Here is a 60948-nt window from a genome sequence, read left to right on the forward strand (position 1 = left end):
ATGGAGATCAGTTCCCATAGGGTATAATGGAGAATCAATTCATGGATATCTGGGGCTCAGGGGAAGGTGCTATTTCTTTGAGGCAGAGGCACCATATTTTCAGCATAGCATCCAGTGCCTCTCCTCAAATTCACCTCCTCCCACAAGTTTCAAAAAGTTTGGATGAGGGGGTCCAATTTTATGAGCCCCCAAAGAAGATGTCCCTATCCATTATTTCCAACAGAAAGAAGGAATTTAAAAGGAGTGTGGTCCCTTTAAATGTGACAGTGAGAACTCTCTTTGGAATCATGCTTGTCACAACCTTACTCCTGGCTCCACCCCCAAAGTCCCCAGGCATTTCTTGAGTTGGACCTGGCAGCCCTATCTATGTGAACTGGTGTGTCTGAAAGGGACTTTTTGGATTCTGCCTTTCCTTTAAAAAAAAAGTCTAAGGTGACAGACATGGCTCTAGGATTGCCAGTCCCCAGGTCCGAGCAGGGAATCCCCCAGTTTTGCAGGCTACTCCCCGCTCCCAGCCAGTTAGCAGGTGGGGGAAAGCCCCGCCCCAACAGGCAAGATGTGCCTTTAGATCTCAAGCAGGTTCAGAAGCTTGCAACTGCTTCTGTTTTGAAAGGGGTGTGTGTGCCTTTAAATCTCTGTGAGACTGAAGCTATGGGAGGAGGGAGGAGCAGGAAGAGCCACATGTGTGAGAGAAAGGAAGCCAGAGAGTCCAATCCCTCTGTTTGTTTTGCATTCCTTTCAAAAGCTGTTTGCATAGTAAAAGGGATAATAAACACTTAACTAGTACCTGAGTATGGGATAGAGGAAAACTTCACCCCCTATACCTCTCTCTCCATATCTTGGTTGAAATACAGCAAATCGTTAAAGTTCAGTAACTCCAGTGAGTAAAGCTGTCTATACCATCGCTCCAGGGAGATCACAAAAGTGTGGGCATGCAAGCTTTTTATTTTAGCTACTTTGTGTTTATGTGTGTGTGTTCACTTTCATTTTAGAGGAAGTGCAGCTGCTGTGGAACCATTTAAATGCAAAAAACAGGAGGAGGAAATAAAGACTGTATTCAGGGAAACTGCACTGCTGTATTTTTATTTATCTATTTTTAGGGAATGAGAACATCTCCCGGCTCCACCCTCCAAATCCCAAGATATTTCCTGAGTTGGCCCTGGCAACCCCACATGGCTGTCTTTCTTTCTGCTCACAACATCCTGAATGACAGCTTACACTGTGTATCCATGGGTCATGTGCTCAAGGACATTGAGTGACTTTAATTGCTGAGTTGTCCTCGTCTAATGCTAAACATCTCTTGCTTTATTTTCTTTTGCTATAACATCATGTCACCCTTTACTGGAGCTCTTTCCCACTTGTTGTGGCAGCTCTATGACTTGCTGGAGGAACCCTGTGAGTTCCCACCTGCACTTGGGTCAGGCTTAACATCCACCTGATTCTTTTCCCCAAAGCCGACTTCAGCTCCACCAGTGACCGCAAGGTTTAAACCAGTGCAGAAAGTAGCATCTGCGGCAAGGAACAGGGCAGCCAATGCCACTTCTTCCGAGGTCCCAAAGCGTCCCATAAGCTGTAAATTTGGAAAACAAGAGAGATAAATGTAGAATTCTATACTTATCACATGAGAGGTAAGTTCTAGAGGACTCCGAAGCTGAATCTAAGTGGGGCAGGATTTACAAGTAGTAGTAATTCAGATTGCCTAGGTGCAGAATCCTGACTTACAATTTGTGTATACACAGCTCTTCTACCTGTTACCATGGTAGAAGTGGAAGAAGTCGGGCTGCCAATTCCAACTTGGGAGACACAGAAGCAGTGTATGGGGGGAGAGGGCACAGTTGGGGGGAGAGATGGATCCCAGCAGAGATGCTTCTTCCCATACAGGAGAAGCTGAAGCCTATGAGCATGCACCCTCTGCAGCCATTCTAGGACTTCTGTGTCACCTACCTACCAGGGCTGTTGCTTTCACCTGGGCAATATCACCTGAAGAATATGCATTTGTTTAAAACATTTATTAGTCATGTTTCTTCCTTATGGTGTTCAATGGCTTATAAATAAGATACATAATATAGAATACATTTAAAGAAAAAACAAAGCTGAAAATCACAATTTAGGACTGCAAGTAATGTAATCAAATGCAATCCCAAATAAAACTATCATTAACTCCTAAAGATGGAAATGAGGGGGCCTTGCACATTTCCCCAAGGAGGAGGTTGTTCTATAATTCTGGGGCTGCCATTGGAAAGGCCCTCTCTTGTGTACCCATCAAAGGAGCCTCTTTGATTGATGGGACAGGAAGGAGAGTCTCTCCCTGTGATCTTAATTACCAGGCAGGAACAGATGGAAGGAGATTTTCCAGTCCTAAACCAGGAAGGCTTTAAACAATACTTTGAATTGGGTTTAGGAATGGATTGGTAGTCAGTGTAAGTGCTGTAGTATTGGGGTGACATGCTCTGGATAATTAGTCCTGACTAGCAGTCTAGTTGCTTTGTTCTATACTAGCTGCAGCTTCTAATCCCTCTTCAAGGGTAGCCCCAAGCAAAGCACAATGCAGCAGTCCAGTCTACATGTAACTAAAGCATGTGTCACTGTGGCTAAGATCTGATTGAACCAAAAACAGATGCAGCGAATGTACCAGCTGAAACTGTGAAAATCTCTCTGAACCACAGCACCCACTTCGTTTTTGAAAGTGACTGCTGTGTCGAGGAGCATTCCCAAACTGTGAACCTGGCTTTACAAAGGGAGGATAATCCCCTCTGTGACAGGAGGAATCCGAAGGACATTTATTGGAAATGCTGAAGAAGAATCCCCAGAGAAGCACCACTCTTCCCCCCACTTTAGCCCACCTTAATGTCTGCCTCCTTGTGGAGATTGCAGACTTAATCCTTTCTATTAACCCTGAGAACCTCTGTCTGGTTAAGGTTAAGTTTCAGCTTGCTCACGCTCATCCAGGCCATTACAGATTCCTTGCCCAAGCATGGAAGCTTGGAGACTGGCTGGAAGTTCTCCAAGATAGTAAAAGGAAGAGTTGTCCTTCTGGGAGAACTTCAGGCCCCACCCCAAGGATGGCAACATCCAGGAGAACCAGCCATTTGCAGCAGCAGCACCATTCCTGTTGCCCCACAAGACACTTGCCTGATAATCCTTGTATTTCTGCACTGTCGCCTCTGGATTTGGTGACTGATACAGATTTCTTTTTGTCAAAGGAGTCCAGATACCACTTGGCGAAATACTAAAATTCAAAATGTTTGGAAATGAAAAAGGGCAGGGGTACCATGATGCATGAACAAATATGTCACCTAGTGAGTGGGTTTTGAGAAGTATCTTCCTTATTGTTGCTAGAAAGAGATCAACTTCCAGTTCCATGACCATTTTAAGAGTTTAACGCACTAAATAAACTGATTCACTCCACAATCCTCAGCATGGTTATTTATTTATATATCCCAGGAAAATACAGCATGAAATGCAGCCTCAGAGATTTCAAGGAACTGAATAGTTTGTTCAGGGCATCCGCGTTTAAAATCCCCTTTCTAAAGGAGGATTAGTTGCACAAGCTGACTGACGGCCTGCAAAGAATCACTGGTGTATTTGTGTATACGACTTGAAATTACTACCTCTATCATCAAATCTTTTCCAGGATTCAGTAAGCTCTTACGGGGAGGACTTAGGCTGCGATCGCACACAGTAAATAATGCACTTTCAATTCACTTCCAACTGGATTTTACTGTGTAAACCGGCAAAATCCAGCTGGAAAGTGCACTAAAAGGGGATTGAAAGTAGGGTTGCCAAGTCCCCTCAGCCCTGGGGGACTTTCGCGCGTGCACTTTGCTTGCATGCGACACAGTGACGTCACCCAAAAGTGACATCATTGCACTAATGATGCTGCGCTCGGCCGCTCTAGGCATTTCTGAGAAAACGCTATGGTTTTCCTGCATGCTCTAGCCATTCGGGAGGGGGAAACTCTATGGTAATTCTGGGTGACATCATTGCACTGCCGACATAGGGGGAGGTTCCCCCCGCTGGCTCAATGTGACTGACAGGTTGGGAACCTCCCGGGCGGGAGAACCCTTCCCGGACCAGGGGCTTGGCAGCCCTAATTGAAAGTGTATTATTTAGTGTATGATCACAGCCTTAAGCAGGTTTAGATCTCCTCCCTATCCCCTCCCTACCCCCTTTAACTCACTCTAAGCTGCTCTTTACATTCTGAGCTTTCTAGAACAGATAAGGTTCTCTTTAAGCTGGCTTTTCTCCTCAGTCTCTTATTTTTCTTCTAAAGCTGTACTTTCCTGCGCACCTGCTAAAGTCCCACTAGTCAGAAGACATCCCTCACCTTCTCTAGCTGCAGGCGCACTAGTTTTGGTGGTTCGGTAGTATCTAAGGTGGTCAGCATCAAAGGTGGCCCTTGGCGGTCTCCCACTGTTACAATTCACCTCCAGATGATCAAGATCAGTTCCCCCTGGAGAAAATGGTGCCTTAGAGGGTGGGCCCTACTGAGGTCCCTCCTTTTCTCAGGCTCCACTCCCAAAATCTCCAGGCATTTCACAAAGCAGAGCTGCCCACCCTAATGGTATCACATAGGCTAATGCACACTATGATATTTAAACATAATTCCTATGCAAAGCCTCAAGGAAAACGAGATTATTCAAGGACATTTGAATATAATGAGATTCATTTCCTAAGTTTTAATTCTAGAAGATATCCTATTTTGGGCCAAGTCTATTTTTGTGTTTCTGGGCTCGTAAGGAACAACATTGGAAAAGAAAAAAGTTTTCTTATAAGAAAGAAATTTGTATGACTTACACCTTCTCAAAAAAAGTAACCCAGCTCAATTGTCTGGATATTAGATTCTTTCAATACCAGTTAGTTGTTGTTAAGAACATAAGAACATAAGAGAAGCCATGTTAGATCAGGCCAATGGCCCATCCAGTTAAACACTCTGTGTCACACAGTGGCCAAAAAAAATTATATATATATATATACACACACACACACACACACACACACATATACACACTGTGGCTAATAGCCACTGATGGACCTCTGCTCCATATTTTTATCTAACCCCCTCTTGAAGGTGGCTATGCTTGTGGCCACCACCACCTCCTGTGGCAGTGAATTCCACATGTTAATCACCCTTTGGGTGAAGAAGTACTTCCTTTTATGCATTTCAACCTGTCTGCTCAGCAATTTCATCGAATGCCCATGAGTTCTTGTATTGTGAGAAAGGGAGAAAAGTACTTCTTTCTCTACTTTCTCCATCCCATGCATTATCTTGTAAACCTCTATCATGTCACCCCGCAGTCGACGTTTCTCCAAGCTAAAGAGCCCCAAGTGTTTCAACCTTTCTTCATAGGGAATGTGTTCCAGCCCTTTAATCATTCTAGTTGCCCTTTTCTGGACTTTCTCCAATGCTATAATATCCTTTCTGAGTTGCGGCGACCAGAACTGCACACAGTACTCCAAATGAGACCGCACCATCGATTTATACAGGGGCATTATGATACTGGCTGATTTGTTTTCAATTCCCTTCCTAATAATTCCCAGCATGGCGTTGGCCTTTTTTATTGCAAACGCACACTGTCTTGACATTTTCAGTGAGTTATCTACCACGACCCCAAGATCTCTCTCTTGGTCAGTCTCTGCCAGTTCACACCCCATCAACTTGTATTTGTAGCTGGGATTCTTGGCCCCAATGTGCATTACTTTGCACTTGGCCACATTGAACCGCATCTGCCACGTTGACGCCTACTCACCCAGCCTCAACAGATCCCTTTGGACTGCCTCACAATCCTCTCTGGTTCTCACCACCCTGAACAATTTAGTGTCATCCGCAAACTTGGCCACTTCACTGCTCACTCCCAACTCTAAATCATTTATGAACAAGTTAAAGAGGATGGGACCCAGCACCGAGCCCTGCGGCACCCCACTGCTTACCGTCCTCCACTGCGAAGACTGCCCGTTTATACTCACTCTCTGCTTCCTATTACTCAGCCAGTTTTTGATCCACAAGAGGACCTGTCCTTTTACTCCATGACTCTCAAGCTTTCTAAGGAGCCTTTGATGAGGAACTTTATCAAAAGCTTTCTGGAAGTCAAGGTACACAACATCTATCGGGTCTCCTTTGTCCACATGTTTGTTCACCCCCTCAAAGAAATGTAACAGGTTAGTGAGGCAAGATCTTCCCTTACAGAACCCATGCTGAGTCTTCCTCAATAACCCGTGTTCATCAATGTGCTTACTCATCCTGTCCTTGATAATGGTTTCTACCAACTTACCAGGTATTGTAGTCAGACTGACTGGCCTGTAATTTCCCGGATCTCCTCTGGAATCCTTTTTAAAGATGGGGGTGACATTTGCTACCTTCCAGTCCTCAGGAATGGAGGCAGATTTCAATGAAAGATTACAGATTTTTGTTAGAAAATCCACAAGTTCAACTTTCGGATGTATGCCATCCGGAACCGGTGACTTATTTTTTTAATTTTTTTAATTCGTCTATCAGTTGTAGGACCTCCTCTTTTGTCACCTCAATCTGACTCAGGTCTTTGAACACCCCTTCCAAAATTAGTGGTTCTGGGGGCGGGCAAAAAGTTCTCATCTTCCACAGTGAAGGAGGCAAAAAATGCATTCAGCTTCTCAGCCTTCAGTAAACCTTTTACCCCATGGTCATCCAAGGGCCCCACTGCCTCCCTGGCTAGTTTCCTACTTCTAATATATTTGAAGAAATTTTTATTGTTGGTCTTTATGTTTTTTGCAATATGCTCCTCATAGTCCCTTTTTGCTTGCCTAATCACAGTCTTGCATTTGATTTGCCACAGCCTTTGTTCCCTTTTATTAATCTCACTTGGACTGGTTTTCCACCACTTAAAGGAGTCCTTCTTACCTTTTACAGCTTCCATTACTTTGTTTGTTAACCATGCAGGCCTTTTCTTATGCCTGCTTGTGCCTTTTTTAACTTGTGGTATGTATTTTATCTGAGCTTCTAGGATTATAGTTTTAAATAGTATCCAAGCTTCCCCAAGGGTTTTGACCGTATTTACCTTTCCTTTCAGTTTCCCCCTCACATGCCTCGTCATCTCAGAGAATTTACCCCTTTTAAAGTTAAACGTGGTTGTGGCGGTCTTTTTGTGCAACTCCCTATTTATACAAATGGTGAAATCAATAACATTATGGTCACTGCTCCCAAGCGGCGCAATCACTTTTACATCTCTCACCAAGTCTTGGGCATTACTTAGGACCAAATCCAGGATCGCCCCACCCCTGGTAGGTTCTGAGACCATCTGCTCCATAGCACAGTCATTGAGAGCATCAAGAGCATCAAGAAACTCAATCTCTTTCTCTCGACCAGAACACATATTGACCCAATCAATCTGCGGGTAGTTAAAATCACCTATTATGACACAGTTTTTATGTTTAGCCGCTATCTTTAAGCCTTCCATCTTATTATAATCGTCCTCTCTCTTTTGATTTGGTGGGCGATAACAAACTCCCATAGTTAAATTTCTTTTTGGGCCCTCTATTTCAACCCAAAGCATTTCTAAAAGGGAATCTAATTCTCTGACCTCAGTCTTACTGGACCGTATATCCTCTCTGACATACAGAGCCACCCCACCTCCAACCCTTCCCTCCCTATCCTTTCAATATAACTTATATCCAGGAATTACCGTGTCCCACTGATTCTCCTCATTCCACCAAGTTTCTGAAATTCCCACAATGTCTGTGTTTTCTCCCAACACTAAACATTCCAATTCACCAATTTTACTTCGAACACTTCTAGCATTTGCATACAAACATCTATAATTTCCCAGGCAAGCTAGGCCCGCCACCTTCTTCCTGCTGCCTCAAGACTCTGGCAGACAGTCCATAGTGTTTGTCACCATCTCAGTGGACAACTCTGATCCGTTACCCGGTAGAAAAATAGCAGCCAACCCTTCATCTCTTTGAGATGAGTCCTCCTGAACCAGAGACATTTCATCTCCTGTCGGCTTTCCCCCAAGATTTAGTTTAAAAACTGCTCTGCCACCTTTTTGATTTTAAGCGCCAGCAGCCTGGTTCCATCCGGGGACAAGTGGAGACCATCTCTTTTGTACAACTCCCACTTGCTTCAGAAAGCATCCCAGTGCCTAACAAACTTAAACCCTTCCTCCTTACACCATCGTCTCATCCACACATTGAGACTTCTAATTTGTGCCTGTCTCTCCTGCCCTACACGTGGAACAGGTAGCACTTCTGAGAAGGCTACCTTGGAGGTCCTGGCCTTAAGTCTCATGCCTAGCAGCCTAAATTTTTCCTCCAGGACCTCACGACTGCCTTTCCCCACATCCTTGGTGCCAACATGCACCACAACCACAGGCTCCTCCCCAGCACTGTCTATCAGCCTATCTACTACACGCATAATGTCCAGTACCTTCGCACCAGGCAGGCAAGTCACCATATGGTCAGTACGCGGTTTCGCCACTCAGCTGTCTACTTGCCTAAGGATTGAATCACCAACTACCAACCCCCCCCTCTCCCCCTGCCCAGGGATGGTTCCTTGGCACGAAAGGATTCCCGCTCACCAACCAAAGAAGAGGTCCCTTCTGAGGGCACATTCCCCTTATCCTCAGCAAGGTGCCCTGTTCCCTCTCGACCCTCACGCTCTCTGGCAGCAACGGGGCTGCTACGTTCAGAGCGGGGCTCATCTAATATGCCCCTGAGAGTCTTCCCCAAGTGCCTAACTGACCGTCTCTGCTTCTCTAGGGTAGTCACCTCGGCCTCAAGGGTACGAACTCGTTCCCTGAGGACCAGGAGCTCCTTGCATCGACCATATATATATACAGTCCTCTTTAAATGCTGTTTGTTTAAGTGGCTCCCCTTCTGGAGGGTCAACTTACCTTATTGGGAGAACAAGGAAATTAGGGATCTGGGTTCCTGGTCCTTAGAGAGCCCCTAGGCCAAGAGCCCTTTAGCTCTCGCCCTTCAGCTTGCGCCAAAGGCTCGCGCCTTTGGCAAGGCGTAGCTTAGAATGCAAAGAGGATGGAGCAGAGGCACTCCTAAGCAATCAGCAGCAATCACTCTCAATCACTTTCACCTTTAGCCCACTCAAACAAACAAACAGCAGTTCCCCAGCTATCACAACTCAGAATTTTAGGCAGTCCCACAAATCTCAAATGAAGTCTTTCAAAACTCAGAAATTCTCAGCAACTTCTCCAGCTGTCTCAGCTATCAGAGCTGCTCTGCTATGTTCTGCTCTCTCTCAGACCTCTGTGAGATGTGTTATTACTGTGCTCTCTCTCTAGGGTTGCCAGCCAGCAGGTGAGACCTGGAAAACTGCTATTGCAACTGATCTTCAGCTGGCAGAGATGAGCTCCCCTGGAGGACATGGCTGCTCTGAAGGGTGGATTCTGTGGCATCGTACCATGCTGAGGCTCCTCCCCTCCCCAAATCCAGCCTTATCCCAGATACACCCCCAAAGTCCCCAGGTATTTTCCAACACAAACATGGCAACCCTGTTTCCTTCCATTATATTTTCATGTTTTAGCTCCTGTCCTTGGACTATGGAGGACTTGTTTTTCTTTCCTGGAAGTATTTTGAAAAGAACACTGTTAATTGAGGGTTCTGTATGGATCATGATCACTTCTACCTGTTGACTCGTACTCCATATTTGCTCTCATCAATGGCCAAGGCTTTGGTCATGGAAATCAAAGCGCCCTGCAAGAGAAATGCACAAGCAGGGTTGTCAACTGACCAGAAATGTCTTTGCATCCTTCTCTTACAGTCTGATGTGCATTACAAGAAGAATTTTTTAAAACTAGGGACACAAATAATGCTTACAACCCATATTGCTACTAAGCAGGACTGGATCTACATATTTTTTGAGGGGGGGGCAAATTAAAAAATGACGCCCCCTTTTGAGCCATTCTATCTTTTGGCACCATAGTACACAATGGACTTCATACCCAATTTGGTGCCCCCCTTCATCAGCGCCCGGGGCATGCACCCCCCTCTGCCCCTCCCCCAGATCCGGCCCTGCTACTCAGCTTCTACTAAAGAAGAAGAAGATATTGGACTTATACTCTACCCTTCACCCTGAACCTTAGCGTCCCAGAGCAGTCTAAAATCTCCTTTACCTTCCTCCCCCACAACAAACACCCTGTGAGGTAGGTGGGGCTGAGAGAGCTCTCACAGAAGCTGCCCTTTCAAGGACAACTCCTACAAGAGCTATGGCTGACCCAAGGCCATTCCAGCAGCTGCAAGTGGAGAAGTGGGGAATCAAACCCGGTTCTCCCAGATAAGAGTCCATCCACTTAACCAGTACACCAAACTGACTCTCACACCAAAATGGATAGGCCATTTTTCTCAAGGCCTGTTGGCAACTCTCATTGAAGACACAGTACAGGGGAGACCAATGTACAGTGTCTTACAATAGTCTGAATTTGATCTTGGCAGCCCTAGTGAAGACAGGACAGGGAGTGGTGGGCCAGACCTTCTCATCTCTGAATGCTGACTTTCAGCACCTGAGTTGTCACCATCCACCAGAAAGATCTTTTCCCTCTGGACAAGAGAAACAGGGCAAGGGGCTGACATTCCTCAGGAGGGCCAGTTTGGCCCTAGATAAACTAGTCTGATCCCTTGCCCAGGAGAATGGAGCAGGGGGCCTTGTAAGTAATATTCAAGGGAGAGGACATTTCATTTTCTCTAGGAGACTGACAGCCCTACTTGGGGTTCTCAGGGAAGGGTGAAAGACTCAGAATGTTTTTGCCTTTTCAGTCTGATAATGAGAAGAAAGCAAATGGAGGTTCCATAAAACCTTTACTGGTTACAGGCAATTGACAAGTTACTTGAAAAAATACCAACCAGGCCTCCTCCTGTGCCTTTAGGAGCAACTTGATCGACAAGACCTCACAGGGGGAGTTTTTCCATGCTATTACTGGCCATAGCCATTCGATGCAAACCTTCATCTGCTATTAAAAGCTCAAGAGCAAAAGTATTTGGGGAAAAAAATGGATTCTGTCCTTTGGTCAGAATTACCTTGCTTGAGACATATGACAAATAACTCTTCTCCCCAGTGACACCAACAATACTGGCCATGTTGATGATGTTTCCTTTCGTAACCCGTAAGTAGGGCAGTGCATACTGTACACAAAAGAGAAACAGAAACAGTGTGCTGGATCTCAAATCAGAAACTTATGAAGCTGCCACAGCTTAGTGTCAGACGATGGAACTTCAAATTAAGTAGACTTCCATTTGTTACAATGTTAAGACTTTATTTGATAGTCCAAGGTTTCTGAGCATAGATACATTGGAACTGATACTCTCTCCTAGAACATAGATGTTTTAACTGGAAGCACATCAAAGGTTTTCTAAACAAATCTACATTCCCACACTACAGTGATACATTTCACACATCTGCTTTCCGTTATCTCATTGTGGTTCCCATTCTCACAGGAACAGCTCTGCTAGCTGGCCTGAGGCATTTTATCTTCAAAGGGTTGTTGCCTTTGTTAGTACCAAGGACAGGAATTCACAGTAAGGTTAGTAACAGCTTTACTTCTACTTTGATATGCAAGGCTTCTACTGGGGCAGGTAGCAAATGTTAGAAAATGGAGTCAGTTAAGCCAAGCAGTACATTGCGGGTTGAACACAGCATCATATCATAACATGAAAGCTTTCCAGTGTCTGACACTTAGAATTGTCCATTGCCAGAGGCCCTCCCCAGCGCAGCTAGCAGAAACCCTTGCAACTGGAGATATAACAGATGAACCCTTTGGGTGCAAACCTGGTCCTCAGCTGGGGAGTCCTGGCCCGTCCCTGTTCTGATTTGGGCAGGAGAGAACTGATGGACACAGGTATAGCACTACACTTCTGAGTACCAATTCAGTTTCTTCCACTTTCAATTCTGGATGAAGCCAACTGCCCTCAGGGAAGAGAGAAACTCCTTAGAAGTTAGAAAGGCTCACCTTGGATGCTAAAAAACAGCCCACAGTGTTGACTTCCATGAGGTCTCGGAAGTCTTGGGCACTCATTTGATCTATTGTTGCTGGATCACCTGTTTGTAAGAGGATTTGAAATGGAAGTGGGTTTCACAGATGCAAGACATACAACCAGCAAGACAGCCCCAGCCCTGCAACAGGCTGATGGATCTCACACTTGTTTTACTGTTAAAGTAATACTGCTTAGAGTACAACCCCAAGTCACACATAATCCTCAGATCATCTGGACTTAAGAGTAGCCCTACTGGATCCACTTAATAGTTCCGGAGACTCCTTAATACAAAGGCAAACCATATGATCCAGAAGGCCCCAAGTCTCTCCTTGCTGCTGTTGCTGTGGTTACCAGCCACCAAGTGGGTTCCAAAGATCTCCCAGGCTACAAAGATCAGTTTCTCTGGAGAAATGCTTGCTTTGGAAGTTGGGGTCTGTGGCATTATACCCCACTGAGGTCTCTCCTCCCAAGATGCTGCTCTCCCCAGGCCCCACCACTGAATCTTCATGAATTTCCCAGCCTAGAGATGGCAACCTTATACGGTCCCCCTACCACTGGTCCTCAGAGGGTTCTGGGCCCTGAATATGGACATTTCCTTTCACCATCCTGGCCACTTGGCATCGATGGACCTGTTCCCTGTGATTCCATCTAAACCTGCAATTAAACCAGACGCCATCCTGGAACATTAGGTCCATCAGTTAATTACTCTTTAGATGAAGAAGCACTTCCTTTAGAATGGGTTAGTGGGGAAGATGGAGAGCCTCAGGTAGCAAGAGGATTTGGGGGGGGGGTATTCCAGAATATCCCCCACTCAGTGATGTCACCTGGATGTAATGTCATCGCATTGGCAACATCACATGGCACTTCTCTGTTTTGAGGGCAAAATTCTATGGTTTGAGGGAAAATTTACTATAGAGTTTTGCCCTCAAAGTGGCCCCGTGGCACAGAGTGGTAAAGCAGCAGTACTGCAGTACTGTGGTCTGAACTCTCTGCTCATGACCTGAGTTCGATTCCGGCAGAAGCTGGATTCAGGTAGCCGGCCCAAGGTTGACTCAGCCTTCCATCCTTCTGAGGTCGGTAAAATGAGCAGCCAGCTTGCTGGGGGGGAAGTGTAAAAGACTGGGGAAGGCAATGGCAAACCACCCTGTAAAAAGTCTGCCGTGAAAACATTGTGAAAGCAACATCACCCCAGAGTTGGAAACGACTGGTGCTTGCACAGGGGACCTTTCCTTTCCTTTGCCAACCAGACCATAGTAGCACAATGTCCACAACATGATGATATCATGTCTGGGTGACATCATCACATTGGGGATGTTGCTCTTTAGGGTGGGATTTTCCCTGCCAGGCACCTGGCCAGTGGTGAGCAGAAGCCCTGAAAACAAGGGGTTGCCCCACTAGGACTCGGGGACTAGCCTCAGGGTAGGGAGTTCCAAAAACCTTCATATAAATACATATTTAAAGAATTCATTTGGTTAGGAAAACATCCGGGGGTGGGGGCAGCAGCTATGAAAACTCTAATTAAATCAGGAGTTAAAACAGGACTGGGGGTAATTCATATTGCTACATACTAGAAGGTGATTGGGCTAATTGAAATGATAGAATGGTATGGATAGTATGGATATGATAAAGAAAATGAACTGGGGAATGACTGGGGAATTTGTTTCGTGTGTACTGAGGGTGTGTTTGTATTCAAATAATAATTATTTGGGGGAAAACTTTTATTATAAACCTACTATAAGTTATTTAGCTTCTTTGTACACAGTCGCCTGTAAAGTTATACTTTCTTGAACTAGGGTTGCAAAGTCCAACCCCAGAAATATCTGGGGACTTTGGGGGTGGAGTCAGGAGACTTTGGGGGTGGAGCCAGGAGGCACTGGGGTGGAGCTAGGGGGAGGGGGGAAATGGCGCCGGGGAGCGTGGCGAGCCGCCCTGTCTCGGAGCTGGCGACGCCGCTGCACCGCTGCCGCCTCTTCTCGCAGCCTCCATGTATAATTCGTTCGCGGTCAGAGGAACAGGGTGGGGGATGCACTCCAATTTCATCTCAGGTACTCACATGGCAGCCATGGCGAGCGGAGAAGAGGCGGCAGCGGCGCGGTGGCCTCGCCCACTCCGCCTCTGGGGTGGAATCGGAGGGGGGGTGGAGGCGGGCTGGGGGCGTGGCGAGCCGCGACTCCGGGTCCTAGAAGGGCCCAGATTTGCGGCTTGCCATGCTCCTGGCCTGCCTCACCCTCCCCTGCACTGCTGCCGCCTCTTGGCTGCTCCTCTGAGATGGGCTCAGCCTGGGAGGCTGAGGAGGAGGAGCAGCTGCGGTGGGCGGGGAGGGGGCGGCGCGGCGGCCTTGCCCAATCCGGGATGGGGCGGCTCGCCATGCTCCCCGGTGCCATTTCCCCCCCTCCCTTTGCTTCCATTTTTTGGGGGAGCGGGGGAAGAGGGTGGAAATCCTGGGGTCCCCTGCCAGGGCGGGAGGGTTGGGAAGCCTATCTTGAACCCTTTACTGAACAAGTCCATTCTGGCTTTTGAATAAACAGGAAGCACCCTCATATCCAGACTCAGACATCCCAGTGATTCTTCCCAGGCCCCCTAAAATCTGAATGTCACTCACCAGTTCCAGCATTGTTCACCAGGCAGTCCAGGCACCCATAATGTTCTACAGTTTCCAAAATCAACCTCTGTGGGAACAAAGATGAAGAGACATCTAAGACAGGGCAAGGACAGCAACAGAGCTGAGAATGCTGAGATTCCAGAGTCCCAGGCAACCATTATGTTCTCAGAGCTGCACCTGTTCCAGGTGTTGATGGAAGTTCTGCACCGGGGTAGAAGTTGATGCTCCAAAACAGTGTGCTCACACACTAGCAGAGATTGGTGCTATATTCAAGTTTATTTACAGGATATATACACAGTCCATATAGTCAGTTACAACTCTCACTGACAAACTGTTTCGCCAGACACCTGATACCACAAAGGCACACACTGGCAAGTATAACACAGGCTTATATACAAAGTTTACCCAATCAGCACAAATATGCTGAGTCACTGAGACACCACCTGCAGGTTGATGCAATATGTCCAGTCATGTGATCTGTAGCTGTCAGATAGATCACCATGCTCTGTCTCCAAGTTGCTATCTTGTTAAGGCAGTACTCCTTCTTATGCCGACAGGTGTTGGGAGCAAGACAGAGAAGGATGAGTAGCAAAGGAGCCTGGGGGAAGAGAGGAGAGGAGCAACCAAAGAAGAGGGCTCCTATGTGGGTTGGGGGACAAGGCCTGATCCAGCCTGCAGAGAAGGTTGCTCACACATCCTCTGCCTCTCACCTAGCAAGGCATATTCTATTTCCTGTCCACTATTAATTCCACAAATAAAACTTTTCCCCCTCTTAATCAGTTCTGTGTCCTTTGCCATAACACCTCCCAGCCTGGCTAAGCCTAGAGTCAGGGAGGCAATGTTTGAGCTCAGCTTCTGAGCCTTGCCCATTTTCAGACTCCAGGGCATGCTGTGACTATGAGGAGGGCTAGAATATTAACGTTGATGGAGAAATTCAGTGGAACCCCAGGGCAAGAACTTCAGCAGAGGAGAGACACCTGACACCATTGGTGATAAACATATTCTGAATGTATAAAAGAGGAGCATAAATAAAAGAGAAAGGCCTAGCAGAAGAGTGTTATGGTCATTTAGACAACTGAGAATTAGAATATAGATAATGGTAATTGGTTCAGAAATGAAAGGACATTTCTTAGAAATGCTGAAAAAGAACCCCCAAAGAAGCATCACTCTTCCCCCAGTTTTAGCCCACCTTAATGTCTGCCTCATTGCGGACATCGCAGACTTGGTAGAAAGTGTCCCCTGGGCACCCAGAAGCCTGCAGCTCCTTCTGAATGGCTTGTCCCTTTTCCACTGCAAAGGGGTAGAACAGAACACTCATATGCATTGCAAACCTTCTAATCCTGTCTTTTTTGTGCAGCCTTTGCTTTATCCCTCCACTTTCCTTTCCAGCAGTGCACAGGTTCTAAGGAAACACAAGCACGTTCGTTAAATGCACTGAAGACTATTCCTCTTGGTTGTCTTCTCCTATTGGAGAAAGACAGCCTAAAAGGTCTGGAAAGTAAACAAATACATTCTGTCTTAAATGGAGGAAACCACCTCCTTGAGCAGGCATGTCCCATCCAGTGTTGCCTACAGGAACAGCGGAAGACAAAGGACTTGATGACTGAGTAGTAATACAGATCATACGCTTCCAAAAGAAGCTGTGATGTGGTCCTACTTTCCATCATGTGCACATTTCTCTCATTGTATTCACAAAATTCTACTCAAGGGCAAATATAACAAATTTCTTACTTCTGTTCTCTCTTGCAGGACCCGAGGCAGCTCTGGCCACAATCCTATCATTCCAGCTTACTTTATCTTCTGACTCTACTATCCTAAACCTTATCTTTTCTTCATATTTGGTAACCTGGGATACTCAGCTGTTGATAAAGACAGCCTAACATCCAATTCATCCAGGATGAGACATCAATAGAACCTTTCAACTCATAATTCATGCTTGATCCTTTATCAGTATTCTAGAAACCATCCAATGATTTGGAATGTCAGGTATTTCCCTACTGTATGCAAAGATAAAAGAACACTTGTTTGTCCTTCTGGAGACACCTTTAAGAGTTCATTCCGCCTCTCTGGGTCCAGTTCAGATAACAAAAGGGGGTTTTGCAGGGATGGTTCCTGGCTTCATTGGGAGGAAAGGTGGCCTGGTAGAGCCTAGTCTCATCAGAGCTTGGAAGCTAAGAGCAGGGTTGGCATTTGAATAGGAAACTACGAAGAAAGGGAATGGTAAACCACCTCTGCTTTTTGTTTGCCAAAAATGTCCCTTGCTGGGGGCTTGACGGCACTGAAAGTTGGGCCTTGATGGCACTGAAAGATGTACCTGACCTCTTTAGTATCATTCCGCTTGAGCCTCGCCTGGCTGAAACAGTTCTTTCTACCCAGACTTCTAATGAAGGAATTCTTTTTTTAAAAAAGTTCTAACATTCTAGGGTAAGATCTGTGGTATGAAAATCATTTAGTGCTTACTAATATTTTATGTTACACTGTTTTTTTTTCAATTAACAATTTATGCTGCTTTGTGATTGTATTTTGTAGCTGCCATAAGAAGGATGACTGTTGGTGGGGGGGGAGCAAATACATTTTTAAAAACAAGCAAGGGGACCCTGTCATGGGGGAGGGGGAGAAAAGGTGCTCTAGACTCACCTTCGCATGCTTCTGAACAGAAGGTCACATTGGCTCCCTGGCACACTGGAGGGCAGAGAGAGAAAGGAACACAAGACTAAACTCAGAGGCTTGGCTCTCTCACAGATGCACAGCAGTAGATTTGTTTGTTTAAAAAAACTCAAGATTCCTGCCTTCCCCATCCCCCATTTAGGTCCTCAAACAACCTCAGAACACTTCAAGGGGGGGGGAGTTGTTTTCTGTCTGAGGGGCAGCCTTCTGCAGACAGATATTCCTGTCCAGAAAAAAATTCTCTCTCCGAAAACCCCAAAACATAAAAAAAAACCCTCCACCTCTCTCCAATTATGGGAGCAGAAGCCCACCCCCAGCTCTCCTTAAACCCCCTTTCAGGTGGGTAACTATGGTGATCTACAGTAAAACAGTCAGATATGAGTTCAGGAGCACCTTATTTATTTATTTGTTTATGGAATTTATATCCCACCCTTCCCTGATGGTCTCAGGGTGGCTAACAACAGTTTAAAAACATTGATTAACAAACATAGAATATTAAAAATAAAATATATAATAAAACATTTCAGTACATCAGCAATCATTAATCCATTCATTAAAAGTCCAAGATGGCATATTTCTGAATTCCATTATATTAATTTAGTGAGATTGTTGGTGCTGTAAGGTAAAGGCCAGCAAGAACTCCAGGGTAAAAGCTTTTGAAAGTCAAAACTTCCTGAATCATCAGATATCTGAGTTTGTAAAGTCAGATAAACCCTGGAAATCTTGTTACTCTCTTAGGTGCTATAGGGCTCAAACGTTGCCCCACTAGAACTCCAAGATCCAGTCTTACTCTGGAAATGTGGGACACCCAGTGCCTCCCGCCAGAGGCTTAAGATCTTAGGATCAGTCCAATGGATTGGCCACCTTGTATTCTGGCAGCCTGCTTCAAGAGCTTTACAACAGGTTGAAATTCAGCAGATGCAGCTTCACGTGCTATGAAAATAGGAGCTATCCACCCCTCCCCAGAATCTGAACCACAGCTAACAGGGGTAGGTCTTGTAACCTGTTTTCCATGCAAGGAATCAGTTCTGGAACACACACACACACATTACTTTTGATAACATAAGAAAGAGTCATGGGATGTCAAAAGCAAATGAAAAGTCTCTAGTCCACAAGATCTTATGCCAGAAGGTACTACTACTATATGAGTCCATTTTCTGTTTGCAGGACAGACAAAAATATCTCTGAGGACATAAAGAGGCCATCTGAATCCCTCCCAAATTCTCTCCATTACAGATTACAGATGCAGGGAGCATGACTTCCAGAGTCTTTCCTGAAGGCTCAATCCCAGCCCCTGTGGATAGAAAATGTCCCCTCCTCCATTCACACTTCTTTTCACTCTTACCAAATTCTTTCACAATGGCCAGACCAATGCCTGAGGTGCCACCAGTCACAATCACCACCTTGCCCAGGTAACGCAGACAAGTTGCCATGCCAGCTGTTTGCCTCCGTTTCTCTTAATGACTAAAATCCACATAGAGCTTTGGTTATATATAGGCTCTTGGATGGAGCCGTGCAATTGCTTAATTTGTTGGGAGGAGTGTCCATGGCTAGTTTGCTCATGGTAGGTTGTGGAGCATGAGGGCTGGTCCTTTCTGAACTGGGAGAAGAATAATGGGGGGAAGGGAGGCTTTTCTGAAGCTCCTGTGTTTGCTCCAATACATTACAGAGGGGCCTAAACTGAAGAAGCAGTAGACAGGAGCTATGAAGGAAGCAAATCTCATTGGATTCCCATTCATGACCTTGCTGCTGAGGATATGTTCTGTAATATGGGAGGGATGGGTTCCTTCTCACCCCCTCCCACGCATTCCCTCTTCACTAAAACCACTTCCTTTAGAAAATGTGTGCCCCCATACCCCATCTCTTTAAATTCAGCCTCATTTCATCTCACATGGGCTCTTCATCCTAGGGTTGTCAGGTGCCAGCTAGCAACCAGTGGGGAATGGGGGTGGGGGGGCTTATCAAGAGAGGGAAAGAGGTCCAGGCTATGTTGTCAATGACATGGCAATGGTGACATTCTGGAATTTGGACAAAAACTCTATGGTAAAATGGCTTTTACCACCGATCAGCCATTTTTCTATATATTTCCCCCCTAATTCTTTTATTTGTATGTTTTGAATTGATATTTTTTAAAATCATTCTGTCTTAGATATTTGGATCATGAACAACAACCATCTAAAATTATTTTTGATGGTGATAATTTATTCCAAGAATGAAGTGAGACTTACCACATGAATGAACTGGTCCTACTATCTGTGTGAGTAATACAGATTAATAATTTTTTGGGGAAAAACATTTTTAAATTTTTTTATAAATGACTCACAAAAATAATATAAATGATCCTTTTATTTGTCCCCCTGATTTCTTATCCCCCCACGCAGGTTTTAAAGCTTTCAAAATAAATATTTTGTATTTTGAATTATTAAAAAATGATTTGTACCACTGAGGAAGGCCTTATGGCCAAAATACATTTGGTTTTAATGAAATTTTAAAACTATTCATAACACATTAACGCTCTGTTAATTTAACATATGGAACCCATTAGAATTAATTCTGTGAAGAGATTTTTTGTCAGCCTTCTTGGTTACCTGTTTTTTTCTGGGCTGAAGTTTCTTCCCCTTTCTGTTGTGGCCTCTCAGGTACTCCTGGACTTGAATCTACCTGTTCTTCTGCAGACTGTCATGGCTTCCCTCAGAAACTACCCACAAATGCTTTCAGGACATCGGCCAGAGGACCACAAGAGCTCCCTTCTGCCAAACAAGGTTTTGCCCAAGGACAGGACTTTCAGAACCTAGGACATCAACAGTCAAAGCTCAAGTCTCTCTCTCGGCTTGGCTTCGCGAACGAAGATTTAAGAAGGGTGCAATAGTCCACGTTTGCTGCAGGCTCGCTGGTGGCTGACAAGACCAATGTGGGACAGGCAGGTCCAGCCACAGCAGCTGCAGGGAAAAGTCTGATTTAGGGTTGGTCCTGTAGCAGTGCGATTCTTCTCCGGGTTAGCATCAGGCGACCAATACCCTGAACCGCCTACATGCAGGATCGGGACTGCGGCTTCCAGTGGCACCTTCCACCTGCCGTTTCGCCCCTTGCCCATCGCTGCAGGACTTGATGCGTTGTGGGTTGTGTATGTGGATATGCCCTTCAGGCCTGCGCAGAGGAATTTTTTAGGTGAAGCGCAGTGTGCGCGGTACTGGCTCCACCCTTTCACCTGGGGGTCATCTGCCATGGCCCAGTAAGCCGGGACGCCGGCAGCGAGTCCTCCAGGTGGTAGGTGTTACATTAACGAGCTCTATCTGCCCGGGTTTGATGTTAGAGTTTTCCTTCTCTTAGGCTGGCGAGGTTGGTGGGCCCAGCCTGCCCATCCGGTTATACCGCCGGACATTCGGTCGCACCATGACATAGCAAACTCTGTGAAAACGGGGGGGACCAGCGAGAAGGTGTTGCTACGGATGCAGTAATGCAGGAGAGGCCATTGCAGTGACCATCTGCCAGGCATAGCTAGACAGTGACCATGCGGCGTTCACTACACCGGGAGAGGAGAGGCTATGTATTGCGCATGCACTTTCCCTGGGGGGGGGTAGGATTCCCAGAGGGAGCCCACCCCCCACCCACCCCACCCCAAAGCTCAAGTAGAGAGGCCATTACTCATCTTCAGACTGTCATGGAGTTGCCAGGTATCTGGGATTGACGTGGACAGTCCAGTATGTTCACTGATTGTCCAGGGATGGGGATGTATAAAATACCAGATATTTAAATGTCTGGTGTTTTTTCAATGGTTTTTCAGTCAGTGAAAATACTTGACTATCCAGGTGAACTGACAATCCAAGCCCAAAGAGTGTGAAGCATGTTGTTTGCACTTAGAGGGGGCAGTGCTGAGTCAGGCCAAGCATGAAGCTGCAGCCACCACCGCTGCTTTTTATTGGGGCTGGATGTTCCTCTGCAGGTGAACAGCAGGCTTTGCACAGTTTGCCCTGGAAGGAGGAGAGGCCAAGCCAAGTGCAAAACAGCAGCTGCTGCAGCTTCTCCACACTGTGTCTGGGCACTCCTCTCAAAACAGACACCATGCTTCATTGATTCAAAATTGCCGTTCCAAGAAAAACAGCTCTAGAAAGGTGTTCTATGATTTCATAGCAAAAAGGTGTTGCTCTATGATTTTATAGCAAAAGGCAACAAATGAAGAGACAGTTAGTGTTAGACTAGGACAACTCAGCATTGACAATCACTAGAGGCCTTTAGGTCAGTCACAGATACACAGCCTAAGCTGTTGTGAGCAGAAGGAGAAGAGTCACATGTGTCATCTTAGGCTTCCTCTTTTTCTTTTTTTGAGGAAAGGCAGAATCCAAAAAGTCCCTTTAAGGCACACCAGTTCTGTTAGGCCACACTGATCAAGAAGACTCATGTTCTTTATTACTGCCGGTACCATTGCTACTTTTCAAATGAGTCTCGCTGGTTTCTTTAGTATCAGTTTGATCCATGTAATGTACTGAGAACTGAGACGGTTTGAAAGCAACATAGTTTATTCAGTAGCACATTACAAGAGAGAGAACATGCAGGCCGGGCCCCACTTATATACATTACCCGGAACAGCCCCCTCATCCGACCAGGCCAAACCTGGTCGGTCAAACTTTCTGCCACAGATCTTGGTGGGCGGGGCATCTGGCGAGCTTCATCCGGGGACCCAGAGGTTGCCTTCAGTAGCGGTCACCATGCGGCCTGACCACTTATGTTCAATACATAACACTCCTCCCCCCTAGCTCAGGACACATAGTCCCACAAGTAAGCGGGGGCCATGCGCTCTTGGGTAGATCTCCTTGGGATGGCTGGTGGGGTTGGAGCGGTTGTCGGTGCCGCTCCGGCCTCCGTTGCGGATGGGGCTATGGTCTCCCCACGTGGGGGAACTGCAGGCCTGGGGTTGTCTGCGCCTTGCAGCTCGTCTGGTGTCCCTGCTCCCTGTGAGTCGCCCTCGCTGCGGTTGGGCTCTACCTCCCGATCGGCTGGGGCGGTTGGCTGTGTTGGGGTAGATCTCTGTGGGGGTGCGGCTGTGAGCTCCTCCTTGCTCCATATTGCGGCCGGTTCTTCCGGCAAGGTGTGGCGACGTATTTGGTCTATATGCCTCCGCAATATCCTGCCTCCCTCCGTGGATACATCGTAGTGGCGGGACCCTATTACTCGAAGCACCTCGCCCTCTACCCACTCGGGGCTGCTAGCATAGTTCCTCGCGTACACCGGATCCCTTGGGAAGAATCCCCTGGCTGCTTCTCTGATCTCAGGGGAGCTACGGATGTTGGTGGCCCGGTCAGGGTGCAGCCGATCTAATCTTGTGATTAGCTTTCGTCCCATTAATAGCTCGGCTAAGCTGACCCCCGTGACTGGGTTGGGAGTTATCCTATTGTTGAATAGGAAGGCGGCTAGGCGGTGGTCCCAGTCCCCCTGCACGATGCAGCCCAGTGCTTCTTTCGTGGTGCACACCATCTGCTCAGCTTGGCCATTGGTGGCCAGATGATATTTGGTGCTGGAAGGGCCCTGTGAAGTCTATGTGTAGTCTAGACCACGGCTTCCTGTGTGCTTCCCAGCGTTGAGCGGGGGCGCTGGGCGGTTCGGGTCGGGACTCCTGGCATACTTTGCACCTTCGGACCCACCCCTCTATTTCTTCATCCATCCCCGGCCACCATACATAGCTGCGTGCTAAGGCCTTCATCCGTACAATCCCTGGGTGTGTTTCATGAAGGGCCCCCAGCACTTGTTTCCGCAGCGGGGGAAGGACCACCACCCAGCTCCCCCATAAAAGGCATCCCTTGTGGGCAGATAGTTCTTCCTTGCGTGTTGTGTATGCCCTGAACTCTTTGCCCTGTTTTCCCTCTGGCCAGCCCCTTACCACCCAGTCGAGAACCCGCTCGAGTATTTTGTCTCACCCCGTTGCTTTCGCTACCTCAGCTGCGTGTAGGGGTCTCTCCGGTAGCGTTTCGATGAGCATCACATGGTGGGCTGGGGCTGGGGTCTATGGAGGGCAGCGGTAGGCAACTGAGAGCGTCTGCGTGTCCCATTGCCTTGCCCGGCCGGTGGACCAGGGTGTATGTGTAGGAATTAAGGAACTGATTCCACCGCAAAACACGCCGCGATAGAATCTGTGACGTTTGGTGGTCAGGAGCTAAGAGGCCCAGAAGCGGCTATGTGGTCTGTTTGTGGTGAAACGCCTCCCGTGCAGGTAGTCGTTAAACTTATGTACCCCTGCCACTATCGCTAAGGCCTCTTTATCTATCTGGGCATAGTTTCGCTCCGCTGGGGTCAAGGTCCTCGAGTAGTAGGCTACCAGAACCTCCCTCCCGTCCGGTAGTTGGTGACCCAAGACGGTGCCCACCCTGTACGGTGATGCATCGCAAGCTAAGATCACCGGTAGGCTCTCATCAAAATGGTGGAGCACATTGTTAGATACGAGCAGCCCTTTGACTGCTTGGAACGCTACGTCCTGCTTCTTCCCCCAGACCCACGGGGCATTTTTGTCTAGGAGTCTGTGGAGGGGTTCTGCAATGGTGGCTTTGTGGGGCAAGAATGAATGGTAGAAATTTAATAACCCCAAGAAACTTTGTAGCTTCGCCTTGCTCGTGGGGGTGGGGCCTTCTCATATGGCCTTAGTTTTGTCCGGTGTCGGGTGGATCCCCGCCATGTCTACCGCAAACCCCAAGAACTTTACCCTCGGTACCCCGAGGGAACACTTTTCTCGCTTGACTTTCAGACCAGCCTCTTGGAAACGGCGGAGGACTTCTCGCAGCCGGTTGCTAAATTCCTCCGCTTCCGGTGCGGCAATCAAAATGTCGTCAAAAAACAGTTGCACCCCTGGGATCCCTTTGAGGAGAGAATCCATCAGGCTCTGAAACACCCCCGGGGCCACGCTCACCCCAAACTGCAACCGCCGCACCTTAAACACCCCCCTGTGGGTTACTATGGTCTGTGCTTCTGCTGTCATGGCGTCCACGGGCAGCTGCTGGTACGCCTGGGCCAAGTCTAGTTTCCCAAAGATTTTGGACCCCGCTAATGCTGCCAGAACGTGGCTGATTACTGGAACGGGGTAGGGGTTATCCTGTAGTGCCTTGTTAATGGTGCACTTATAATCGGCGCATATGCGCACCTCCCCGTTCGGCATCACCGGAGTAACTATTGGGGTTTCCCATGAGGCATAGGCCACGGGTTCCAGCATTCCCTGGGCTGTGAGGCAGTCTAGCTCTGCTTCAGTTTTAGGCTTCAGAGCGAATGGGACCTGCCTGGCCTTCAGCCTTATGAGTCGCACGTGGGGATCAAGGGGTAAGGATATGGGAGGCCCCCTGTAGCACCCCAAGGCCCCATCAAGCATCTCCAGGAACTCCCGACACACGTTTTTGAATCCCTGCGTCCCCAGCTGTTGCACCCCCACAATCTTTATTCCCAGTGGCCGAAACCAAGCCAGGCCCAACAAGGTGGTGAGTTGTCGTTTAACCACTAGTATATTGAGTTTATCCCTAAACCCGTTGTACTCCACCCCACCGTTGCCCAACCCAGGATTTCAACGGGGTTCTTTTGAAAGTCCCGTAGCACGAAGCATGCCGGTCGCAGTCTGGGCAGGCCATGTGGGAACAGCTTTCTCAAAGATTCCTCCGAGATTATGGATATGGAGGAACCTGAGTCCAGTTCCATCAGGCAAGGTTTGCCCTCGATCCTGACCGAAACCTTGACCTTTTGGGGGGTATCGTCGGGCAAGTTCATTACCTGCACGCTGGTTGAGGCGGTCGAGTAGTCCCCGGTCGATTCCTGGTTGGTAGACTGGCGGTGGTGGGTGGCCTTGGCCCGGCAGGCCCTCGCAACGTGGCCCATCCTGCTGCAGCTCCTGCAGACCACATTGCAGTAGGGGCAGTCCTTGTTGGTTAAGGAATCTATCTTAACCCAGCTTTGACAGCTCTGTAATGACAGCTGGTGATCTAGCCGGCATGCTAGGTCACAGTGACCTTATCAACAGGCTGGTTTGAGCCGGCTGAAGACAAGTGAAGGAACCTGCTGAGTTAGCATGACAATGCACTGCCAGGATTGGCTGACTGGACTATAAATGAACTGTGTTTGTAATGCACAGGTCTCTTTTTGAGAGTTGACTTGCTGGCGAAGCATTTTGTTCCTGTGATCAATATATTGGACTGCACTAGTGAGCACGTATTGTATATACTGTAAATACACTACTTTGGCACTAGCTGCAGGTGTCTGGCTGATTTCTTTCCTGGAGCTCAGGGTCGGGCACATCACAAAGCTCTCTCTGCTAGCTACCGCACCGACAGTCCTGTCGCTCATGTTGGTCACCGCAGCTGGCACACTTGGTGGCGGCAGGTCTCTCGGTCGCTCAGGGTCGCTCGTGGGCCCATCCCTGTTTGGCGGCGTAGCTGGAGTGCCTCTTCTTCATCTGGTTGGCTGGGGCCCATCTCTTCCTGATGGATGGCTTTGGCCCTCGTCTTGGGGAAGGTCTTCGTGATCCGCTCGAACGAAACGGCCTCATTGAAGGTGCTCTGGAGGGTGAGCTCTTCCCTCGCGAAGAGCTTTTGTTGCAGTCTTTTGTCCCTCAGGCCCCAAGCAAAACGGTCCCTCAGGGTCTCCTGTAGCTTATCGAAGCTACAGTTGCCCGCGATTTGGCGGAGAGCAGCCAGGTAGTCCGCTGCCGCCTCCCCCGCCTCCTGGTCTCTCTTGTGAAAGAGGAACCGGCGGGCGATCAGCGAGGGTTGGGGCAAGAAGTGCCCGGTGAGGAGTCTGGTTATCTCCTCGTATGTTTTCTCCGTGATCCTCGCGGGGGCCAAGAGACCCTTGGCGATCTCGAATGTGGCCTCTCCGCAGATGCTCAGGAGGACGTCTCTCTTTAGGCTGTCCTCTGTGATCCTGTTCGCTCGAAGGTAGCACACGACCCGCTCCGTGTAGGTCTCCCACCTCTTCGGGGTAGTGGGGTTGAACTCTTTGAGGCGGCCCGTGGTTCCGCTCTGGTTAGCCATGGTGGCTGCTGCAGCGGGTGAGTTGGTCTACAGCCAAGTTGCCTTCGTCGTCTCTGACCGGATCCGTGCAGCCTCTCCGGGGCTGGCTAGTATCCCATCCTCGTCACCACTGTAATGTACTGAGAACCGAGACAGTTTGAAGGCAACATAGTTTATTTAGTAGCACATTACAAGAGAGAGAACATGCAGGCCAGGCCCCGCTTATATACATTACCCGGAACAGCCCCCTCATCCGATCAGGCCAATCCTGGTCGGTCAAACTTCCCGCCACAGATCTTGGTGGGTGGGGCGTCTGGCGAGCTTCATCCGGGGACCCAAGGGTCGCCTTCAGTAGTGGTCGCCATGCGGCCTGACCATTTATGTTCAATACATAACAATCCACATCAAATATAAGGGAGTATCATTCATGACTATGCCATGGAAGGCTTCAGCTGCCCATTTCCAGACACGAAGCCTTTATTAAAGAAACAGGATATTCTTCCCCAGGCCTGATGGCTACCCGACTTCCCAGGTTTCCGATCCTGAAAAGTCTGAGGGGCATGTAGAAATTCAACATGAATGGAAGATCCAGCCATGACTCTGATATTATGAGAGCTAAGCCCTGGAATGGCTCTTCTGAATTTAAGCTTTAGTTGGTCATATGAATGTACCCCAGGACGGCCAGACCATGAAATGATGGGGCTTCATTAAGTATTTCCTGTTGATAGTTTGTGTTTACTTCCTCTAGAGTAACAACTGCGTCTTTTCTTCTCCCAAGTCTCATAATCCAGTAAAGACACATTTTTTAAAAAAGAGATGTCATAATTGCGCTGTTGCTGTTTGGCTTTAATACAAGAACATAAGTCTGTATTAGGACCCATGCTTCCTAGTTATGCTGGGGTGTCTGCCCTCACCCAGGTCTTACAGCTTCCTATCCCTGGGCCTCCAAGCTCTCTGTTTGGATTTGTTTCTCCCCTTCAAGTCCCTTGTCATTTGTTTATGGGCAATCTGTACTTGCTTCCTGCTGGAAAAGCAAAAGCAGGGCTTCTGATCAGAGTGGTGGTGGTGGAGTAGGGAAAGCAACTGCTCACTAAGTAGGACGATGTATGGAAAGTCCATTCAGTCAACAGAATTACATAAAAGAAACACCTAAACAAAGAGGCAAGCAGAGCCAGCCCTGCCACTGGGCAAACTAGGCAATTGCCTAGGGTGCCAGCCTTCTGGGGGCACCAAATTGGGCACCCCCATTTGACTCAGTGATGTTATCAGTGCCGGGGGGGGGGCGCCAGACGTTAGCCTTGCCTAGGGTCCCAGACAGTCTAGGGCCAGCCTGGATGCAAGAAAATCCGATGACTACTTGCAAGAAAATATGAATGAGAAAAATCACAAAGGAGGAGAATGACAATTGGGCTGGCATCAGCATACCCTTGGGCGGGGCAGCTTTCAGGGCCCATGGTTTCTGGCAGGGCCCACTGCTATCAGATGACACCTCCAGCACTAGGGATGCCATGTCCAATTAAAGAAATATCTGGGGTCTTTGAGGGTGGATCCAGGAGACTTTGAGGGTGGAGCCAGGAGCAAGGTTGTGACAAGCCTAATTGAACTCCAAAGGGTGGTCTGGCCATCACATATAAAGGGACTGCACGCCTTTTCAATGCCTTCCCTCCATTGGAAATAATGAGGGATATGGGCACCTTCTTTGGGGGCTCACAGAATTGAACCTCATGGCCCAGTCTTTTTGAAACTTGGTGGGTATTTTTAAGAGAGTCACCAGATGCTGTGCTGAAATTATGGTGCATCTAAGTAAAAGACCAATCCCCCCAGAGCCCCAGATACCTGCAGATCAATTCTCCATTATACCCTGTGGAAATCATAGGGAATAATGGAATGTCCAGTAGACATTTCCCTCCCCCCACCCCACACACTTTCTGATGACCCTGAAGCGAGCGGAGGGCTTTCAAACTGGGGGATCCCCTGCCCCCAGGTGGGGATTGGCAACCCTACCCAGCACAGTCCCTGCCTAGTGCTGCAGGATCCACTGTAGCTGCTGCCTGCCCTGCCAAGTGACGCAGGGGGAATGGCCTAAAAGCAGCTCAGCTGTGAACAAGGATGGTGGGATGGCTTGTGAGCAGAAAGGGCAAGGAGACCAATAGGTGGGAGATGTTCACATGCGTGTTGGCACATGAGTGCTTGGTAATGGTCAGAAGGGAAAAGGACCCTGGGAACTGTCTTCACAGGACCCGTCAAGAACCTGGAGGCAGCCCTGAATAATATCAGTGAAACCTGACAGGGCCAGGGAAATGGAAATTTAGGAGGGGAAAGAACAGGAACTCACTCCATGCATGAAAAATGTGCAAAGTGAGCAAAAGTAAGGAAAGGTGGGACTGCGTATTCCAGAGGCCGTTCCAGACCTGGAGTGCTGCCTTCCTTTATGTAATTTATTCCAGTTTGTTGCATAATTAAAATGTAACACTTCCCAGCACCGAGGCTTGGCCTTCCTTTGAGAATCCTGACCCCTCTGCAGTGCCAGATTAAACCCTATGGAGGTTCCTAAGCAGTGGAAATCTTGGGGGACCCCTGAGTCTGAGTGCCCACCCCACTACCCACGGCCCCCACTTCAATCTGCAGGCACCTTCTTAAAAGCTCCTTTACCAAGCTGCAGGGGAGAGGCAGAGAGAGGCAAACTTGGCGACAACACCAGCAGCAGCCACAGCAGGCAAGTCTGGCAAAGAGCAGTTCAGTTGCTAGCTGTGCCTGCAGACTGGGAGAGCTGCAAGCAGGGGGGAAATCTGGGGGGGGAGCCGTCCCAGGGCCCCTAAAGGCCAGTGCCTACTTGACCTATTTGTTCATCCAGCTCTGACCCTCTGCCTGATTCTAACCATAGTGAAGTTGACTTTGTGATCCAACCACTATCCTGCACTGAAGTAAATGGACACCTCATCATCTAATTTAAAAAGCAGGAGAAATTAAATGAAAAAAAATAATTGCCTGCATATTAACATATTATCCTTAAGAAAGCCACAGATGGAGGTGGAGCAGGTAAGGAGACAACCTTTGTTTTAAATTCAGCTCTCCAAGACTGCAGGGGCTACCATTTGCTGAACCAGATTTTGCCAAAGGACTATCAAAACACAAGATTTCAGCATAGAGCGGCACTCTTAAGCAACAGTGAGTAAGATCATGGCTTGATAGGCCAACATTCATCTTCGGACTTTGGGTCGGAAAAGGAATAGAGTGTTGGGAATGGGAAGTTCCCTCTGTTGCAATAAATCCAGTGGTTTTTCTTTTACCAAGATGAAAAGAAGGGGCAGGGGCTTTAAGAAAAGAGTCCCAGGTTTTTGAACCCCTCCTTAGTTCCAACACCCAGGTTACATCCATCTGATCTTTGGATTAAATAATGGCAATAGCTGAACATGTGCTTCCCCCAGTGAGCACACCATGGGAGATACTGGGAAATATACACCTTCAAGGCACCTTTTTTGGGATATTTTGGAAATCTCTTTTTTTTTTACTCCATTATACCTTATGGGGACCATTATAGTCAATGGTCCCCCTGAAATGTAATGAGGAATCAATCCAGGAGTCTCTGGGGGTCTAGGGGTTCTTGTCAAGTCTGTCTGTAAACTCTGGCTCAGTCAGAGAGCATTCTGGGTAGAACTAAAGTGTAACCAAATGCTGCTAGCTCAAACCTTTCCCATCCCCTCCTTCCTGTAGTGGATAGTTTTGCTTTGAAATGGAAAGATGTGAAAGCCTTATCTGTGCCTTCTCAGGCTTGGCTCTCAGGAGGGAGTCGAAAGCTCGGGACGATCAAGGCCATCAGCCTGGGAACGAATTGGTAACATCAATGTGTGAATGTGCCCTGCATAATCCCCCCCTTAGGAATTTCTCAGAAGTACCCCCTTAAATGCAATGTATCAAGGTATATTCTTTAGTCTATCAATGCTGGCTTTGCCTCAAGTAACTGTAGCAATAAACTAGCTCTTTGTATCAACAAACGACTGGTTATTGACTCTGGTGACTTGACAGTTCTGTTTTCTGAGGTAGAGGCACCAAATTTTCAGCATAGCTGCTGGTGCCTCTCCTCAAAATACCCAAGCCACATGATCACCTAGAAAGTGTTTAAATGGACTGCAATCCCTTTAAACCAGGGGTGGCCAATGGTAGCTCTCCAGATGTTTTTTGCCTACAACTCCCATCAGCCCCAGCCAGCATGGCCAAAGAAAAGACATTAAATCAAGTGCAGAAGCAGTGAAGACAGAAATTAAAAAAGAAATTGAGGATCTCCGAAAAGACTCACAAGCAACATTAAATAAACTGCATGTAGTTGAAAGTAAAGATCAAGATTCCATGATTACTAAGTTGCAGGAGAAAGTAGTTCTACAAGACTGTAAGATAATGAAGAACCAGGTACGTCTGAGAGGAGTTCCTGAAAATGAAGAATTTGAGTTGAAGACATATATAATAGGAATAATTGCTGAATTTTTGGAGATGGACCCTGATCAATCTAGCTATTCCTTTGACTATATATATATATGGTCAATTCAATGTATGCCAAAAAAAATAAGCTACCGGGAGATGTGGTAGTAAGATTTGTATCAAGAGACATGGTCAGAAAACTTTTAAGTAAACAATTTGAAAAAACAATGGAGGTAGAAGGGAGCAGAGTAAGAATTATGAAAGAGTTGCCTAAAAAGGTCATAAATGATAGAAGATTGTACAAGAAATTAACTGATAAACTACGTGACAAATGTTTGAGATACAGATGGATATTACCAGAAGGTCTAAGCTTTGATTTGGAAGGAAAGAGGATTACAATTAACAATGTCCAAGACCAGAGGAGATTTTTTGAGGAACATAGGGATTTTGGGGATACAGAATAAGTGAAGAATCATTATGGATTACAAATTATTACCTTGGAATGTAAATGGACTAAATTTACCACAAAGAAAGGCTACATTCACTTTGGCCAGCTGGATGATACCTCTTTTGGAGCTTTAGCCCCTTTAAATCTGTGTCCATCTGCAACACAGGACGTGGATCCCCGGAGCTCCTTTACGGAGTCTAAGGTCAGCATGGGCCATGAAAGGAACGTGCAACAATTAATTCTACAGCCCAATAAGGTATGCATCACAGTTTGTCCTTACGGCAGAAAGACCCCATACTGGAGAAGTAAACTTTTAGTTAAATCTCATCTCTGTGAACTTCTTCATCTGAACTATCACAAAATTGACTTGATTACCATCGAATCTCTTAATGATCAGTCTCAAATGCAGAGGATTCTGCTTACCTTTCAATCCCCCAACATTCCTTCACTAATTTTGAGGCAAAGAATTACTTATGGTCGAAGGGGTTTTTTCCTGTGCGATCCTTTATTAACTCTCAAACTAATGCTCTGCTGCCTAACCTGTCCCCAAGGGACAGTACGCGAAGTAATCCTCATCTTTTGAAGAAGGCATCATCTTCAGCGGCAAAATATAAGGCTTCGATGTGTTTTAAGGTATCCAGATCTGGTCAGTCTCAATCAAACCCCAAGCTGGATAATGAGTCATCAGTGCAGCCCTCTATGGATGTGATGCATAGTCCCTTTAATGTTTCAATAGAAGATGACCTTCTGCAGTCATCTGGGAGTCTTCCAGCAAAAGATCAACAGGCGATCCTCATAAGACTTGAATGTACTAAGCGGCAGCTGCAAAGGTCTTTAGAGCCGGGGAAATCAGTTCCTTCAATCAACCTGGATCCTGCAGGCAACCCTCTGTCCCCTTGTCCCCCATCGGCTGACTTAATTGATCTGACTACGGAACCCTCTCTAAATGGCTCAAGGGCACCCCAACATAATGGCTGTATTTTCACTGATGATGCCAGGATGCTAGAAAGGATATCCATTATTGATTGACTACCAGCTAGGGAAGCCACAAGGAATATCCACATTGTCTCCTGGAACATAGCTGGATGGAAGAGTATAGTGAATGACGCAGATTTTTTGGACTTTTTGAAATCCTTTGATTGTGTCTTCCTTCAGGAAACATGGGCGGAAGACAGCTTTAGACTGACAGATTTTAAAGTTTTTAATCTCTCTGCTTATAGAAATTCTAAAGGTCGCAGTAAAGCAGGCCTGGCTGCTTTGGTGAAATCCAACTTACCATTTAAGGTGATCTTCTTGGATCCTTGCCTGCCATTTCCCAGGCTTTATTGCTGTCCTCTCCAGCACTGACTCTAATCATGATTAATGTTTATTTAGCCCCTTCTAATGGAGAATTGGAGTTTGATGCTGTCTGGGAGAAATTTTCCTATTATGGAATGTCTTTGTCTAGGACATTCCATACTGCTCAGCTCATGATTTTTGGTGATTTTAATGCTCGGATAGGCAGTAATAACCAGAAATGGATCTCTCATTTTGGCTTTGAAGCGGCTGAATCCCTTCCACTACAATTATGTTTGCCCCGCTGTTCTAAAGATACTTTATCCAATAAGGCGGGTCTTAGATCAATTGAATTCTGCATAGCACACAATGCTATAACATTAATGGTCCCTCCAAATTTCCACACGGGGCTGCAGTGTGATAGACTTTTGTTTGGGTTCACCCAGCCTTCTGTCATCTATTGATAACTTTTACATTGATTCGCGCACGGGAAGTGACCACTTGCCCCTAATTCCATCTTTAAGATTGGATCTGGAGGTTAATATGGTATCATCTTCCCAATCTGTGAAGGCCTCTGAGAATGTTCTAAAAAAAATCAAGTGGTCCCGGCCGTAGAAAGGGAGTTTTCTTCCCTCTTTGGCTCTCAAGCACTGTGCAGATTAAGGGATTGAATCATAAATTCCAATTCAGATGATACAATCCTTTCAGGATTCTCATTATTAATTCATTACTGTAGTGCTAAAGCTAAACCTGTGATCTTGTCTAGGTCTAGTTTCTCTAGCTGGTTTGATACAGATTGTTTAGCTTGGAAACAAGAACTGAGAGCACAATTTAAAGAGGCCTTTCACTCCAAAGACCCAACAAAAATTAAAGCCTACATTGCTTGTAAGACAGCGTATCTGGAGCTTATTACATCCAAAAAGAAAGTTTTCTTTCAGAATAAATGGGACCAACTTTACCACTCGATAAAATCTAATGATAATAAGGCTTTCTGGAGAATCATTTTGAGTAATCTAACAATCAGTTCTGTTACTGAACCAAATATTTCTGCGCAAACATGGGTTAATTACTTCTCTAACATTTTTGCTGCTCCGTGTGTATCCCCTCCTATCTTAGCAAACCCCACAGTTACTGATATGCCGGTCTGGCATCCAGTAACTCTAGAGGAAATCAGTGATTTATTGAAGGATTTAAAAGCGGTTAAAGCACCAGGCCCTGATGGCCTTCCCGCTGAGGTATTCACAAAGCTTGCCGATTGGTGGCTCTTGCCCCTTGCAAAATTGTTCTCTTTCATTGATCTGCATGGCTCCATTCCAGACTCTTGGCTTGATTCTATAATTATCCCAATATACAAAAAGGGGGATGGGGGTGGAGTTACCATAAAATTTCTGCCCCATTAGTTTATTATCTATAGTGGGCAAATTGTATGCCAAACATTTAGAACTCTGATTAACTGACTGGATGCGCCTAGGCAACATCATAGGTCCTGAACAGATTGGCTTCTCCAAAGGCAAATCTGATATGGACCATTGCTGCACTCTGGCCTTCCTTGCTGAAAAATATATGCATACCGGGACAAAAAAATTATATGCTGCCTTCTTTCAAATAAACGAAAAAGAGGACATACAATTTCAAACGGTGTGGGATGCATATAAAGCTGTAATAAGAGGCATTTTAATTACATTGGATAATAAAGACAAAAGAGCAAAAGAGAAACAAATGTTGGATATCCAAAAAGAGATTGCTAACAAGGAAAAGGAACTTAGAAAGCAACCGGAGGGAAAAGAAAACTATAAGGGAGATTGCAATATTACAGAACCAGCTAAGACATCTGCTAAATAAAGAAGTAGAATGGAATCTTAAAAGATTGCAACAGAAATTTTTTGAAGGAGCAAATAAACCTGAAAAATACCTGGCTTGGCAAATGAACAAAAAAAGAGAGAGTAAATTTATTAACAAAATTGTATCAGATGGCCAAGCAGGAATTAAAGGGGAATTTTATAAATATTATGCTAAGTCGTTGCAATGTCAAAAGGTGGAACAGAGTAAAATAAATGTTTATTTACAGAAAATGCAAGTAAATCCCTTAACAGAAAACATGCAAAAGGTCTTAAATGAACCAGTTGGAAAAACAGAAGTTGAAGCAGCAATAAACTCAATGAAATTGGGAAATACACTGGGTCCCGATGGCTTTACAGCAAAATATTACAAAGACATTAGTACCAAAACTGCAAAAATTGATGAATATAATAAGAACTGACAGGAAAGTGCCAAATACATGGAAGGAAGCAGTAATTTCATTGATACCAAAAGAAGATAGAGACACCACAAGTGTAAAAAATTATAGTCCAATTTCATTACTCAATAACAATTATAAAATATATGCTAGGATACTAGCAGAAAGACTCAAACAGCATTTGAATAATTTCATTAAAGATGAGCAAGCAGGATTTCTTCCCAGGAGACAAATTAGAGGCAATATTAGAACGGTTATAGATGTTGTTGAATATTATGAGAAGCACCCTGAAAAAGAAGTGGCATTATTCTTTGCTGATGCAGAGAAGGCTTTTGATAATGTGAATTGGGACTTTATGTTTGCAGGATGGGAAATTGGGACTAGGGGAAAATTTTATAAGAATGGTCAAGGCGATATATACTGAAAGACAAGCAAGACTTTGTATAAATGCAGACTTGGTGGAAAAAATGATAATCAGCAAAGAGTACGAGACAAGGTTGCCCTCTATCTCCATTGATATTTATAATGACTTTAGAGATTTTGCTTATGCAAATAAGAGAAGATAAAGAGATAGAGGGATTGAAATTGAAAGGTTTTTCTTATAAATACATAGCATTTGCTGATGATGTAATGTTTATCAATGAAAATCCTATTTGTGTAATACCATTGCTGCTTCATAAGATACAAGAATATGGAGAGCTGGCAGGTTTTTATATAAACAAAGAAAAATCGAAAATTTTATGTAAAATTATGACAAAGAATCAACAAGAAGAATTACAACGTGTAGCTGAGTGTGAAGTTGTTCCAAAAGTAAAGTATCTGGGTGTGGAAATTACTGTGAAAAAATATAGATTTGTATAAAAACAACTATGAGAAGCTTTAGTGCAAGACTGATGGAGATTTGTTAAAATGGAACAAATTGAACTTGTCTTAACTGGGCAGAATTTCTGCAATCATTATGAATGTTCTACCAAGAATTTTTTTTTTATTTCAGACAATCCCAGTTGTGAAGGATTACAAACAATTTAGTAAATGGAAAAGGAAGATCTCAGAATTTGTGTGGGCTGGAAACAAACCAAGAATTAAAATGAAAATTTTGACTGATGCAAAAGAAAGGGGAGGTTTCCAATTGCCTGATTTAAAGCTATAGGTGTGGATTAAAGAATGGATGACATTATTTAATAGAAAACTACTGACACTAGAAGGTCATGGAAATATTTTTGGTTGGCATGCTTTGACCAGAGTAATTTTACAAGGTTAGAAACACCCAACGCCCTCCTCCGCTATGTCAAGGCTGCATTCTGGAGCCACGTACTGATATCATTTAGCTCTCTTTCCTCAAGATGGTGATGAAGAAGGAGCTCAGGTGCCAGAGCTCCTGAAAACCGGGGTTTTTACCTGTTACTAGCCACTTCTACGACCGGCATAAAATCTGGACAGGCTGGCTCTCTGTCCTGGAGAAGGAGGCGAGGCGTTGGAGGAACCTGTGGGGTACTGGAGCGTGGACGGAGCACGGACGGCGCTGGCCTCATCACCAAGTCGCGAGTGGGACCTACGGCAGATGTGGAGGTGGCTGAGGCAGCGGTGTGAGGTGCGAGGCGGCCGAGGCAGCGGTGCGGCCCGCGGGGCGGCTGGTGTTGGTGTGGCCTGCGAGGCGGCGGCCGCGAAGACGAACAGCCCGTGGGGTGGCCGCAAGGATGAACGGAGCCGTGAGGACAAACGGAGCCGACGCCCCTGCCTAGGTGGAGATTGGAGACGCCTGTGCACCGGACGTGGCAGGTGGAGCGAGAGGAGCTCTGAGCCGCTGACAGGGCCGGGAACTAGGAGGGGTGCACCGCCGGGAGTGAGCTTGGTGGCGACGGCAGATAATGTTGGGGTGCCGGTGCTGAAGAGGGGAGCTGGTGCAGACAATCTTGGAAGGACTGGGTGTATGGGCGAAGCAGGGGCCCTGAATGAACCAGTTGCCTCAACAAACAGAATGGTGGAGCTCTGCTGTGTGGCGGGAGAGCACAAGGGGGGGTTTCTGCCCTCCACGGGCTCACCAGGCCCCGCGGGAAACATCGAACAGGACCCTTAGCTGTTGGACCCTGCACCTGGGGATTATTGCTGTCAGCATTACATCCGGCACAGCACTCCTTCAACACCGGCGTCTGACTTTGCACTTCGCACTTTGCTATCTTTAACACCCTACCTCGCAATACACCATCCCCGGTGCCCTACTTTGTACTCGTCTTAATCCAGAGAAGCCATATTGCACTTAACTTTAATAACTTCCTACCCCCACCTACTCTTGAACTATTAGTTTAAAGGTTTTACCAATTAACTAATTTGTTTAGCTTATTGTATATATATTGGATCCAAATTGTATAACTCTTTAGCTAATTAATTTGAGAAATAGGGCGGGATTTACAATTAATTGTTGCTATTTGATAAAAAAAAAATTACCAATAAATATACAAGGGAATCTGAGGGTTGGGGTCCATTGGGTTAATTTGAATATTGGGATCTGGTAGGGCGGAGTGGACTGGGGAGTATTGGTGACAGTAGTGCATTGGTGGTGGCTAAGATCGCGGTTGCCACCAGCAGGGAATGGCTGGTCTAGGGATTCCAGTGCTCCTGGGGAGGGGGAGGTATGGCGGTGGGAACAGACGACATAAGGGAAGAGGACTGAGACAAGATAGTGCTCGGTCTTCCTCCAATCTGTGTCCCATCCCAAGGGTGACAGGTAGTAGGGTCAGGCTGAATAACTCGCCTCCGTCATTGGTGTTATGCAATGCCAGGTCCATTAATAATAAGACCTCTGTCCTTCGAGAGCTATTACTCGAACAGGACATGGACCTGGCTTGCATGACTGAAACCTGGGTGCGAGAGGGAGATACAGTAGCCCTCTCGCAAATAGCTCCCCCGGGCTATTCAGTCTTCCACCAATCGCAGACTAGTGGGCGGGGGGGGGAGGAGTGGCATTATTTATACGAGAGGCTTACTCCTTCAGGGCACTCCCGGCCCCAAATATCGAGGGTATTGAATGTGCCGGTCTGGCGTGGGAGGTTGAAGAGGGGTTGGCGATCTGGCTGGCGTACCGTATGCCAAACACACCAGCAGGCACCTTACCATCCCTGCTCGAGGCGGCGACAGGCTGGACATTGGAACATCCAAGGTTGGTGATCCTGGGTGATTTCAACGTCCATGCTGATGACCCGACCTCCAGCCAGGTGATGGACCTAGTGTCTTCCATGGCGACGCTAGGACTCTCTCAATTGGTTACCACCCCCACTCACCAGGCCGGGCACATGTTAGACCTGATCTTTGCGGCCGGGGTTACGGTGGACGATATAACCACTGAAGCGGTGCCATGGTCGGACCACCTCGCCCTCAGGGCTCGTGTAGATATGCCACCCAAAACCTGTTTAGGTGACGAGCTCATTATGGCTCGCCCACGGAGCCAGATGGACCCGGAACGGTTCCAAATGGCTCTGCAGGATCCCTGGTTCTCTGGCGATTCTCTCAATGGCCTGGTGGAGACCTGGAATAGCCAGCTCTCTAGGGCCATTGATGAGATCGCAACTCGACGCCCTCTACGACCTCGGACTAGGCTGGTGCCGTGGTATACTCCGGAGCTACGCCAGCTGAAACAAGGCCTTAGACAGCTAGAGAGGCAATGGCGGCGTACCCGTGACGAAGCAACTAGAACATCTTATAGGAAGTTTATGAGGTCCTATGAGATGGCAGTCAAGGTCGCAAAGAAAACATACTTTGCGGCTAAGATTGCGCCTGCAAACTCGCGCCCGGCACAATTGTTTAGGATAATTCGGAATTTTACTACATTGCCACAAGGCAATCCAAACATTAAGGAATTGGAGATTGGCTGTGAGGCCTTTGCGAAATTTTTTGCATTCAAGATCCAGTCGCTCCGCCACGACTGCCCTGCCAACTTGGATGCAGTAAGCGAACTCGAGGCCCAATGCGTGTCTTCTGGTTTGATCTTGGATTGCTTTGACCCAATCAGCTTGGAGGAAGTCGACAGAGTCCTTGTCTCCGCACGCCCAACAACTTGTGATCTGGACCCATGCCCCTCCTGGCTAATTAAGGCTTGCTGGGAGGAGCTAAGATGTCCTATACGGGACATCATAAATAGATCTCTTTCAGAGGGCTTTTTTCCAACACCCCTGAAGGAGGCAGGGTCCGCCCTCTCCTGAAAAAGGCTACATCAGATCCGGCCGAATTGGCTCACTATCGGCCGGTCTCAAATTTGCCCTTTTTGGGCAAAATTATAGAGAGGGCTGTGGCGTTGCAGTTACAGGCTTTTCTGGATGACGCTTCCACCTTAGATCCGTGCCAGTCCAGCTTCCGCCCGGGCCATGGGATGGAGACGGTTTTGGTCGCCCTCATGGATGACCTCCGGCGACATCTGGACCGAGGCGGCTCGGCAGTATTGCTGCTGTTAGACCTATTGGCTGCGTTCAATATGGTCGACCATCGGCTGCTGACCCGCCACCTTGCCGACGGAGGAATTCAGGGGCTAGCCTTACAGTGGCTCTCCTCCTTCCTTGAAGGTTGGGGACAAAGGGTGGCAATTGGAGGAGAGCTGTCCCAGAGACACCTACTTAACTGTGGGGTGCCTCAGGGGGCAGTTCTCTCCCCAATGTTGTTTATCATCTACATGCGCCCCCTTGCCCAGATTGCCTGGAGGAATGGGCTGGGTTGCCACCAGTATGCTGATGACACCCAGCTCTATCTATTGATGGACGGCCGGACTGACGATGTCCCTATAAACTTGGACCAAGTGTTGCAAGTCGTGGCGGGTTGGCTCAGGCTGAGTGGGCTAAAGCTGAATCCAGCGAAGGCAGAAGTCCTTTGTGTGGGTCGCGGCAGGCCAGGAGAGGAGGTCTCCCTACCGACTTTTGACGGTGCGTCACTGATACCAGTGCGCAGAGTCAGGAACTTGGGAGTGCTACTGGAGCCTTCCTCGACAATGGAGGCCCAGATAGCTGCCACTGCCAAATCCGCCTTCTTCCATCTTAGGAGGGTGAGGCAGTTGGCCCCCTTTCTGGAATGTGGCAACCTGGCAACTGTGATCCACGCAACGGTCACCTCGAGGCTGGGCTACTGTAATGCCCTCTACATGGGGCTGCCCTTGTACCGAACGCGGAAATTGCAGCTAGTGCAGAATGCAGCGTCCAGGCTGTTAGTGGGACTACCACGGTGGGAACATATACAGCCTAGGCTGCGGGAGCTGCACTGGCTGCCAATTGTGTACCGAGTTCATTACAAGGTGCTGGTCATTACCTTTAAAGCCCTATATGGCCAAGGACCTGCCTACCTTAGTGACCGCCTCTCTCCATATGTTCCCCAGAGAGCACTGTGATCCAGTTCCCAAAACCTACTACGAATCCCTGAACCAAAGGAGGCCAGACTGAAAATAACAAGGGAGCAGGCCTTCTCCACAATGGCTCCCCAATAGTGGAATCAACTACCAGAGGAGGTGCGAGCCCTGCGAGACCTAAATCAGTTTCGCAGGGCTTGCAAAACTACCCTCTATCAACTCGCTTTTAAGATGGAACCTGAAAATGACACCTAGCCATCTTATACATATATTGAACTGTGGCACTTTATTTTGTAGCTGTTAATAATCTTAATTGTTTATTTAATTGAATTGAATGTATTTAACTATTTTAATTTTCTTTTATTGTAATGGCTGGATTTTAGTGTAATCATGGTGTAAACCATGTCATGTGAGCCGCCCTGAGCCTGCTTTGGTGGGGGAGGGCGGGATATAAGAATAAAATTATTATTATTATTATTATTATTATTATTATTATTATTATTATTATTATTATTATTATTATTATTATTATTATTAGGAAAATAAGATGGATGGGTTTTTCACATCACTATATAAGAAGAAACTTGCTGAATACATGGTTAAAATACAAAAGATATGGGGATTACAAATAGAATTGGATTACAAATATAATTGGCTTCAAATGCAACAAATTAAGAGCTTGGTGGAACAGGACATTAAAAATGAAGGCATAAGACAAGAACAAACAGAATTTGAAAGAATGCTGTTTGGCGATGATGACAAATTGATATCAAGAACTTATAAATTGTTATTGAAATGGTCTACGGAAGATGAAGTAGTTAAATCTCAAATGATCAAATGAGCGATTAATATAAACAAAGAAATACAAATGGAGTCATGGGAACACTTGTGGAAGAACTCTATGAAGATATCTACATGTTATAACATTAAAGAGAACTGCTTTAAAATGCTATATAGATGGTATATGACACCTAAGAAATTGGCAAAAATGAGTAATCAGATGTCAGGCAGTTGTTGGAAATGTAAAAAGCATGAAGGTTCTTTTTACCACATGTGGACGACATGTGAAAAGGCAAGACAATATTGGCAAATGATTCAGAAAGAAATATCAAAGATTTTAGGTTATGATGTTAAGAGATCTCCAGACGTATTTTTGTTGGGATTACAAATGGAAAGTTTTCCAAAATAAGCTATAACTATTCTGTGGTGTCTACTTTCAGCTGCAAGTATTATATGTGCAGCTATGGAAGCAAGATAAAATACCAGAAAAAATGGGACTGGATTTTAAAAGTTATGTCTTGGAGTGAAAAGGACAAACTTACAAGAATCTTAAAGGACTATGGTTTGGAGAAGTTTAAGATGGATTGGGAGAAATTTCAAATATATGTTGGAAAACATTGGAAAGTAAAAGGACATTTAGTGATGTTTGAAGACAGTTGAATGGTTATAAAGAAAAGAAGAAATGGTTTTTCTTTTGGTTTTGTTTTTTTTACTGGATTAGTAGTATCTTTTTCTTTTAAGAGATTAGAGTATAAGGTTTTTTAAGAGTTATTACCTTGTATTTTTAGCAATTTAAGTAAACACCAGCGGGAGTCAGAAAAAGGAGGATGGAAGGGGTGAAAAGTAATGTATTGGTATTATTCTTGCATTAGTGCTTTCTTTGATGGTTTTTTTTATATATAAATATTATTACAATACATTGCAATAATAAAAGTGATTTTGATGGGGGGGGGGGGGAGAACAGACCAACTAGCCTGCCAGGGAAGGGGAAAAATCCAAGGAAATGTTTCTACTTTTAAAGGCTTGGAAGCGAATTGAGAAGAGGTGGGGGAAATACTCCTCTGAAAAACCACTCTTGGAAACTACAGAAATACAGCAGAGTGACATCAGAATGCTGGGGAAACGATGTGGAAGGAATTGAAAAACCTGAAGGAAGAGTGAATTCAGTGTGCAAGTGAATGTGGAAGCAGGATTTTGAAGTGACGGAGGTGGGAGGTGAGAGCCATAGTAAACACAAAAACAGAAAGGGCCAGTGTAAATGTTGTAGTATTGGGGCAACATGCTCTGGATAGCTAATCCCAACTAGCTGCTTTGTTCTACACTAGCTCCAGCTTCCAGACACTCTTAAAGGGTAACCCCAAGCAGAGTACAATGCAGTAGTTTAGTTTACATGTAACGAAGGCATGAATCACTCTGGCTATGATCTGACTGAACCAGGAATAGATTCAGTGAATGCACCAGCCAAAGCTGGGGAAAAGCACTCAGAACCACTACAGCCACCTAGTTTTTGAAGATGACTGCTGTGTTAAGTCATACTCTCAAGCTGTGAACCTGGTTTTTCAAGGTGAGTATAACCCTCTTCAAGACAGCAGAGATACAAATGCCTTTCAATTAACCCAGAGAACCCCTTGTCTTCTCAGGATTAAGTTTCAGCTTGTCCACCATCATCCAGCCCATTACGGATTCCAAGCACCAGTTCAGAACATTTTTAGAATTAGTTGGGAAAGAAAGTTAGAGCTGGGTCCACATATTGGTGGCACCACAGCACAAATGTCCGGATTATCTCTCCCTGCATTTCCACATAGATATAGATAAAAGCCTGTGGAACTTCACTGGCCAGCAGCCACCCAACAGAGTAATAATCCTGAGCACTAACTTCTGATGCAGACCACACCAGAAACAGGTCTAGAACTTCCATAAAACAAGTTCCTGTTTTTTTAGTGCTGACAGACGGCTCAGTAGGGTTGATAATATCATAGGCTGGTGAATGGTCCAGCAGGATTAGCAAAGTCACATTTCACCTGTCTGTTTCTCTTACAATGTCATCAACCAAGGAAACCAAAGTAGCCTCTGTTCCAACTCCTGGCCTAAGTCCAGTTTGAAATGGGTCCATGAAAATCAGCCTCTTCCATGAGCCCCTGGAGCTGAGAAGCAATAACCTGCCAAAGCACTTTGCCCAGCATGGAAGATAGGAGACTATCTGGAAGTTCTCTAACACAGTAAAAGGAAAAGTTGTCCTTCTGGGAGAATTTCAGGCCCCACATCAAAGATGCCAACCTTCAGGAGAACCAGTCATCTGCAGCAGCAGCAGCACTCCTGCCCCCCCCCCCCCCGCCACCACACACACACTCACTTGCCTGACTGTCCTTGATTTCCTTGATTGCTGCCTCTGAATTCGGTGTCTGATTTACCAATTTTTTCACCAATGGAGTCCAGATATAACCTGGTGAAATGCTCGGATTCAAAATATTTGGGAATTTTAAAATAGCAAGGGTACCACAAAGCATCAAGGAAGATGGCCCCTAGTGAATGAATTTGGAAGAAGTGTCATTCTAATTGCTAGAAAGATATCAACTTCGATGAAAACCCTGGAGTTTAACAATGTATAGAAACTGATTCACCACACAGTTCTTGGCATGACTATTCATTCATACATCCCAGGAAAATACAGAATTAAATACAGCCTCTGAGATTTCAGTCCATAGGGAATTGAATTGTACATTTATGGCACAAGAAAAAGCATTTTTTTAAAAAATAAATCCATATTTAAGGGTTAGTTGCACAACCTGAGGGACTGCAAGGAATTACGGGTGGGGGGGAGGGCACCGTACAATTTGAAAGTGTTAGCTCCTGCACGAAATATCCTCCATAAATTATGTAAGTTCCTAGGGGGAGGACTTAAGCAGGTTGGTTTCTCTTTCCTCCACCCCACTTTTCCCCTTTAACTGACCCTCAATTGCTTTTTATATTTTAGGCTGCCTGGAGAATATTCGGTTCTCTTTGAAGCTGGCTTTTCCCCCACTGTCTCTTTTTTTCCTTCAAGATAATTGACAAAGCTGTACTTTCCTGCAAACTTGGGGGATACCTGCTAGTATGGAAACATTTTGGTTATTTCATGATAGCTAGGATAGCAAATATCCAAGTAGTATCTGGAGATCTCCCAGTCTTACTTTTAGCATCCAGACAACCAGGATCAGTCTCCCTGCAAAAAATGGCTGTTTTGGAGGGTGGACCCTATTGAGGTCCCCCCAGCTCCACCCCCAACATCTCCAGGAATATCGCAGCCCTGGACTGGCCACTCTGGGCTCACGTTTGGTATCACGTTTGCTAATGTATACTAATATATTTAAAGATACTTCCTATGCATGGCCTTAAGGAAAACCAGATTATTCCAAGAGATTTGAAAATAATGGGATTCATTTCAAGTTTTATTTCATGAAGATATCATATTTTGTGCCTAGTGCTCATTAAATAACAACATTGTTCATTAAGTAACAACATTGGAAAGGGAAAAAAAATACGGTAACTTTGTACCACTTACACCTTCTCCAAAAGATTAACCCAGCCCAGTTGTCTGGATAGTAAACTCTTACAATGTCAGTTGCCTATTATTATTATGTTCTCCCTCTATTATTTCTATATTTTTTAGCAAAAAAAGCTATGCTTGTAAGCTCCTGGCATTGGGCTATGGATGACCTGTCTTTCTTTCCTGAGAGTATGCACAATGTATGGATTATTATTATCTGTATGGATAATAATCATTTTTACCTGTTGACTCATACTCCGTATTTGCTCTCATCAATGGCCAGGGCTTTGGTTATTGCAATCACAGCCCCCTGCAAGATAAATGCACAACAAAAAGAGTTGCCAACTAACCAGAAATGGCTTAGCTTCCTCCTTTTATGCCTTTGACTACACTTAGATATGAATAAAGAGAATAATTTTTTATGACATGGATTTAAATGATGCCTACAATACAAGTGGCTACTAATCTTCTATTAAGGGACAAGCCATTTTTCTCAAGGCCTGTTGGCAGCCCTCAGCGAAGACACTGAAGAGACAAAGGCTGTCTCTACAGTACTCTACTCCACAGTACTCTAGTCTCGATTTTGGTAGCCCTAGTGAAGACAAGACTGGTGGTGGGCCAGACCTTCTCATCTCAGAAAGTTGATTTTCAGTACCTGAGTTGTCACCACCAAAACAATCTTTTCCCTCTAGACAAGAGAAACAGGGGAAGGGGGGCTGACATTACTCTGTGGGTAGGCCAGTTTGGCGCTAGATATCCTAGTCCAATCCCTTGACCAGGAAACTGGACATAGGGGACCTGGGGAAGAGATGGCTCTTGTCTATAGGCTTGCAATTCCCAGGTCCCAGTGGGGGATCCCCTGTTTTTACAGGCTTCTCCCCGCCCCCAGCCAGCTGGCTGGTGGGGGAAGCCCTGCCCCCCACAATCATCATGTATGAATGAAAGTTTAATACGGTCAAAGACCAATCAATTACATACAAATAACTTAATAAGATACAGTCAGGCAATACTATAATGGGAATAAAACAGACATAGCTCGTGAAGCAAATTTTGCCACACATAAAGTGGTTCCTTTGTTCCTATCAGCCAATAATTTATCTAGCTGAAATCTAATATTTCTTCCAGGGACACTGGCACAGATCGGGAGTATATAATCGGCCCTAATACGCTGATATAATTTACATTGGAATAATACATGCTCCCTATCTTCCGGTTTATTGTCCCCACAAATACACAGTCTCTCCTCGTATAATTGTCCTGTATCTGCCTTCAATAATAGCTGATGGTAACATATCAAATCTGAGAAGAGTAAATGCTCTTCTATACTCTGCTTTGTCAAGATTTTGCAAGTATGGCATCAGTGTTATTATATGTAACTCCTCTATTCCTGGTAAATAACCTTTAAGCTGATTCAGGTCATGCTGTCTTTCAACATCCAAGATCCTCTGTTTAAGAAAGGGTTTAACCAGATTATGCTCCATATTGAGCAAAAATTGTTTAGATAGTCCATAATAGCCCAACTTGAACTCCGTTTCTCTGATCCACAGAGGAACAAACGAATCTCTTACTATCAGCCCCGCCAAACTGGTGGGCTGAATCATTAGTTTGTACCAGTAGAGAATAGCAGCAATCCACAATCTGGCTTTCACTGTAACCATACCCGTTTCTACTCTGATAAGTGAGTTGGGAGCACATGGAGGGACTTGTAATATATGCCTAAGGAATTTAGATTGCACTTTCTCCACTAACTGCCAGAGATGCTGATATGGTGTTATACTCAAAGGTGCCCCATATAACATTTGGGCGAGGGCCAATCATCATGTAGTTTTAGAGCTCCTGCAGATCCATTTTTAAAATATGTGCCTTTAAGGCTGAGCAGGAAGCAGGAAGGGCTTTGGAGAACAGCCCCTCCCTTTGTTTTGCTTTCGTTTTCAGATCAAGTAAAGTTCTGCAGGGACAAGACCCAGTAAGTATTTGTGTGTGTGAGAGAGGGAGGGGGCAGGGGATTCCCTGGTTTGGAGGCCCTTCCCCCTCTTTAGAAAGCGTGGGAAGGAGGGAAATGTCTACTGGGCACTCTATTATTCCCTATGGAGAACAATTCCCATAGGGAATAATGGGGAATTGATCCTCGGGTATTGGGGGCTCTGGGGGTGCTATGTTTTGAGGTAGAGGCACCAAATTTTTAATATAGCATCTAGTTCTTCTCCCCAAAATACCCCCCAAGTTTCAAAACGATTGGACCAGGGGGTCCAATTCTATGAGCCCCAAAAGATGGTGCCCCTATCCTTCATTATTTCCTATGGAAGAAAGGCATTTTAAAAGGTGTGCTGTCCCTTTAAATGCGATGGCCAGAACTCCCTTGGAGTTCAATTATGCTTGTCACATCCTTGTTCCTGGCTCCGCTCCCAATATCTCCTGGCTCCACCCCCAAAGTCCCCAGATATTTCTTGAATTGGACTTGGCAACCCTATTTGTCTAGTAGATAGAAAGGTCTAGAAATAGAAAGCAGAGGAGTAGAAATCTGTTCTCCAGAAGCTAAGGTTGCCAACCAGCTTTCCATGGCATGGAAGATATTGACATTACCTTCTAAATAACATTCCCATGAAGCCTCTATTCAAGGGACAGGCTTTTCATTTTCTCTAGGCAACTGGCAACCCTACTTGAGGTTTTCGGGGAAGGATAAAACATGCAGGATGTTTTTGCCTTTGAGGCTTAAATGACCTTGCTCGAGGCATATGACATAATATGTTCCCTCGCAACGACACCAGCCATACTCCCCATGTTGATGATGGGGATCAGGGGGAGTTCTTCAAAGCACAGAGAGTGGAAACACTATCACTGTCCATCTCCATGCTGTGCAAACCTTCACCTGCCATCAAGCTACTATTAAAGGTTCAAGAGTACCATCAAGGGGGGAAAGGGATTCTGTCCTTGGATCAGGATTACCTTGCTCAAGGCATAAGACATATGTTCCCTCGCAACGACACCAGCCATACTCCCCATGTTGATGATGTTTCCTTTCGTTTCCCGTAAGTAGGGCAGCGCATACTGTACACACAAGAGAAACAGAAACAGGGCAACCTCTGCCAGAGCTATAGCTGACCCAAGGCTATTCCAGCAGGTGCAAGTGGAGGAGTGGGGAATCAAACCCGGTTCTCCCAAATAAGAGTCCGCACACTTAACCACTACACCAAACTGGCTCTCTTGAGAGTTCTTAAAGGAAAAATCTCCATAAGCACAGGTGGAGAATCCCAGTAACTCACTCTTGCTCTTGTCTCTTTTAAGCTAATTCTCCCAACTAATTAGGAGTCTGTCTTTTTGGGTATCAGTGGAGCCCTGGCCCATCCCAGTTGTTCTGATTTGGACAGCAAAGAACTGACAGGCACAAAGATTCAACTATACCTCTCTGAGTACCAATCCAGGCTTTTTCCATAGGCCTTTCAACTCCAGATGAAGGCAGCTCCCTCAGAAAAGAAAACTCCTTAGAAGTTAGAAACACACACCTTAGATACTAACAAACAGCTGACAACATTGAGTTCCATCAGGTTGCTGAAGTCTTGGGCACGCACATCTTCTGTCATTTCCATATGAGCTGTTTGCAAGAAGATTTTAAATGGAAGTGGGTTTCACAGAGGCAAGACACACAATCAACAAGGGAGCTCCACCCCTGGAACATGCTGATGGATTTCACACTTGTTTTAAAGTTAAATAATATTCTTTGGAGTGAAACCAAAACTCAAAAATAATCATCAGATCATCTAGATGTAAAAAGTAGCCCTACTGGGTCTGACCAGTGTTATTGGAGACCCTTAAACACAGAGGCAAACCATACACTCCAGAAGGTCCCAGGTCTCTCCTTGTTACTGCCCTGGGGTTGCCAGCCTCCAAGTGGGTGCAGCAATAAACAACCCAAATAGGCTATAGTGACCAGAAATTACTGAAGTGTAATGTACAACAATTCACAACATTTACAGGCAAAACATAGTTGATAAATACACATATACAAGGAACAATCTCAATATGAGAAAGTCCCACAAGGGAGTTTCCAATGTTGCATAGAGTTCGATTGCACAGGAGGTTGACTTGATTTCCTGCTTCGAGGTTTCTTCCAGAAAATGTATACTCTACAATCTTTTCTTCAATGTAGGAGCCGTAGGAGCAATATTAGTGCAAAAGGATGAGGGGGGCCAGCTAAGACCTTGTGCCTACATCTCCCGTGAATTCTCGAACGAGCAAAGGAATTGGTCTGTGTGGGACAAGGAAGCCTATGCAGTGACGTTCGCCCTGAAGACGTGGCAGTCGTGGCTAGAGGGAGCCCGGGTCCTGTTCGAAATTTGGACTGATCACAAAAACCTGGAAGCCCTTATGGGGCGCCAAAAGCTGACCGGGAAGCAAATTTGGTGGGCGGGATTTTTCGCCAAATTCGACTTCACCCTACGCCACATCCCGGGTTCGAAAAACTTTTTAGCTGACGCCCTCTCAAGGCTGCCCCATCACGAGAGTGAGCGGGAGGAGGTTATAGACTCTCTGATACCACCCGAGGCGGTGGCCGGAGCAGTGCAGACCAGATCCAAGACGGCCGCCCAAAAGAAAGACCCTTGGGAAGGGAACAAGCTGATAATCGAGGACGAAGCCAAGGGAAAAGACCGGCCGGACGGATTAATAAAGGGGGAAGGAGGGTTCTGGTACCACGAGGGGAAACTGTATGTCCCAAAGTCCTTAAGGGTGGAAGTGCTACAACATTGCCACACCAACAAACTGGCCGGGCACTTTGGATACGTAAAAACCCTCCACCTAGTGCATCGGCAGTTCTGGTGGCCGCAAATGAAAAAAGACATTTCAGAATTCATACAAACGTGCCCCACTTGCCTCATGGCAAAAAGGAGGGGGGGAGGTACCAGGCCTCTTACAGCCCCTCCCCACCGCGGAGCGGCCCTGGTCGGTAGTGTCAATGGACTTTATTGTGGAACTGCCTCCCTCTAGGGGCCGGACTGTGATACTAGTAGTGGTGGACACTTTCTCGAAGCAAGCCCATTTCATCCCTTGCCGAAAGCTCCCCACCGCAAAGGAATTGGCTTATCTTTTCTTTCTACACGTGGTCCGGGTTCACTCATTCCCCGATAAGGTCATTAGCGACCGCGGGCCGCAGTTCATTGCCAACTTCTGGCGGGAGTTTTGCAAACTCACTGGGATGGAACAGGGACTAAGCTCCGCCTACCACCCACAGATGGATGGTCAAAGTGAGCGAGTGAATGGGATTTTAGAGCAATACTTGCGATGCTACATAAACTTTCAGCAATCCAACTGGGTGGAGCTGCTACCCTTTGCCGAATACGGATATAATAACAGCCTCCATAGCTCCACCAAGGTGTCCCCCTTCCAAGCTGTGCAGGCCTACGAAGGAAAGCCCTTCCCCTCTCTACCCGGGGGCGGGGACCAACCTCTTTCCAAGGACTGCCAACAATGGTGGGGAAAGTTAGAAAAATCCTGGAAAATTATCCAAGAGAACTTAGGGGAAGCAAAAAAGGACTACAAAGCCCAATTTGACAAAAAGCACAGCCTGGGGTGGGACTTCAAGGAGGGAGAGACTGTATTCCTATTCACTAAAACCCTCCCGTTGCCCCAGACCTCCAGAAAGCTGGCTTACCGCTTCCTGGGCCCCTTCAAGATAAAAAGAGTGATCAACAAAGTGACTGTAGAATTGGATTTTCCCAAACTGTTCAGTAAAATACACCCTGTTTTCCATTGCAGTCTTATCTGTCGGGATCCGGGTGGTTCGAAATGGCATCCTCGGAGCCCCAAGCCGGAACCTATACTGGTGAAGGGCCAGAAACATCACGAAGTGAAGGAGATCCTCGACTCTAAAATGCATAGGGGGGTTTTACACTATTTAGTCCGCTGGCACTACTTTCCGCCCAGCTGCAACGAATGGGTAAAATCCTCTGATCTCAATGCTCCTCAATTACTCAAGCAATTTTACCTACTGCACCCAGAAAAACCCCGAGCAAGAGCTTAAAGGGGGCAGTATGTCAGGCAATGTTCAATTGAAGTCAGTTATGTTTTTTAATTGTACTTAATCCATGCTTACTAACCTTCATGCCTAATAAAATGCTAACCTACTAATACTTGCGCCCTGCAACGGAAGGAGGGGTGGGAAAGGAGGTTGCCAGAACACCAAAGGGCAGTCCAGCCTTTGAAGTTCAGAATACCAGGCTAGCCACCCTGGCGCCTCCCGAGTGAGAGCAAGGACACCACCAAGAGGGAGGATGTAACTATCCCTAGCGAAAGATAAGCGGCGTGTGAAAGTAGCAATTGCGGGGACGACTGTAGATTTATTATGAGAAGTGATTTAAAGCCCCAGTCTTTGAAGTATATTCATAAATACCAATGGCTCAGCCTATACGTTATCAGTTTCAATAGTTCTATGTAGAGCGTAACATCGTTGTAATCAATAAATGAAACTTAGTTTCTTAACCAAGTCGCCTTTGATCATTTTGGGGACTTCAATGAACCCTTTGCTGACACAATGAAGACAACTTCAGTAAATTCAAGACCACTCCATTCGGAAGGCAACTTCAAGTTCTTCCTCTTCCAAATATTGTAATAAACATCTCATAAAGTACATTCACAAGTTGACACAAAGTTTCTATATCAAGTCTCAAGCAGCAATAGCTCAGAAACGGCTCTTGAGTGGACTTTGTGTCCACTTGTGAATGTACTGTATGAGATGTTTATTACATCTGTTTGGGTTGTTTATTGCTACACAGTCTTGAGTGACTTCTCTCTTCCCATTTGCAGCCTCCAAGTGGGGCCTGGAGATCTCCCAGGCAACAAAGATCAGTTCATCTGGAAAAATGCTTGCTTTGGAAGTTGGGGCATGTGGCATTACTTCCCACCAAGGTCCCTCCACCCCTCAAACACTGCTCTCTCCAGGCTTTGCCTATAAATCTCTAGGAATTTCCCAACCCAATACAGTTCCTTGTCAATGGTCTTCTGGGAGTTACAGGTTCTGAATATGAAGGTTTCATTTACCATCATAGCTCATTGGCACTGATGGACACATTCTCTCTGAATCTATGTAAGCTTCCAGTTAAACTAGAGCAGGGGTGGCCAACGGTAGCTCTCCAGATGTTTTTTGCCTACTACTCCCATCAGTCCCAGCCATTGGCCATGCTGTAGGCAAAAAACATCTGGAGAGCTACCGTTGGCCTGCTGTAGGGAGTTGTAGGCAAAAAACATCTGGAGAGCTACCGTTGGCCACCCCTGTACTAAAGGCCTTCACTACATCCTTAAACAGCAAAGTCCAAAAGTGGATTCATCTCTAAATGAAAGGTACTTCCTCTAGAGAGTGAGAGACATAATGGGATCTCAGGGAAGTGAGTTCCAAGAGTTTCATCTAAATATGCTGTGTTATTAGGCTACTGTAATTTCTTTAGTTGCTTTGGAAACAGCCACTTGCAAAGCTATGGTTCCTCAAAGCCTTTACTGGATGTCCATTCTGGCTTTTGAATAAACAAGAAATGCCCTCTCACCCAGACACAGACCTCCCAGGGTTTCTTACCAGAACTCCAAAGTCTGAAAAAAATCACTCACCATCTCCAACATTGTTCACCAGGCAGTCCAGGGATCCGTAACATTCTAGAGGGACCCGAATCAACCTCTGCAGGACAGGGATGAAGAGAGAACTAAGGTAAGGCAAGGATAACTGTACTGCGTAGCAGAATTTAGCAAGCAGTTGTATTAGAGTAAAAAATAAGTCCTTTAGTTTTAAAGTAATGCATGATGCGAATCGTAGTCTAGTCAAGTCCTTAAGTCAGATGTTCTGAGATACCCTTCCTTATTGGTTTGTATAAGATTCCCTTCTGGTTGCCTAGCAAAGCCTGCCAAATGTTTATTAGTTTTTTCTCTACTCTTTGCTGTAATCACTAGTGGCAACTCAGATGGACAGAATAATCTCTTTTCATCACAGGTGATATAATGAACTCTTAACACATAAGAACATAAGAGAAGCCATGTTAGATCAGGCCAATGACCCATCCAGTCCAACACTCTGCGTCACACAGTGGCAATACACACACACACACACACATACACACTGTGGCTAATAGCCACTGATGGACCTCTGCTCCATATTTTTAACTAAACCCCTCTTGAAGGTGGCTATGTTTGTGGCCGCCACCACAAGCATAGATGTATGCAGAAGATGTCTCCAACCCTGTCACCAGCCAGAGAGGACTGTAGGGAGAGTACCTTCTTTCTAAAGGAAATTATCTTTATCCATCAGCAGAATACTATTCTGAGGTTTTCCTCCTAGAACAGTCTAGGGCTGTGATCACACACACACTAAATAATGCAATCCACTATCAGTGCACTTTCCAACTGGATTTTACTGTGTGAACTGGAAAAATTCAGTTGGAAAGTGCATTGAAAGTGGATTGAAAATGTATTATTTCGTGTGTGTGATCTCAATCTAGAACTCTCTGGTGAATTCCTTACCGGCATTTGCTTCGCCCCCCACACTTCTTGCATTGGCACAAAACATCAATTCCCCACCAGTCACTCTGCAGCCCCTCTTGCTTCGGGGCTACTTCTGATTCCCATCACGGCAACTGGAACGCCAAAAAAACAGCATCCTGTTCCTGCAATGGTAATAGGAAGTAGCCACAATGTAAGAGGCGCCTGCGGAGCAACTAGTGGGGAATCCATTGCTTGAGCCAGCGAAGGGAGAAGAGTGGGGGTGGATCAAATGCCAGTGAGGAATTGACCTCTGTCTCTCACCTGGTAAGGCAACTTCTGTTTCCTATCCTGTTTGTTAGTTTGGAATAGTTCCACAAATAAAGCTTTCTTCGCTCTTAACCAGTTCCGTGTACATACTGCTGCATAGGCTCTCTCTGCTATAACACCTCCAACCTGAATGGGGCCAGAGTTAAGGAGGCAAGATTTGCAATCAGCCTCTGAGCCCTGCCCATTGTCAGGCTCCACAAAACGCTTGCACCAGCCATGCAGAGGGCATGCGATGGCACTGAGGACTAGAAGCTTGAAGTTGACAGAGAAATTAAGTGAAATCCCAAAGCAAAGACTTAAGCAGAGGAGAGATGTGTGGCTTCACAGATGAAAAACACATTCTGAAGTTGTTGCGTCCCCCCCACACAAGTACAGAATAATTTCATTTCAGAAATCATATTCAAGATAACAAATATACAAAGCCAAAATTGACAGTTTAAAAATAGATTTTTACATGCTAATATAAGATATAAAAATAATTGGTACTTATTAATGCCAAACCAATAAACTAGAATTAGATGCGCCCCATCCAAAAATACCACAAGCAAAATAATCTAGAACAGGGGACCACTTAAGAAGAAGGGTAGACCTGCAACCCGGTCTCATCCTGCCACCCAGATTGTGAGCAATTTTATCCAAGATAAAATATTCCCAGCACTTATTCAGCCAGACAACCAATGAGGGAGGTGAATTTACCCCCCAATTTGTTGCTATTGAAAACTTTGCCACAGTTAGCAGCAAGGATATCAACTCCTTCTTCTGCTCAGATATCCTAAAGTCCTCTGAGAGACTGAGTTTGTGAAAGAGGAGCATTAATCAAGAAAAGAGGCCCAGAAGAATATTGACCTGAGGTTCAGATACTCGAGAATTAGAATATGGAGAACAGTTTAGCAATGGGTACAGAGATGAAAGAACATTTTGTGAGGATGCTGAAGAAGAACCTCCCAAAAAGTACCACTCTTCCCACAGTTTTAGCCTACCTTAATGTCTGACTCCTTGCGAACATCACAGACTTGGAAGCAAGCCTCCCCTGGGCACCAAGAAGCCTGAAGCTCCCTCGAAATTGCTTGTCCCTTTTCCGCTGCAAGGGGGTAGAGCATAACAGTTGTAACCTGACAAACCTAACTCTGTCTTTTTCCTGCAGCCTTTGGCTTATTCCTCCATCTTCCTTTCCAACTGCGTCCAAACTCTAAGTACAAACAATGGGTGCACTCAGATTAGAATTATCAGTGGCAGTCTCTTGGCTTTTAAAAAGCAGGTGCATTTTGAGACATGCTACAGCAATCAGACATCACCTGGCCACCCAGCAACAGAGTCACAGCCTGCACAAGCACAGAGTGAATCAATTACACTGCTTCTGTGTGTTGATAGCGCAATCAGGCTGATCAGATGGCCAGAAACGTGCCATGGAAGCACTGCAATGGTTTTGCCACCAGGAAGTTCATGGTGTCTCTTTACTGCATTGTGGAGGTATCACAGCACAAGGTAGGCACAAGTGGGCCATGGGGGACAATGTCCCATCTGGAGACACAGGGTGGCTATGGTGGGCCAAAATGCCCTTCTGATCGTACCCAATGTTTGCTCAATGCATTGAAGACTATTGCTCCTCTCGGTGTTTTTCTCAATATGGAGAAAGACAGGTTAAAAGGGCTGCAAAATAAATATATTCTGTTTGAAATGGGGAGATCAGTTCCTTCAGGAGGGATCCTGTCTAGTGCTGCCTAGTGGAACAGACAAGAGAAGAACATGGTGACTAATGAGTAGACACAGATCATGGTGCAGTAAAAAGAAGGGCTGATGATCCTACCTTCCATCATCTGCCTCCTTCTCTGGGGGTATTTGCCAACACTATACTCAAGCAGGATGAATGTAACTTAAATTTCTTACCTGTCTTCACTCTCTCAAAGGGCTTGAGCAGAAGATGGGAAATGCCACTTTCACCACAGTTCTCTCATTCTCATTTACTTTCATCTGTCAAGTCCCTAATTGCTGGCCTGTTATGTAGCCTGTTAGTTACTGTCTATGCCTGGTGTGTGTCTCTGAAAGAATGTGTGGATAGAATTGAAAGCAAGTCGTTGTGACTTCCCGAAGGTCAGGCCTGTTACCTGGGAATGCTGTTATCTATTGCTTGGGCTTTTATAGTAGCTGTGAGTGTGAAACATGATTTGTAACCCATGAAGTTAGGATTGTTTGAATTGCTTACGCGCCCAAAATTACTTGCATGTTTAACTGCCTGTAGTGAACTACAGTATATAACCTGTGCCATGTTGAATCAATTTGGTTTCAACACTGATTCAGTGTTGTGAGTACTTAGCATGATCTTCTATTAAAAGTTTATCTATAAACATGGAGAGCCGCTTTATTTGAAGAAACCTAGTGACTTGACATCATTCCCAACTCTACTACCCTAAACCTTATCTTTTAATACTCTGAGATACTCTAAAAAGGGAAATAAGGTGCTAGATCCTGGGATGATGATGATTAATTTGTACCCTGCCTTTCCCTACAAATGAACTCAGGGTGTCATACAACATAAACACCCATCAGACAAAAAAAACCCAGTAAAACAATAGCTAGCACAGTAGACAGTAACGAGGACCCATGCCTCACAGGGCTGCCACCCAGGTAGGGTGGGGGTTCCCCCACTTTGGGCCACGGGGGATCCCTTCCCAAAGTCTCTGGCACAATGATGTCACTCATAAGTGATGTCATTGTGCCAGCGATGTAGCGCCAACCACTCTGGGAGCTTCCAGGAAAACTCTATGGTTTTTCCAGACGCTCTAGCAATTTGGGAGGAAAACTGAGTTTCCGGCATGATCATGTCACTTACATGCAACATCATCATGCTGCATGTGCTGTGCACATGAAAAATTCCTCTGCCACAGGCTGCGGGGAACTTGGCAACCCTAATGTCTCATGTCAGACAAAAAAAAAGTACCCCAGGAGAATCTCATGTCCAGACAGTATCTAAAACAGCAGGGTACAGGAAAGGGGCCATGAGCAGGGAACCCAGTCATGGTGGGGCGAGGAAAACTGCTCTAGACTCACCTTCGGATGCTTTTGAACAGAAAACCACATTGGCTCCTTGGTGAACTGGAGTGCAAGGAAAGAAAAGAATGCAAGGCAAAACTCAGAGACTTGGCACACACAGAGATGTACATCACAAGGTTTATTGATTGGTTTAAAAGGCTCACTTCCTTCCTTTCCCCCAATTTTGGGTCTTCAGCCCTTCCAAAAGCAACCCACAAACACTTCGGAGTGTGTGTGTGGGGGGGAATAATTCTTTTCAGTCTCAGGAGGGGCAGCCTTCTGCAGGCCGATCTTCTTACCAAGAACAGACCGTCAGATTGTCTGTGATTATGAGAACAGAAGCCCCAACCCCACCTCACCAAGTGTTTCAGGTATGTTCAGGTGGGTAGCTGCCTTAGTCTGCAGAAGAAGAGCAAGAATTGAGCCAGCAAGATTTCTAGGGTGTAAGCAGGGCTTTTTTCTGGGAGAATGAATTGGAACAGAGTTCTGGAACCTCTTATGGAAACAAAATTCTCAGAAAAAAATGCTTAGTTTATGAGAGGCACCAGTGAGTTTCACCATTTTCCTCTTCAGTGTCCCAGCACCTCTTTTTCCCGGGGATGGGGGGGGGAGCCCTGAGGTCTGGGTATTAGTATTTGAGAGTCAAAGCTCTCTTTGTCAAATATGTAGGTCTCAAAAGCTTCAACCTTAGATACCTCGTTGGTCTTTTAGGTGCTACTAGGCTCAGATCTTGTTTCCAAACCCCTGTTTCCTGTGCATGTGGTTGTGTTCTGTTTCCTTATTCTTTCAATAATGCAGACCAACAACTTGTTCCATGGCAAAGCCTGGAGATTAGAAACAGACCTCATTGTTGTGTTTAGGAATCTCAGCTCCCCTGCATTTATCAGAAAGCAGCAGAGCAGAAAGGAGACTTAATTATGGAGAAATTAAAACCACTGTGCAGAATCATCAGTGCCAATGCCCTTAATTTGTTACTCTACACAAGTAAGCAAGTTTTTGTGGTGCTGAATTCTAATTTTTTAAAATTAGTGCACACAGAGCACTACTTTTAAAAATTGCCTTTTATACACAGCGGAATGAATTATCTCCAAAGCACCATTCCCAGGAAGTACTTCTACCCTAGGAGGGGGAAACTGAGTCTCTCCTACTTCCCCCTGCTGACTCCCCCCAAAACAACCGTGTCAGAGGGACAAAATCTTTTGTCAGTGCTCCTGGGCAATGGGTCAGCAGTGATAGGTGGAAAAGCCCACCCTATAGCATGGAAGCTCGCTGGGAGGCCTTGGGGCCAGTCACACACTCTCAAGCTATCCTATCTCACACGGTCATTGTTGTGGAGGTAAAATGGAAAAGGGGAGAATCTTGTAAGCCACTTTGGGTCCCACTTGGGAGGGGAAAGTGGGGTATAAATGAAGTAAACAAATAAACTAAATAAGAACCAAGCCCTTGCTGTATCATTGTGAAAGGGCCATCCGCATGATTATCTTCTTTCCCTCACTGGCTAACCGGATCTCCTCAGGAAGTCCACAAAGAGGGCCTGAAGGCCACAGATCTCCCCCTCAGCTCCACTTCTGTGGGGGATATGCCTCTTCTATGCTATTTAACAGGATATGAGCTTGGTCTTCTTGGGCATCAGCTCATCATGGTTAAGCCACTAGCAAAGGCTGCCATATCCCCAGTAGCGTCCCCAGCATGGGAAGCATCCCCCAGCTCTGAGACCCAGCTTGAAATAAGCTATCATTCTGGACAGGCACCAGGGGCCTCCTGCTATAGGCTCACAATATCCAGGCATGCATCCAGAAATCAGATTGCCACCTGGTATTCTGGCAGCCTGGGCTTCAAAAGCTTTACCACAAGTTGAAACTCAGCAGGTGCAGCTTCACCTGCCATGAAGTCCCACCTCAGATTTCAAGAATTTGAACCACAGCTAGTCAGGGTAGTTCTTGCCATCTGATTTCCATGCAAATAATCAGTTCTGGAACATAGATAAGGAGTTGCTTTCTGGTACTTTTGATAACATCAGGAAGAGTCTCGTGGCACATCAAAGGCAAACAAAAAGTCTCTAGTCCACAAGACCTTATGCCCGAGGGGACTACTACATGAGTCCTTTCTGGTGCCTCTGAGAATATAAAGGGCACATGCCTCTCCTTCCTAATTTCCCACCACACTGGATCAGAGATGTTGGGAGCAGGGATGCCAACATCCAGGTGGCACCTGGGGATTCTCTCGGCTTGGCTTCGCGAACGAAGATTTAAGAAGGGTGCAATAGTCCATGTCTGCTGCAGGCTCGCTGGTGGCTGACAAGACCAATGCGGGACAGGCAGGTCCGGCCACAGTGGCTGCAGGGAAAAGTCTGATTTAGGGTTGGTGCTGTAGCAGTGCGATTCTTCTTCAATCTCCTTTTGTCCTCAAGACCAGCTATGCGTGCGTTCTCAAAAGAAGAAACAGCCTGGTGGATGGTGTGCCTCCATACTTTGCGATCTGAGGCTAGGTCAGACCACTGGTGATGGTTGATGCGACAGGTGCCAAGGGATTTCTTCAAGGAGTCCTTGTACCTCTTCTTTGGTGCCCCTCTATTTCGATGGCCGGTGGAGAGTTCGCCATACAGGGCAATCTTGGGAAGGCGGTGGTTTTCCATCCTAGAAATATGCCCTGCCCAGCGCAGCTGCGTCTTCAACAGCAGTGCCTCGATGCTGGTAACCTCCGCCCGCTTGAGAACTTCAGTGTTGGTCACAAAGTCACTCCAGTGGATGTTGAGGATGGTGCGAAGGCAGCGCTGATGAAAGCGCTCAAGGAGTCGCAGGTGATGACGGTATAAAACCCACGATTCGGAGCCGTAGATGAGGGTTGTCATCACAACCGCTTTGTAAACATTGATCTTTGTGCCTTTTTTCAGATGCTTGTTGCTCCACACTCTTTTGTGCAGTCGGCCAAAGGCACGGTTTGCCTTTGCCAGCCTGTTGTCAATCTCCTTGTCGATCTTAGCATCTGAGGAGATGATGCACCCCAGGTAGCTGAACTGCTGGACTGTCTTCAGAACTGATTCACCCACAGTGATGCAGGGAGGGTGATAATCTTCCTGGGGTGCAGGCTGGTGGAGAACTTCTGTCTTCTTCAGACTAACTTCTAGGCCGAATAGCTTGGCAGCCTCTGCAAAGCAGGATGTCATATGCTGCAGAGCTGATACTGAGTGGGAGACGAGTGCAGCATCATCAGCAAACAGTAGCTCTCGGATGAGTTTTTCCATTGTCTTGGAGTGGGCCTTTAGTCGCCTCAGGTTGAACAGGCTGCCATCGGTGCGATAGTGGATGTAGACACCATCGTCATCATCTAGATCTACTGCGGCTCTTTGAAGCATCATGCTAAAGAAGATCGTAAAGAGAGTTGGCACGAGAACGCAGCCTTGCTTTACACCTGTGCCTATTGGGAAGGTCTCCGAGAGGTCGTTGTAGTGTCTGACTTGGCCTCGCTGGTCTTCGTGTAGCTGGATGATCATGCTGAGGAACCTTGGGGGACATCCTAAACGTTCCAAGATTTGCCACAGGCCTTTCCTGCTAGCGGTATCAAAAGCTTTGGTAAGGTCGACAAAAGTCACATACAGAGCCTTGTTCTGTTCCCTGCATTTCTCTTGGAGCTGCCTGAGAACAAATACCATGTCGGTGGTGCTCCTGTTAGCTCTGAAGCCGCACTGGCTCTCTGGGAGGAGTTCTTCTGCAATGGTGGGCACCAGTCTGTTCAGGAGTATTCTGGCAAGGATTTTGCCTGCGATGGAGAGCAGGGTTATCCCCCGGTAGTTGGAGCAGTCTGACTTTTCCCCTTTGTTCTTGTATAGGGTGATGATGATTGCATCGCGAAAGTCCTGTGGTAATTTGCCTTGTTCCCAGCAGGTGACAAGTACTTTGTGAAGTGAGCTATGTAGTACTGTGCCCCCATGCTTCCAGATCTCTGGTGGAATTCCATCAACTCCTGCTGCCTTGCCACTTTTCAGTTGCTTGATGGCTTTAACAGTCTCTTCTAGAGTGGGGATCTCATCCAACTCTGTTTTCACTGGTTGAAGTGGGGTGAGGTGAATTGCTGAATCTTGAACTACGCGGTTGGCACTGAAGAGAACCTGAAAATACTCCGACCACCGGTTCAATATGAATGCCTTGTCTGTGAGGAGCACTTGGCCGTCTGCACTACGCAAGGGACTCTGAGTCTGATATGATGGACCATATACTGCCTTCAGGGCTTCGTAGAACCCTCTTCGTAGAACCCGTAGAACCTGGGGATTCATGGGAATTAAAACTGACCTCCAGACCACAGAGATCAGTTCTCCTGAAGAAAAGGGATGCTTTGGAGGTGGGAGAGCTCTATGCCATTGTACCCCTGTTGTCCCTGGCCTTCCCAACCTCCAGCTAGCAACTCTACCCCCCACCCCAACTGGTGACCAGTGGGGTAAGTAGGAGTGTATGGAGATAGCAAGATTTCATAAGTCCAACCCCAGCCCTTGTTGGCAGAAATTGCCCCCTTCTCCATACTTACTTCCCTCCATTCTTACCAAATTCTTTCATGATGGCCAGACCAAGCCCTTGGGTGGCACCAGTCACAATCACCACCTTGCCTGGGTAACGCAGTACAGTTTCCATGACAGCTGATTGCCTCCGTTGCTCTTAATGACTAAAATTCATGTTGAGTTTGGGTGGAGTTGGGTGGAGCAACACAACTGCTGAATTTGGGGAATATAAACTGCTGGGTGGATCAACACAACTGCTGAATCTGCATGCTGGGAGGAGGGTATGTAGCTATTTTGCTGTCTCCTTGGTAGGTTGTGGAGCATGAAGGCTGGTCATCACTGAACTGGGAGAAGAAGAACAGGGGAGGCTTTCTAGAAGCTTCTGTGTTTTGTCCAAGTTACAGCTTTGTTTAGGGTCACCAGGTTCGACTCAAGA

The 60948-nt window shown here is 46.2% G+C and overlaps 1 protein-coding gene across 1 annotated transcript; it reads right to left on the bottom strand.

The window, feature by feature from the left end:
• Positions 1-1372: 1372 nt before the first annotated feature.
• Positions 1373-60659, bottom strand: LOC132582930 (17-beta-hydroxysteroid dehydrogenase 14-like). The gene is made up of 10 exons (XM_060254589.1): positions 60558-60659; positions 56039-56083; positions 15750-15850; positions 14561-14627; positions 13972-13986; positions 11934-12013; positions 11005-11109; positions 9617-9684; positions 3133-3229; positions 1373-1570 (listed from the first exon to the last, which is right to left on the bottom strand). Exons 1-10 carry the CDS (start codon positions 60643-60645, stop codon positions 1373-1375), a joined length of 864 nt encoding a protein of 287 aa, XP_060110572.1. The 5' UTR covers positions 60646-60659.
• Between the last annotated feature and the right edge of the window lie 289 nt (positions 60660-60948).

The sequence above is a fragment of the Heteronotia binoei genome, chromosome 15 (assembly GCF_032191835.1).
Source record: "Heteronotia binoei isolate CCM8104 ecotype False Entrance Well chromosome 15, APGP_CSIRO_Hbin_v1, whole genome shotgun sequence".
In the NCBI taxonomy this organism is placed as follows: Eukaryota; Metazoa; Chordata; class Lepidosauria; order Squamata; family Gekkonidae; genus Heteronotia; species Heteronotia binoei.

Coding starts and splice junctions, on each gene's coding strand:
- LOC132582930 (XM_060254589.1), bottom strand. CDS start 60,645: ATGGAAACTGTACTGCGTTACCCAGGCAAGGTGGTGATTGTGACTGGT. Junction 15,851..56,038: donor CTGTTCAAAAGCATCCGAAG/GTGAGTCTAGAG, acceptor ACCCCTTTGCAG/TGGAAAAGGGACAAGCCATT. Junction 9,685..11,004: donor TGTCATATGTCTCAAGCAAG/GTAATTCTGACC, acceptor TTTCTCTTGCAG/GGCGCTTTGATTTCCATGAC.